Here is a 72,089-nt window from a genome sequence, read left to right on the forward strand (position 1 = left end):
CCGTGGTCAGTGCGGTGTCACTCAGGTCGAAGTGTAAGATGGGGCCACTTGTCCATTAGGAAGTGGAATGACACCACTAATTCATTTTCTGTGGACTACAAACCAGCTGCCAGACAGTAATAATTTTCAGTCACTGCTGACCTGGGGTAGATTTAACAAGTGACCTAGAAATGAAAAGCTGGGTAGGCAACTGCAAATCCCTTGAGTTATTTGAAAAGGCATGCCTCTGAAAGATTTAGAAATGTATAATTTAGTAAGGGACAGACAGTAGGTTTTAATTAATATGCTTGCATTTTCCTAGGTTGGATTTTCTTTTACAATTTACTTGACACTGTCATTTGTATCAGTAAAGAATGGATGTGAAATATTATTTCCTAAGAATAGTTATGTTTTGTATCAATTTTACATGAAATTAAATTAACTCATGAACAGGAATGTAATACAGAACCAAATTCTTGGAGGGCAGATTTGCATTTCTGAAAATGAGTGAGAATGCTACAAGTAAATGCAGTGCATTTGAAATCAGTAAAATGCTTCTTTGGTTGTCCCTGTCAGGAGAGATGCCCAGGAGTGAGTAATGAGACTGTTCAGGGCAAGGGCCTGGCCAAAAAGGCTGACACTGGGCTCTGAACAAACATGAATAACAGAGGGCTAAATTATAAAATAATGAATGGCCTAGAGAAAACAGAGGAGGAGCTTATTGTCTTCTAATTTTACAAGACTAAAATAAGGGGACTCAGTGAACTCAATATAGCAGTGACCTCCTGCTCCTTTGGCTGAGGGAGTCACACAGCTGGTGTGGCTGAGGACAGTGGCAGGGAGAGGTCACTGCCCTGTGTCGTGTGTGTGACCTTCAGATGCCTGAACCTTAAAATGTACAGAGATTCCAGAAAGGAGAGGATGCTTATTTGAATATTGTATATATGCAGAGCTGCTACAGTCAGTAATATCTGCTCCCGTAGCCATAAGTTTCGGGCAGAAAAGGGATAGATGACTATTCACTGTTTTCACCTGGTAGGATTAGTCCCTGACATTTCGGTTCCCTAAGTTGCTTCACTGTGGAATTTGGAGCCCATACAGTGGTGGGATTATATTGCTAGGATCAGGACTGACATTAGAGGGACAAGCCATTAGATCTTCTTACCAGTAATGTGAAAATGCATTTTGAGAGATTCGTGGGAAATATAATGGCTGGCATGGGGGGGAAAAGCGAAACATTTGTCAGCTGGGGGGATGGGGTGGTTGTGCTTTTCCTGCTGGCCACTGACAAATGAAGGTAATATGTGCTAGGGCCTAATGTGGTGTAGAAATTCCCATATTTCTATTGCCATAAACCACAACATTTTATTTTACCTAGAGAGAAACTCCACTGCAATCCTTGCTACACAGAACTTGTCAGTTGAGACTCCAGGGGTTTGATAATGGCTCTACTTTTCATGTGCTGGATGACTCCGGGCAAACCATTTCCCCAGCACTGCAGCAGCTCGATGCTCCTTGAAAAGGGGAGAGCACAGTGTGTGTGCATGACTCCAGGAAAACCTTAAATACTAGAGGATCTCATACCTATGGGCTGGGCTAGGAGATATGCATGATAAGTTAGTGTTCCTTCGGTCAGGTTGGTGGTTTTCAGAGAAACAAACCCAAAACCAACCAAAAACACAACACCCAGCTTTGGGTTTGATCTGTTGATAAAGGTGACCTCAAATCACCTTACCTTGACTGTGACAATACAGTGCCTAAGGAGAGGAGGAGCCACTAGTGTGGCCTTCCTGACCCTCTGTCACAGTTGCAGAGTCCCCTTCTGTCCCCTCAGTTTGGTACAAGGCATCACTCCCCAAAGGCTGACTGTGCACACCTCTCACCTCTACTAAATCAGGATGATCTGTTGTCTCATTCCCCATCTGCCATGGTACTATCTTCTCATTTGCTGAAACTGCAATGTGTACAAAATATTTTTCTTTTACTTCCAGACAGCAAGAAACTTTTAGCCATATTTTGGGCTGTTTGTTGGAAATATTGAGCTTTGCAGTTTTGCCCATCGATGCTGAGGTTGCTGACCTCTATTGAAAGAGTTTGTGGGAGGGATGCTGAACCATTTTTGTCTTCTGCACACCTCGATTTTGCTCTTGACGTTGACAGTTTCATAGTTTCAGTAGGATAGAGCTGTCATCAAAGGAAGTTGAGATCACACAGCATGAAATGGTCCCTCCTTTAAATGACACTGAAGGAGAGTTTTGGACATGGGGAACAAATAATTTAACCAAACTGAATGCCCTGAGGAGAGGAATGGAGAGGACTGAACATGCAGAGGATGATGGACTTTCAGTGGTTTGCACTGGTTGGAAGATTTAATGAAATATGCTTCTGAACATTGATTATACATGTAGACATAAAAAAATTGGACTCCTCAGATCATTAGCCTATGAATTTCTATAGTAAAGTTCCAATGAATTCATGAAGAATTGTTCTTTTACTGATCAAGGCAGAAAAGGTTTTACTAACCATGAGTTCATTGATAGAACATACATACCTTTTACTTAAGCTTTGATTATGGTTTTAGTATAGAATGTCTGCAATCCAAATAGAAATACCTGTGTCTGAGGTTAGAAGAAATATTTGCTGGAATAAGTCCTCAAGCTAGGAAGGAATAAATTCATAACTTGGGCAGAACCCCCCTTTTGTTTGCTGTATACATCCAAGCTGAAGGAGTTTGGAGTTAATAGTGCCCATCTGTTGTTGCTTGCAAAGGGAGTTACTCATCAGTTGGTTAGGGAAAAATTCTGAGGTTTCTCATTAAACAGAAATATGGACATTCCCTCAAAAATAGAAATGAATTAAAAATAATGAGGACCAACAAACAGAGCAGGGCTGACATGCAAACAATGAATTCAGAATATAGTTCAATGAACTGGACCATGGGTGAGTCTCTCTTCTCTTAAACTCTGAAAATTAAGAAACATCAAAACAACAACTTCTGATAATCCTCTCAAATAAGGCTTAAATTCCTGCAGTGATCCCTTTGCTGAAGTAGCTGCTTTGTGTAACAAAGAGCCTTATACAAAGGCTCCCTGAGGCAGGAAGATAGGCAGGATGCAGGCTTGGAAGTTTGCTGGCCCAGTCAAGACTTTTTATAGCCTTGGGCTACATGACACCAGTTCATTTGGGGAACTGTTTAACTGACTTTTGGTTATACAATGTTCCTCTCTCTGAGTTTGACTGAAAGCTCTTGGTCACACCAGTTGGCATCACTGTAGTGCTTCTGAAACAACAATGAAGCTGAAATCAGTGAATCAGTGTTGCAGGTACAAACGTGGTGAACAGAAAGTGAAATCGAGTTTTTGAGCAGTTTTTCTTTTCCTCTTGCTGCGGTTGCCGTGATTTCTTTGTAAAGCAGTAATAACCACTACCAGACTACTCAACTGCAGCTCCACAATAAAACCCCCCTGTTCCTCCCCCTGCTCCTCACCCTCAGCCCTCCATCCTGAAAAATCCCCTCCAACCTACCATTTCATTCTGAAAGCAGAAGGAGCTGCACGTTAGACCAACATGTTTTCTGGACAGCCAGTAATTACTGAATACATTTCTATTGTCAACTGAACTTCTGTGTAGAACTGAGACCCATCAGTGTTTCCTTTCATTTGTGATGTCCCTGTGTTGGTGTCTCTGAGAGGTCCATAAGAACACGCTGGAGTGTGATGTTTACAAGCATCTTGTGTCACTTTTTTGGGAAGCCCACACCACATGTGACCAGTGACTGTTTTAGGAACACTCTGCAACTAGAACACAGTAAATCACCACTCAGAAGGGAGGGCTCAGATCTTACATTTCTAACTTAAGAGGTTGTAACTCACATTAAAAATGAGAGAGTAAAGTTAAAATGCAAAAAAAAGATGAGCAACTTCTTGCAAGAACATAGACGATACATTGAATTTTATAAACATACAAACTAATAATTGTCATCTTTAGCAAAACTTTAACCTATTGCCTTCCTAAAAGGAGATGTGTTGCATTCTGAGAGTAGAGATTTGAAAGGGAAAGAAAGCTGCTGTGAGCAGGTTCTACTTCCCTTCACTTAAGAATTGCAGACCCACAGGCCTGGCTCATCTCTAAAAATAAAGCCTTAATGTGGTGTCAGAGGAGAGGAGAAAATGCCATCACCCTGCCACAGGTGGCACCCCAGTTTCTGTGGTTCCTGGTGGGTGTCTTCTGTTCATTGACACAGTCAAAAGGCAGTTGGTCCCATCAATTGATCCGAAACTTCCTGCGCTCTGGTGCTTTTCTGGTTCTTACCTCAAGGCTCTTCTGTGTTTGCTTTCAACTTTAGATGAAAACTGATTTGGACTTATCCCTTAAGCTGAGTATTTCTAGGTATAATTTATATTTAAGATTTTTTTTTCCTCTTGAACAATAGTAGAAACAAATATAATATAATCAATTCTCTGCCAGAGAAATCTTTGTTAAAATAATATTTTCTCTCTCCAAAAAGCTGTTCTTTTTTTACCTCTGTTTTTCAGAGGCATAAGAGGCCTGTGGTAAAAACCAATCTGTTTCCTTGGGGGAACACATCCAGCTCAGTCTTCTCACTGTACAATGTCTGTGAGATACATCCCCAGAAATCTTGGCATCATGTGTGAGTGGATGCAGGGTGAACAGGAGCACAGCAGCTCAAGTGGTTTTTATGGAGTGGTGCTCTCCTCTAAGCCACTGCACTGATCAGGAGGAAGTAACTCCAGCCTAGAGAGCTTGAGTTACATGACAATGCACACTCAGAAACAGATCTGGTGACATGTTTGCACAGCAAAGTATGCAACTAAAGCAAGCTCCACAGGCAAATCCTTCTTTTTTTCTCTCAAATAATGATGCATTAATAGAGAATCAAATGTATTTTTTTTGTATCAAGAAAATTTCAAGTAGATATCTGTAGCCCTGTTTCAGCTACAGGCAGCAAACGGGGTGTTGTGCAATAATTATTGAAGCAGGTAAGAGATTTCAGATCTCACAGGCCTGACATGGCAGGACTCCAAATAAGAACCTACATTCCAGCAACATTTCCCATTGCAAGATTTCCAAGATTTTGATGAGAGCTCAGAGCAAAAGCCACTCTGTTCCTCCTGGGGTTTGCGTCAACCAGTTGTCTTATTATTCCTGATGCTCTGCCAATTACATTGTAGGCTTGGAGAAAGGGATGAAAAAGCAGCTTTTCTCCTTTAAAGAGATTTAAACTTCAAAATCTTGTTACTGTGACTTGGTTGCAGAAGGCAAGCTGAAGTGCCAGCTAGAGAGCACAGCAGAGGTACTGCTGGCAACATTTGTACAAGGTTCCACATAATGGCATTCCTGTAAGATGACCTTAAGGTTATGGATGTTCCCATAAATTATACATTTTTTTTTTTTATGGATAGGAGTGGAGTACAATAGATGGGATTAGAAACAAATCCAGCATGACAAGCAATCTTTATTTTCTAGATTTCTTCAATTTTCAGGCATTCTGTAATTTTTGAGTGCTTGGATTTACAGACTTAAAATTATTTTTAACATCTTTCTGTTGCAAATATATTTAATTTGCTTGTTTGCAACAGCCCTAAATATTAAGGCAATGCAAAGAGCTACAGTCTTGCATGCATTAACTGTGCTTAAAGAGTGTGTGCTGAGGAGACAGGCTCTGAAATCCCAGGAACTACAGCTAGAGTTTTTTAGAGGAATGTGCTTTTGTACTTGTATGTCTGGAATAACCAAAGAGGCTCCCAAGAAAAGCAGCAAAATTCCCTGGAAGCCAAACAGCCAGGACACTGTACACTAAACATGTTTATTTCTTGTCTTACAAGCGATGGGTACAACACAGGTTTTGAAATGTTTGTCAAACAAAACAACAAACCTGCAGCTTAACGATAAAGAAAAGGCACAGGTGCCCTTTAGATGTCTCCTAAAATAGTAGTTTTTCCTTGTTTTCTGTGCTACTGGAGTGAGAAATCTTGATCTATCCATAGGCCTTCGTTTGAGTTTTCTACAGGTTAAATTTCTCAGGATCTCACCAGTTATTTCCTCATAGACTCAGTATTTTATTGAAAGATATTTTTTGCAGTCATTAACTAACCTCCACTTAATCAAGCCTTCTATTTAAAGAGTCCTTAGGGAAAAAAAATCCACTGATTTCCTCCATTTTTAAAATCAGTTTTTTAAGCCCCTTTTGATAACTTTACTAAGGCAAAATTGCCACAGAACATGCTCAATAGAAAGGGATTAATTCTGGATTCAACTACATTTTCTTAACTAAAGCTTTCAGAATTTCATTATTATTATTATTATTATCATTATTGCTACTAACCTTGATTGCCTTATAAGTTCACAATCTGTACCAAAACGTGATATTTCAAAAGCTCAAATCCATGCATATCATAGTCTGAACCAGCACCAACTAGAGAAGTTTTGAGTGATTTTGATCTATGTAAGAAAGTTGTTCTCAAATTTTCTGCATGTGGGCATTTGGAATTGTTGGTATTAGTAATACAGTGTCTGAGACATTCTTGAAATTTTAGCATTTTTCCCTGAGAAAACTATCCAATATAACAAATGAAGTTTCCCTCAGTTTATGTGAATTTTACAATTTTTGTTACTAATACTGTCCAGAATCAGAAATGAAACTGAAAGCTGGGTCGTGGGAGAAACAGTCATGTGGAGTCAGATCTCTTTTTCCCAGGACCTAAACTGAAACCACCCCAAAGTATGGAACTCTGAAGACAATTTCCCCAAGAAAAGTCCTGGGGGTAGCAGGAGGTGAGACAGATCCACAAACCAGTGACAGAGCTGCAAATACAGCAAAGATACCTTTGCATCTACTTGTTAATTTATGGCAATTTTTTTAAATAGGAGTTGCTTATTTAACACATATTATTTCTTTACATATATATGTATATCTACAGCTGCATTTTTTGGCAGGACCATGTTCTTTTATAGTACACATTTTCTATGTAACATAGAATTAAGGAATCAAATTAAGGAAGAGAGATTCTGACAACTGTACAAATGATAATTTTACGATCTGATATCCCAAATACTCACAAGGATCAACAAAAATCAGACAAATCCCAGTGGGTTGCCCCACCAGTAGTCACAAGGCTGATCTCAAAATCACTTATGTGAGATCATGGAAATATGAAAAGAATTTTAAGGATAGCAGAAGTTTTGATATGCTTTTTGAATCTTTGCACTGCTATACAAAATAGCAGAAGGGAGCAAAGAAACTGGTTTATTGCTGCAATAAATTAACCTAAAAGAAATATTTAGAAGCCATGGGTCTGAATCATAATGTTGGTATTAATGCTACAGGAAGGCAGCGGTCCTGGTGTGGTACTGCAAGTTTATAAAATTGAAATGTCATGCTCAGGCTGTATTTCATAGATGGGAGATAAATGGGACTACATGTCATGAAATATGAGGGACTAACAGAATCTGGTATGAGCACTTTGTGAAATTATAAAGGTTAAAAAATGTTATCACAGTAGAGAGGATACATCATAATTAAATCTAGGGAAAATGAGGTATTTGCAGAGTTTATTTCATTACATTGGCCTTTTTATCATACACTGCTTAAAATGTGTTGTTGAGGACTGGCAGAGGGCAGGCTGCAGGAAAAAATACCCAAGGGAAAGGTTTTGCTCCGAGACCTTATTCAGTGGAGAAAAGTGTGCTAATGGTACTGAACCCTTGTGTAGCATTTTATTTGTTTGTATCCAGATGCTCCAACAACAAACCCATATCTCTGTTTTACAGAGGGTGAGATGGGGGCACAGAGATTTATCTGCCAGGGCCATAGTGGAGATTATGAAGTCAGGAGCAGAGCTGACAGGAGACTCGAGATCTCTTTAACTCCATCTCAGGACAACACAACAGGTATGTATTTACATATTTTTAAGTGGCTACATTCACTATCATATCTGACACTCTCCAAAGACAAGTTCAGCTATCTCTTGATTGCACAGCAATGCTCCTCTCTGCTGTAAATTTTGATAGCAATAATTATATTGCTGCAATTAACCACAGGCAATTTTGCTGAAGTAACAAGCCAGGTTACAATTCCTTCGAGTTTGACAGGAACCTTTCGGGGACTGGTGTGGGGTCAAGCAAACCTCCTCCTCCTCTTTTTGTTATTATTATAGTTACTCCTTGTTTAGGTAGTGTCTGCAACGTTCTGGGCAATTTCCCAACATAAAAGAAGGCAATATTTCCTTCCCTAAGAGGTTACATGATTAAAAAAACAGACAAAAAGATAAAGAGTAGAAAAGGTCAGAATATAAACCATTACTGTTTTAGCATCTTGTCACTTTTAGTGGGTTTACTGAGTCACTGAGTGATCTCTGAGAACCCCTGTCTGGCCATAATCCACCTAAAAGAAGGCTCATGCCATTTTTAATAATTTAACTCTTTGTGTGCAGAAAACTGTTGCCCATTCTTAAGAAAATAATCTTTTTTTTTGCCCCAGCTGTTGTTTTGGGAGGGCACCATGCAAACCCTCATGTTTAAATAGGGTTTAGACATGGAGCTCCTACTGAGGGTGATCCACCCTGTATAGAACTTCTATGATCTGCACATACTGGGGGATTTTTTAGTGTGTGGGTGGGTGATAATGTATTAAAAACACAGAGCAGTGCACAGGGTAAAGCTGCACATACAAATAATTGGTAATAATCCAGTTCATAGTAAGACTGCAAAAGAATAACACATTAAGAAGTCAAATGCTACAGATATTAGTAATGGGACAGATTGTCCAAGAAGGCTTTTAAATCCTCAATTCAAATCAAATTTAGGTCTGTATCTACCAAATGTTACTGTTTCATTGTTTATCACAAGACCTATAATAAAGACATTTACCTGTCTTTGTTTGTCTGCCTACAGCATGAAAGTTAGGACTACAATAAAAATCTAGTTTTAGCAGACTTCACAGATGCCTTTAATTTACTTTTGACTGCCTGTGGACACTTGGAAACTCTTAATAAGTCTTTTTGGGAAATTCCACCTGCATATAGAACCTCATCAGATGGATTATCATTCCTACAAGCACTATATTTAGGTTAAAAAAAATGTGTGTATATAAACTTCAAGCATAGAACAAGGCCAGAACCAGTGATTAGACTTCTGAGCTTAATGGTTCTGTAAATTCAGAACTTAATTATTTTGATATTATTAATGAATATATTTTCATCTAGGATGATGTTAGTTACCCACATTACCTGTCTAATGTAAACATTAAACCACTTGATAATGGTATAAGTAAGTTAATTAGCAAAACCTGTTCTTCCTACATTATTTTGTTGCCTTCTCATCTTACAACACACATTAGAACACACATAAAAACAGAAGCAGCATGAAATAAACCTCAGAAAGGAACATTATTCTTATCATCACAATACTGCACAGATAAAATCTAACAAACACCAAAGACTGGAGCAGGGGAATGAGGATCTTCCTAATTGCTTTATAAGCAGAGTTAGCAAAAAATACCTGATAAAAAATGTACTAATTAGGAGCTCCAATGCTGGGTTAAAAATGCAAAAACATTTAAAACAATCGGGTAAGAAAAATACTAAAGAAAAATTAAAATGAGAATGACAACATTTTTATGATGAGTTTTTCTTTAGATTGTATTTCTCATGTGAACTAAATCTTTGTAGATTTGAAATATATTTCACAATATTAGTGTTTTGCTGAAATTTGTTTTATTTTAGCTGTTCCTTCTTGTACATGAAGATCTGCGTGGACTGGGGCAATTTTTGAAGTTGAATTAAAATATTGCAATTGCCGGTTACAGACTGCCAGGTTTTTGTTCTTTTTTTTTTTTTTTTCCCCTTCTATCTAATGCTGAGGTTTCACAAACAATTTATGTGAGGGTCAACTGTAGATTGTCAGAGAAAGATGTGTTTACAACTCTTTAGAAACTGGCTGCAAACTAAGTATTTTCAGTGTTAGTTTTCAGCAGGATCAGTGAGCTGATCTTGTTTATCCTTTGGCTGGATGATCTCTAGAGCCCACACAAGGGAAGTGGTGGGAACAGGCAGCTGGAGATAAAAGGAAGTTGGATTGCCCTGCTCAGGAGCAGTGCAGTCTTAGATCAGCTTAAATTGACTGTGAAATCTCACTTTTAGTAGAGAGGGAAATTTACTGATTTACAGAGCAAGGACAGTGGCACTGATGTCTGAATTCTGTCTTACGTGGGTTTAAATTCGCAGGAACTTTATTGGAGTGGGCTTACAATAATAGGGAAGTGCTAGGAATACTTTTAAAGTTAGGAAAATTGTTATACCCATCAAAAGAAACATGCCCATTTGTTCAGTGATATATAAAAAGGCTTTTTGATTCCTTTCACCTCTGCCTTTACAGGCTTCCCATTTAGGCCCAGGTTCTGACGGGGCTGTGGGATCTGCCCTGGCTGACTTCTCCCTTAACCTCTATACTTAAAACATCAAAAAAAACCCCATGGAAATGTGTGTAGCCACTTTCTCAATGCCAGGCTGTAGATCTATCAAAATAGATATTCTCTTAATGCTCTACTGATGCCTCTTGGCCTTGGAAATTTCTTGGAGAGAACACCACTGTATTTTTTATTTCAATAGGTGGGTCTCACCAGCTTACTGTCAGGGCAGAGGGGGCACCAACAGCCCTTGGTGGTTCTTGCCAGCCTCCATGGGACCTCCACCACCCCACCCATGGCACAGGACCCCATTTCAGCTGTTCAACTGTATCACAAATCAATATCCAAAACAGAAAAAAAATTGATATTCTGGTGGTTTTCCCTCGTTCTTTTAATTCTGCCATCTCATGGTCCTTCTGGGAAGATTTGTTTTATAGTCATTTTACATTAAGATAAATGCATATTTATCACATTCATTACACGAATTACAACTGGCCAATCAATAGTTATCTGATACAACTATTTCTAGCAGAAAAGAAATTAAACTGATCAGTGGGCAATCTCTGTGGTCAGTGAAGTTTAATACTTAATGAAATTATTGAAATGTTATTACTGTGGGATTGATTTTCTTATTAGAAGTTACAATTGAAAGCATAATTTGTGCTATTTTGATTGGGTTTCTCTTTAGACACAAATCTGTACTTTATCTTAGAAAAGATTTTGCACACACTGATATTTCACACAACTCTCTGCTTGGAGCAGTCTGAGATTTCTTTTTGTTGTTAAGTGGGGGAAGATTCTTTTTCTGTCACTCATCTTCGAAACAGAGGCAACACTTGAGTGAGAGCTTCCCTGTCACCTTCTCGTGTCTCCTTTTGTTTATCTGACACTGTTGTGAGACATTTGGAACCCTCCAGCTCAATATAAAACATTTGCTTGGCAGGTTGGGCCTCCTCTTCCTTTGATGGGGACAGCACATGTGAAGAAGGGTTGTTGGACACATCTGATCTCGTTCTCTGTGCCTGGGGAGCTCAGCTTTCTGATTTAATAACTTATAAAAACTCTTCTCCCTGCCCTTGAAAAAGAGCAGCTCCAAACTCTGTCTGCTCAAATCAGAGCAAAATGCCCTACTGCTGCTGTTGTATAAACATTGTTGTTAAATACTTAATACTTCACATTTATGCTCACTCTTTTTTTTCTGAGTGGTCTTTGCTGGGATTTGAAGCTCCTGAGGATTGTGCTTTGTGCTGTGCACATGCCCAGGAATAGTCTGTTCCATTTTAGGTACCACAGCTCAAGCAAGACCTGTTCTCTGTAGTTAGCAGATATTAACTTTTAATTTATACCCAACTTCATTATCTGGAAGGATATAGAGAGAAATAAAATAAGGAAGAGTGTTTGAGATCAAAACTGTCAAAAAATTCAGCAATGCATATATGCAGTTGGATATTTATTCATTCTTTGTAAGGGAGAAAGTTGCACAAAGCTGCTCAACTCATGAAAAATGCCATCAGAGTTTGCTTTCAATAGGATTTATATAGATGCACACCTACAACTTGAACTGTTGTTGCTCACTGCATGGAAAATTACCTGTTTCCATTGTTTTGAGTAGGCAAGTCTGTAGCTGGCCTCTTGCAAATTACCTTTTCCTACTCTAAAGATGTGCAATTTGCCTGGCACTGTTCTTCAGGCTACAGGTAGCAGAACTGCTGTGGTCCCAGTCCATGGAAAGCAGCATTTGGAGAGACTGGGGGACAGAGTAAATGCACTGAGAGCTTGTTTGCACATCTGCCAGTTATTGGTCAATAAGTAGCTCCATTTGGTCAAGTGATGGACAGGCATGTTTTCATAGTTTGAAGATGCTGGGTTCAAATCAAGCTGGCTTGTGGAAAAAACCCGTGATTTTCCTTAAGAATCTCAACATTCCCTGCTAGCACAGTGCTGCATGGGGAGGGCTCTGTGTCACAGGAGTGCCACTGCAACATTGCTGAGGGGAGAGTTTGTAAGAAAGGATACCGGGATGGGGGTGTGGAGGTGGAAAATCTGGGTGCAGGTAAAATACTCTTGCCACTGAGGGGCCCAAGGCCACAGGGAGAAGTGACTGCGAGTGGCCTGGGAGAGATGTCTGCAGCACACACTGAACCTGCTGTGAAGGGGGGTTTGTTCTGATAGTTTGTACATTAGGGAGAGCAGAATAATATTCACTGCTTTTTTGAGATATCACAAAAGCTGGCAGCCCCCAGAGGTCTAAGGTAAGTGTATGTAAATACATGTGCATGGGTAGGGATAAATAGCAAACCATACTGTCTGTGCTTGAGGGTGGATGGTGAATCACAGTGTATGATGGAACTATGTGGTATCTCAGTGTGGGCAAAAAGCCTGCCCTTAACTATACAATAACACTGAATTATGTCTAAGCCACACTGCTTCGAAATCGAACATTTCTGTTCATGTAGAACACTCTATGCACTGACCTGAGATAATTCAATAACAGACAGGTCTGGAGTCGTCCCTCTGTGCCCCCAGCAGTGCTGCACCAAGACACCCTGCAGTATAAAGCTGATACAACATTCACCTCTGAGTTCCATGTTCTGTGCTCTTCATGCATCCAGATCTTTAGAATTAGAAAATCATGATTAGAAAATGCTGCAAATACTAGAATAGAACTAGAATGCCTGATTTACCCAGCAAAAAGCTTTTCTTTTTCCCTAAAGTGATTGTTAGTAACTTATTGTGACAATTAAACACAGAGGATAATTATTATTTTCCCTTTCTAAGCACCTCTAATCCCTTTATGCCAAACCAGGTGAGATACAGAACATTCTCTATTAATTCTCCCTGATCTAATCTGGGACACAGATAAGGCACATTTGACTGGTTCTGTTAACCTTCCCTAGGAAGAGGAAAGATGAGTCTCAGGAGAAGAATGAGCAAATTGAAATTGTAAATTCAGGAAACAGTATTGCAACTTCAATTACTTGAGTGAGGAAACAAATTGAAGCTGTGTCACAATTTAGGTTGCAAAATGTAAAAACACGGAGTATAAGTAAAACTAAACCTGTCATTAAATCCATTTATCCACTGTGACAATGTTGTTCATTTTTTTCCCCTGTAGTAGATTGTAGTCTTTTTTAATCTTAAGGGGAATTGTGCACAAGAAGGGTTTAAAGCACTGTAAATATATCAGAAAAGTTTTACAGAAACCACAGAAACTCTACTAATTGCATTTATTGAAAAATACGAAGCTAGCATTTCATCGGGATAAACTAAATTTCACTGCATATTTACTGAGATATTTTCCAGCATATTCATTTGCCTTAATATGATCTTCAGTTTGTTTCACATTTTAAGCTCAGCCTGAGCCCTTGCAGCTTTAAAATGATTGTTAGTCCTTGAATATCCAACTTAAGAATGCAGTGTTTGGCTTTCAAGATTTGCACATCTGTATTTTCACTGCTGATCAATGTGTGCTCAGGTACCAGTTTATCCCACATGTCAAACTCTCCTACTCCTGCCTTGTGTTTCTCTCCATGCTATTGTATCACCAAACAATGCAGTTCAGTGTTGTCATAACAAAATTAATAGCAACTAGTGGCAGTAAAGTTCCCTTGGAAGAATGGGTCCATCATCCTAGATTAGCATACAAATTCTCAGAATGCAAAATGCTACATTATCTTCAAAGTGCAGACCCAAGCCTATGGGCCTCTTAGTTTTGCATTTACAAAATATTGATGGCAAATGGAACTTCACTCATTTCTATTGTAGTTTTTGTGTTTCCTTGAAGAGCTTTGACATCTGTTGGGAACAAAATTGTTACTAATGATGGTGGCATGGGATAATGACCTCTGTGGAACCAGTAACTATTAACAGAAATAAAGCTTTTGGAAAGCTTCTGAATTCATGTGGTTTGCAGTATTGATAGCTGGCAGGTGAATTAACAGCATTTTTCTAGGCTTTCAAGTGTTAAAGCCATTTTTATACAGAAATTGCCAAACCCAAGATGAAAAGAGGTATTCAAAAATAAGTAAGCTTTTTAAAATTCTTGCCTTTTATTTCTGTCTTTCCTGTTTCAGTCTTCCTTTTCCCACATGTTGCAATTTAAAAGAATTTGTCCAAATGTTTCAACAGAAATTAGTCCCACAAGACATATTGTGTGGATGTGTGGATGTGCAGAAGCTCCCTTGGCTCCAGGAGGCCAGCAGAGCACACGTAAGGTGAACATGGGCTTGATTGCCACTCCTTTAACATGGTTTCATAGTTTTTGAGATTCATTGTAATGAAAAAGGCAAGGGAATAAACAGGAGAAGTTGGAAAGCAAAAAAAAAAAAAGCAAACAAGATTAAAAAGGAACTTCAGAGAAAAAGTCCTCTGAGCAAGATCTGTGGAAAACACCAGTGTTGTTTGTGTGGTGAAGTGTCAGATCAGCTGTGAACTATTGCGGATGTTTGACAATGCAGAGTTCACCTTCTGTGTCTGCAGCTCCAGAGCCTGGAGTTCTGCACAGAAGAAGTATTTTATGGAGGATAAAATAGTAGAAATATTTTATACAGGGTGAAGTTTGTATCAACTCTTCTTTCTCTATAGACATAATGGGAATGATAGTTATTTTGAGGAGACAGAGGCTAAAATTACCTTTCAGGTTTTTGAGCACAAGGCTGTGGGACAGTTTGTAGCAAAGGGAGGTTGGTTATGGAACACAAGGATGTAGAGGAGTCCTAAAATGAAGCTGGAACACATAGATGGTGGTTAGACTTATTAAATTGTCAGGAATATAGGAATGAATTATAGTCCCAGATAAATTAAATGTGCATGAAATTGAATTTAAAACTTCCATTGTTTCCTGCAGAGTGGAATTAGGACGATTTGAGTGTATCTGGTGCAGAACCAAGGTGCTTCTGGGATTCTGTGCAGATCTAGATCAGGGCTCTGGCAACCACCAGCTGCTGGGATGGAAATATCTCCCTTTGCTTCAGTAGTCTTATTCCTGACTGGCAGAGCTGCCCCTGCGTCAGATGCCAGACACCTTCTGCACTGGCTTGTTCTGTCCCTAAGGGAAGCCTTTGCTCTGTGTGGGCACAGAGAGTTGTCTCTGCGGTGTTTGTGCACAGATGTGGTCCCCAGGAGGTGACAGCAACAGCCCCAGTGCAGTTGCTGGGGAAATCGTTGGGGACTCTGATGCAAACAGGAAGTGAGATGTTTGTGGATGTGGCTGTGACGGCTTTGTGTGAGCCCGTGGAAGGCTCTAGAGCTCAAAAGGGCCAAGAGGCAGGTCCCAGAGAGGTAGAAAGTGCTTTACAATGGAGTGTCAGAGGAGCAGAAGAAAGTGCAGGGACTCCAGCAGTACTCTGGGAGCTGAGAGGGAACTGAAATCAAGGCTTAGGAAACTAAAGAATAAAGATATCAAAACCCAGGGCTTTTGAATGGCCTAGTTAAGAGAACCTCGGGGAGTTAGACATCCTGTCAGAGTTAGTGTTCAGTTTGTAGTGGACATATAGTGTTTATGGAAATGTATGCAGATGGATTGGCTCCTTGAACACTGTTGGGAATTTATCAACAATTCTTTGCTCTGTTTCTCTATAAACATTTATATTACACGTTCTTTTATATTTTATTCCTCACAATGACATTTGGCTTTGCCAAACGTATCTCAGAGGAACTTTATTATTTTTGTATTGTTTGTGGTATGAGCATGAACTTTGACTTCCTGCCTTCCAATTTAGTTTGGTGTCTAGCTTTTTGCTGTCTGGGTCACTCATGTTACAGCTGGAGCTTCCTGTTTTCAAACCCATATCAGCCAACCATGTAAACCTGAGGGTCAGCTCGTTCAGAAATGATGCATGATTCCAGTCACTTGTTTGCTGAAATAAATTAGATTTACGTAATGAAAGCTGTCAGGTGCTGTATCAATCTTCCGCACTAGTCAAAGTACTTCCTTATTTACAATTCTTGTTTCTTGATGCGCAACTCAGCCACTCAAAAATACGTTATTTCACTTAAAGGACAACTGAAAACTTCTTTCAGACAAAATTCCTATCGAATTTTGTCAACCTGATGCAAAAAACTTATTCATAATGAAAGTTAAGGGTATTCTGCATGTAAAATCTTGGATGAAATAGTAATAATTTGAGTTTAATTGCACACTCTGTATCACAAGTAAGGATGTCCACCTGTGTATGGGTATTATCCCCTCCATCCGGAAGAGGAAGGGAGAGTGGAGGGACATCCCTGGGTCTACGTGATCCTGAAATCTGGGGCTTCCGAGAGACATTTTATTAGGAAATAGGAAATGCTGTGTCCTGACTGTAAAAAGAAATTCCAGAGTTTCTGTGAAGATGAGTCTGATGGGTCAGTGGGAGCTCCCCAGGTCTGTCCCTACGAGAGTGGAAAGGCCAGGTCAGATGGCATTTTAAAGAAAGGGTCCCCACAGGGGGACATCTGGAGATTTGTTCCCTTTGGACTGTTCTGGGAGTTCTGGAAGACAAGGCACTTTGCCTCTCTCTCAGCTGGGAGTGCTAGATTTTCTCAAAGTGGCTTTCTGATGCTATTGTTTCTAAAGTATCAGCAGCACTGCCAGCCACAAGTATGAGCTTCTCCTCCCTTGCCCATCAGTCAGCCTTCAAAGCATCATGAGATTTGCTGAAGTCATGAGAATTCTGAAGCTGCCATACGTGCCAAGTTCTCTTTATCTGACTTCTTGGTTTTGTGTGTTCAGGATCCACCCAAGTCACACTGGCAAGTGTTCCTCCAAAAAGGTCACATGCTGGCCCAGAGTTACATCAGCTGAGGCCTGAACCAAAACATGAAGATGTTACGTGCAAGAAGATCCTGAGAGACAGGGACACACTCATATGGAGTGCAATCAGAACTGGCTTGCTCTTCATCTTCTGATTCAGCATGAATTCAGAATAACTTATATTAAATCTGAAGAGTGTTTCTTCTGGAGCAAAAGAAAGTACATTTTCATTTGGTTTGTGTTGCTTGATTAATGAGGTCCCTGGAAGAGGTGATTACTAAATTAAAAAGAAAAAGCAATTGGAACATGTAGGTGTTGCTTTTATTTACAATTAAGGAATCTGCAGAGATCTAACAGTGTAAAATGGCCCTTAAGTGCATTGAAATTGCATTTAAGCTACAACAAGGTAATAAGAATAATTTCCAGTGATTTTCCTGCCCATTTAGGGTTTCTGATCACAGCTAAAGAGCTGTCTGTGCTTGGCCAGCAGGACAACTGTTTCACTTGAGCTAAATGTGGGTACCTTCTTCACATCTGACATACTCATTGCCAATAGGAAGTATCTTCTAGTCAGTGTGCTTGTCTCTCTTGTGTGTTTTAAAAATGAAGTTACAGATAGGTAATAATATGATGTGAGTTTCAGCTCAGACAAATTCAGATTGTCAAAGCAAATGTTGCATGGGAGTGTGAGTAGCACTAATGGAAATAACTGGGTCACAGAGGACCGTGAGGGGAATCAGAAAATTAACATTTTCTTTTACTTCACATTCATAATATATGATTGAGAGCTTTGTGCATATTTGAGCTGGCCATTGTCAGCCTCACATCTGAGTTTTATATTTTTACATTCGCAACTTTTAAATTCCAGCAGTTTTCCTGTGAGTTTATTTTGCTTGCGTGAACTTAAAAGAAATTATAAAGTTGAACTTTATCTTATAACTTTTAAAAGAGGGTATGTTGGAGGCAGATTCAGGCTGTGGCCCTGCCAGTATCCTCCAGGAGTGGCAGTGGTGTTGGTCTGTTCCAGACAGAGCCAGGTATTGTGCTCATCCCTGGAGACCCTTCCCACTGTACATTAGGCCAGATGCTTGGCGTGCTCCTTGGGAGAAAGTGTGCACACAGAGAATTAATCTGCCAGGCTTTTAATATGCAAATGTATACATATATCCACACACATAGGAACACAAAGAGAGGTGCAGGCACACATTGGTATGCACAGGGATCTTCCTTTGTCTTAGAGAAAATAAGGTCAGACAAGTGCCACATAAGCAGGGAGAAGACAGCACATTCTCCTTCTCCAGGGAATTCATTCTGTAGGCCTGTGTCAGCAATGCAGAGTATTCCTGCTCTAGGACAGATGAAAAAGTGTCACCATGATGATCCAGTCCTGAAGTTCCTAAGCAGTGAAGCTGTCAACCACAATCTTCACCCTAAAGTTGTATAAAATAATTTGTAGATCTCGCAGGCAAACTGGGGAGCACCATATGATTAAAAGAAATGATCTTGAACTTTATTCATCATTCTAGTGGATGTCGAGGCAGGACACATGTAGTTAGTACCTCCATGACAGTCTGTGTTTCAGAGACCATGTGTTGCTGTAAGTTGAATTGTTGGCATTTCCTGAGGTCAGCACCTCCACGCTCACGTGCTGCATTGTTGTGATCGAGGTGGCAGGTGACAAACAGCGGCCTCTGGGGTGTGAGCATCATAGGGCAGGATCACATGGGCTGTATCTATATTTAGGGCACTGGAGGCTTTCTCTTCAGCTGTGGGTTTTCTGTCTCTGTTCTTCAGAGGTGCAGTTGAGTCTCTGCACCACCGGTGTGCAGGAAGCAGTTTTGCGACTGGTGGAAACCAAGGTTGAGTTTCACACCAAGCACTGTGCAGAGAGCAAGACTTGGGATGGGGATGGAAGGGGCCTCCTCAAGAGGAATGTGGATCTTCTTTGAGGTGATCTCCCACCAGTTTGCTTTCTGCATGTGGGATTTTGTTAATAACAGGAACATCACATTGGTGATAGGACTGAGGAATTCAAGGCCAACTGCAGTCCAGCTTATAGGAATGTGCCAAAGTGTTCCTAGGACTTTGCCTTTGGATGGCTTTTTAAGGAGAATTTACTAAATTCTTGTCAAAGGTGAGGGTCTGACAGAGCCAAGGTGATAAGAGCTGGACTGGTTGAAATGTCTATTTTTAGTGAATAGGATTGGTGAGACTTAGAGTCTGTCATGGAAAACAGAATCCCAGAATCAATTAGGTTAGAAAAGACCTCTGAGATCATCAAGTCCAATCTGTAACACGTGACTGTTGTATCCCAATAACAGAAATTGTTCTGGGTGGGAAGTCTGTAACCCCTCCATGATCACCTGCCACTACTGCCATGTAAGAAAGCACCGGTGTAGCATTCACATGCTTACCTAGGCTGACACCACTGCTGAAGAAATCAAGAGTCCCTCATCTATTCTGTTGTAACATATATGTCTTTAAAGGTATTCACCAGCATTTGCACTAGCAATAGTGTTTAATTTCAATTAACCCTGTAATTGATTGATTACAAAAGGCATACCTTAGTTCTCTAGGCTGCTGCAGAACTTGTGTTGGTGTTAAAGTAGCACTGGATTCCCTTACCTTCCTTTTATTTTGGTGTTACAGTGGTCTCCCATGAAAGTCAAGTTTCAGCTCTTACTTAGTTAAAGCTCAAATTTATTATATCAGACAAGATGTTAAAAAAATCAAGACCTTCAAGCTGCAGTGATAATTCCTAATGCTCTGACCTTACTCCAGTCGAAATTATGTGTGCTCCCAGCTTTCCCTTCAGGAATCCTCAGTGGCCTGTAAGAGCTCTCTAGCTCTGACATGAAGTTTCATTTGTGTCTGTGGTGAATATTTGAAACACTGAGTCTTGCTTGTAATTCATCTAGATTAGGCTTGTCCTATGCTGTGATTTTACCTGATAGTGATGCAACTTCTCTGTGAAACAAAGGAATAAAAGTATGAGCTCCAGTGGCTGCAGGAAATGTTCTGTGGTTAAATGGTTTGGCTTTGTTTGTTTCTGTCTTCAGAGATTACATGTGATAACAAAGATTTTTAAAAACCTTTTCCTTATTTCTTGGATAACCACAAGAAAGAAAATGTACAAATATTTGAAGGGGGTAAGAAATGAGAAGAACAGTCCTAGGTAGCACACAGTTCTGGATCTTGATTTAACCCCACTCTAAATCCAGCATTTACTACAGAAAGCCTGCTGCTGGCTGAATTTCTCCTTCACACGCTCTCTACAAACTTCCTCATTTTCAGCTCATGTGGGCAGGGAAAACAGCTGGGACTTGTGTGGTTTGCTGAGCAGACGAGTCCCGTGTGCTGGAGCCAGAGACTATCCCACATTTAATCTGGGCTCAAGATCCTGACTCATTATGTGACCCCGAGCAAATCATTTGACCTCCTTGATCTTCTGCCAGCTCAGATGGAAAATTAGGTAAAAAGCAAAGCCTGCAGTGGAAACTTAGTTCTGTAACTGAACTGAATAGATGAAATGAGTAAACCTACAGGTGTTTCCCTGCGTTTGCACAACTGATACCAACCGGAGCCACTGCGGGATTGAAACAAAAGACAGAAAATAGCAAATGTTTGGCATTTTCCCTGGCTGAGCAGTCTCTTTCATAATATGTGGCATCTCGCTGGAAACAAGCCATTACAAATATGTTAAAATAAAGCAGTTCAACGTGCTGTTATTGCCAAGGTGCCATCCCCAGGGAATGTGAATTTGATAACCAAAATAACTATTTCTGCTCCTGTATTTCTCCTTGGCTTTGGCACAGCATTCAATAGCACTCACTTCCACTTGTCCTGCCTGGAACAGAAGGGGCCCAGAAGTTCAAAATCACTAGGAAAGATTCTACTCAGTGGGTGGAAAGGGTTCTCACTGTCAGAATCACAGGGTCTTCTTCCTACTCCTACCACTCTCTCACAGGGGGCCTCTGTTTTTATCTTACCTATCTATGAAATGTTTGCACTGAGATGTTCTCTATATTGAAATTAGCAGTACTCGGAAATTCTAGGATCAAATACCCAAATAAAAAAGAGAAAGGGGTTTTTTTGTTTCTTTTGAAAAAACAAAATCAGTTACTTGTGAAAGTGTGATGAAAGCAATGGCTGTGATAAGGCTGAGATGGGGTTTTAGTGCTTCAGGAGGGAAGGCCAGAGAAAGGCATGGGACAATCAGCAAGAGAAGGGAATAAAGGACATGGGATAGCCTGAGCAGGAACTGAAAACAGATAAAAAGAAAAGTTTTACATTATATTCCTTCTCCACCCACATTCCCAAAGCCTCTTTAAAAAGTGACATCGTGGAAAAAATTGTTCCTGTTGTGGTTGCATCACAGGGCACTTGATCAAGCTGGTTATGATGTCACCAAAGCTGCAAAATAATTTAAAATCTTATTTCTTACATTGCTTTTATAATTTTTCTTTACACATGACTGTTACATTAGAAACTGTGAGCACCAACTGTAAGTTTGTTTGACCTTCCACTAAGAATTCAAGAGTGACCGAGTTAGTCCTAGATGTAGTTTTATTGCATTGTTTTATTTTTATTACCATGCCATGGAAAACATGTTCATATTACTGAAATCCATCTGAGAGAGATCTTATTACCTGAAAAAAAATGGGTTTTTTGATCTTTATACATCAAAGGTAATCCTTTTCCACTCTACAACTGGTTTAGGGCCAGCCACGTGAGTGCCACTTTTATACTTGTTTTCTGAGAATGTCAGAAAATCCCCTTTTCCCTCAATGCCTTTTAGTTTACATGCTTTTTATTTTTCTATTTAAAAATGTATAACTATATATTAATTATATTTCTTTTCCTCTGGTGCAAAGCAAACTCCAGCCTTTGATGCCTTAAAGCATTAACTAGGAGGAAGCAAATTTTAATTACATTGTTATTAAGTCTGGGACATTTTCCCTATTTAAGAATTATTTTCTCCTGTGTTTTTTCCAGTTTGTATGTGAGCCTGGAATTATTTTGAGTTTTCTGGCTTGAACATCTATTGCCTCTGGTGGACTTGATACAAACTACCTGCAGTACAGTGAGACAAAATCTGAACCTTGAACTAATCCTGGCCTACAGAGACTCCTGCCTTTGAAATAGAAGTAAAACTTTCATCTGAGCTTCTGAGGAGGGGGTCTGAAAATGGGATTGAGCCCTGAATTTCACGGCCTGATCCTGCCTTGCTGATTGGAATTGTCCTATAGTTACACTGCAGTTACTTTGATGAGGGCAGTAAAGGAAACTGTTTCTGATTCAGACTGATTCACCATGCCCAGACTTCTTTCTCATGGCTGATTAAACAAAACACCATTTATTGTGTGTGCTGGTTACCATGGGAATGAGAAACACTGAACATCAATGAACCTGATTAGAAATTGGGATGCTTTATATGTAGAAACTTATCTTTTGTGTGGAGACTTTCTTACAAGTTTGGATCCCTGAGTTAGCTTTGAGAAAGCAGTCTCTGAATTGGCTCCCACAAACATGCAGGGACATAGGTGCACACCAGTAATTTGTATGTGCAAATTAGCATTTTCAGGAGCAAACAAAGGCAAATCATTTGTTTAAGATGTGGATCTGGGAAGCCTGAGTCCTTTCCCAGATTCAGACACAAACATCTTGTCTGGCCTTGGACCTTGCCTCATAAAGAATTTTTTTTTAAAGGCCTGTGCTTTTGGGTCCTTGTGTTTTCAGGCACAAAAGGTACCTTAAGCCTGTTTTATTTCAGATATTCTGCATATCCATGATTTTAGTTGTTGTCATTGAGAAACTTTGCTTGTTTCCCACTCTAAATATGTATTAAAGCAAGGTAATACAACAGAAACACTTTGTTTTCAAGTAGTAGCCCACTGTGCAGAACATATTTTCACTTCCCTTTTCTGGACTATTGATGAGATTTTCCTAAAATAAGAAGGATGTTGTTGTTTTCTTCTGCCAGTCAGTTCCAGTTGCTGGGTTTGTTTGGTGCCGCTTTCTCAAACAAGTAACACACGAACTAATCAGACCATTTTCATGTATGAATGAAGATCATACATAATGGATGTCATTTGACAGAAAGACTGTGGCAGGATGGATCTGACTTCAAGAGTTAATCTGGTTTGGCCTGAATCAATAGTGTGGAGAAGCAGCTTTGATCTTGGGCTGTGTAGCAGAATTCAGTGGATTTTGCTGTTCCTGTAAGTGCACCTGCTTAGGCCTTGGAAGAGGATGCTGAACACAGCAGAAGTTATCTCTGCACTTAATCTCTTACCTGTGAAAGGACAGCTCCCTGTCTGTACTCCATGTCTGGAGTGAGATTCCATTATTTTTCCCTCTGTTTACATGAATTCTTCAGGGACAGGCATCAGCTCCTAATGCCTCAGCCCTTATAATCTGCTGGTGGACAAGTTTGGAGCTCTTAAATATGAAAGCAGCGTGGGCAGAGTGTGGTGGAGAGAAGCTTAACAGTGCCAAAGTCTGAGACCCTCGTGTGGTGGGGTCAGTATGAGGGAGCTGAGATTGTCTTTTTCCCCACAAAGAGAACCAAAATGAGCCAGCATGAAGAATGAATTTATGAATTCCCTACAGAATACAATTTGTCCTGGCCATGGGAAGGTCACTGGTAGGGCAGTGTAGGTAGGATTAAACACACAGACTTGGCTTGATGATTTACTTTTGGTTTGAAACTAATATCACTTTTCTGTTCTAGTGCTAAATTGCAGCCCATGACAGATGGGAAGAATCCACAGCCATTTGAACTGCTTATAATATTTCAACATTCACCACTGAAACCCTGTGGTTCATTGCATGTTATTTTAGAGAGAAGTGATTAAAACAAAAAAAATAACATAAATCAAAATTTCTCGCTTTATTTCTTCTCTTTCTCTCCCCTCTTCTCTCTCCCCTTCTTTTCTTCTTTGGAAGGGCTCCAAGAGATACATTAGGAAATCTAATGCCAAATGCCAACAAAGTCTGAACTAGTATCAGGATAAGATTTTAAAACATGTTTTTGTTAAAACATAAAAAGGGCATACAAACTAATTTTATTTCCCAGGATTACAGATGAAATGCTGAATACCCAGTCATCTCAATCACACATGAAGCCTTTTGAGAGAATTCCATTTGACTTTAATAATTGTGTGACAGCTTTTTCCCTAAAGCTTTGTTTAAAATAAAGCTTGGGACTTTGACATCAAGACATGTTCATTCCAATCAATTTATAATAGAAGTGTTTAGTACTTCTTGACTGCAGATGCCCATGAACTTTAAAAAGTGCTGGAAGATTGTTCAACACACACTGAGACTAGAGGAACAGATTTTATTTGATTTGAGACAATTACCCAAAACATGTGAGATGAACTGATAGTAGAATTCAGGACTCTCGACTCTGTTCAGCACCATAACTTTGGAACACATTGCTTCATTATTCCTGCCCTCCATGGGAATATTAACTTCAACAAAAATTCTTGCAAGAGTAAACTTGTATTTTCCAACATTCCTTTGCTATTGATACAAATGAATAAAAGCATTAGCAGGTTATAGACTGTCCTTCATCACTGTCTCTGCAGTTAATCTCTCCCAGGAGATGATGAAAGGTGGAAGGACTGACAGATAACAGCCTGGCACTTGTCTGACTGTCCAGGAAGTAGTATCCCACATAGGAAAAATTCCTATATTCCTCTAACACACACAAACTACAGTGTGGTGAACAAGATACTGCATGCAGTGCTAAAATGCACTGAAGTGTCCAGGGAGGTCAGCTCAAGTCTCAGTCACGGAGTGGGCACTTTTATGGCCTTCTTGGATATGAAGCTTCATTATATCCCACAAAATGGAAAGATAAGGTAGGAAAAAAGTTATGCAGGAAAATTGCTTGATGTTGGTGAACCAGAAGCAATGATCATACAAGAATGACAGAAAAATGGTATCTTCAGGACCTACCTAAAGTGTCTGCCTCTTATAAAACTACATAGAAGTGTGGCTAAGGTTATAAGAGTCAATATTTGTATTGTAAGTATGGATGGAAACCTGAGACACTTCCTTAGGAACAAGGGATGAGTGAATAGTCATGTCACAGTGGGAATCCTGAAATCCACTGAATACAGAGATTTAATGGTGCCACTAATGTGACTAATTTCTGCTAATGCCACTAATAGTTTCTTTGTGGGCCAACTATTCCCTCAGTGCCTTTCTCCTCTACACTGCACTGACCACCGAACTTAGGCTCCCAAATTCCTTTGCTGGGGTTGGTGGCAATAGACCCAGCTGACTGCACTGACAGGTTTGGGATATTGCTGCCAGATACAGGGGAGAGATTTATCCTGTGAAACAAATTCTGCTCATTTCGTATGAAAACCTTCCTCTGCCAAAGGGTTATATAAACTCCAAAGCTAATCAGTAGGGCAAAAACAAGTGGTCTTTAGCAGACAGCAATTAAGGAATTAGAGGTTTTCTCTGAAAGGGAAAGTCCTTTGCAGTAAAATAGGTGCCATGGAAGTGACAAAGTGATTGTGGGGCTTCTTTGGTGTGGAAGGGAAGTGCCAGTCACACTGGCTCCGGGACCCAGCAGGTGGGTTCCCCACCTGAATGGTCCATGGAACATGTGGCTGCACCTCCTACAAAAGGAACATAAACAGTTTTGGATGATGTCACAGGCAGAGCCTGAGCCATGAGATAAAATCTTTAAAGAAAGAGACAAGACTTGAATTCACTTTCAATTCAAAGAAGGAAGATGTTTTGGGCTAGGATGAAAAAAAGGAAAACTGGGAATTGTCAAAGGGAACTGTAAATAAAAGTAGATTAGGATAATTTAAAGATTCAGTGTCCACTGGCTGGTCATTTGTCTCTTGAAAGAAACCACTTCCCAAGTTGCTGTGGACTAACTGATCAGTACAATGAGAATTCATTAACAGAAACACAAACCTTTCCTATTATTATTGATACCCCATTTTTTTTATCCTATTCTTCCAATGTCCTTTGCTCTGGGGATAGTTATAGGATCTAAGTCCATCCGTGACAGGAGGGAGGGAACTTTATAAGAATGGGATAGAAAGCAGGTGTGGGATGCACTGAGAACCTACATCCCTCCTGATATAAATAATCTCATTTATTTAGTCTTTTTCTGGTCACTTCAATTCTGTTCACTTTCGTTCATGTTAATTTAGTTTTCCTGTTTTCATTTTCTGTATTCTAGCTAAGACAAAGAATGATATCAGCCTGAATATCTGGGCTGCTTGCCTCTGGATGTTGGGATTAGAGATGAACAAGAACTCTTCTATGCCATGAATTATAATGGATATACAGGGCTATATAATATATTGAATATATTGAATATATTATATTGGGCTTTATGCTCTGGTTTTGCCTGCCTCATTTGATTCCCTAGATATCTGCTGCTCTATTTCCCACTTTGCATTCTTTTCTGATTAGTTTTTTTTGTCCCCTTTTTTGCCACTCTTGTTACAGAGGTGATTTCTGTACATGGACACATATTCAGCAGGAATTAGTTTCACCCCCCAGTTTAGATCTCAGTTGCCCAGTTGCAGTGACTTTCAGTCACTGGTGACCTGGATCCCATTGGTCCCTTTGCCCTGAGCTCAATCCCTTCTCTGTAGCGGGCTCAGATTAGCTGCTGAAACCACAAATCCTTCCATTGTGAAACAGGGTCTGACCTTCCATTTGCTGAAGTCAGTGATTTCCAGGGAATCAGGATTGGGTCCAAAGTCTCGAAAGAAGCTTAAGCTATTTAAATTTTCATGTGTAGCAACAGAAATGGCATTCTTGGCTCTCTAAAGTACAGCCTTCACAAGGCCAACGCTGCTGTTTATTCTCTCCTGCCACACTATCTGGGTTGTGAATTCATCATGTTGGAGACCCTAAAATACAGAGTCAAACAAAGCCACTTGAAACGATCCAGAGTCCTCATTACCATCTTCTTCAGCTCTGGGCAGCTAGTCTTGCATACATCACCCCAGCAATATTTACTCAGAGCCATGAAAACTGCTGGAATTGTGCTTTGCCCCTGCTAGACAAAGTATACTTTTTAATAGGCATGGGTCGAAAGCAAATTGACATCTTAGAGGGAGACAGCCTGCTCCTCAAAATCTATTAGAGATTCTGTCATCTGGAATATCCCTATCAAGTTGACCTTATTTAGAGATTCCATGAAAAATACAGCATCATAACATTGATGTATAGGCCCTCCAGCATCCAATTTCTTTAAAGGATGTCTCCATATGAAATAAGGATGCTGGTCGTGAATCCACGCATGCTGAGGCAATACTAATGAGACTAAGCACTGGGGAATATATTGCACATAAAGGCTTTTTTTAAACAGAGTCATACACTTTGGAGATAAAGCAATTTGGCATCTTACCATGGCTGCAAACGAGGTGGTGTTGTGGGAGGGGGAGGCAGGTAATAAAAGTGACAGTGCTGGAGTGTTATTGACAGCTCTTCTCGTAATTACAAACTGTACCTGCATCTATCCACATTATCCAAGCTCTGGTCTTCTTTAGGAGTAAAACACAACCATAGGGTGGTAACATTTCATTCAGTCTGTTGGAATAACACTTTATCATCAGCAATTAAGATATCTCTTTTATTATTTTTATGATTTTGTTGATATAATCATGCTCATGACCATAATTTAAGTGCTCCAAGGAGCAAGTAGGTAAGATAGACACAAGGACAGGTGTTTTACAGTCCAAATTTAGAGGGAAGAGATCAGGATTCCTTAAAGATTCAGAGTGAATATTTAGGAAAACTCAAGGGAGGTGAAAACAGAATGAGTGATGATGTGTTCCTTTGTCTAGAACTGCAAACATCAGTTGCTCTGGGGAAGAATAGACTGACTTGTAACAAACAGGCTTGTGATTCCCGGGCCTCTTGCTGATAAGAGATGGTAAACTGAGAGCCTGGAGTCCAAAAGATCGACCAAACAGCAGCTTAGGCAAGTTGGAATGACATTGGGGAAGGGAGGGTCCAGTCAAGGCTCGTGACTTCTCCAGTTGTTTTTAGCATCTCCATCCTTCTTTCTTATTTAAACAAACTTAGCAAAAGAACCTGGAAAGGCAGAAAGTGTTTATTCTGTTAATCCTTCCTGCAATTCCAGTGAATTCTTTACTTGTAGGGAACCCTTTAATACTATCGGTGATTTTTGGGTCACAGTACAGTGGCAATCATTGCAAAATGGTAGTATTTATGAATGTGAGTGTGTGGTCATCTCTGTCATGCTTGTATGTCATTAACAAAATGACAGCAAAATACTACAGGGGTTATCTAATTATCTCTCAGGATATCTCTATTTTCTCTTTTAAGTTGAAAGGTAAGTGCTTTTTTATTTAAATTGGTATTGGTCTGTAAAAGCTGTGCTACATCTTGCAATGGAAGCAGTTTATCCATGTGACACAATTCATCATAATTCAGCCTTCAGAGTGTACAAGAGATCCCATATACAAATACATTCCAAAGTACTTTCTAATAAAATAAAGTATAATAAAAATAAAAGTAAAAATAAAAATAAAATAAAATTTGGTTTCTGTGATACCATGTTGTATTTTGCCTGGAGGCTAAAGTTATCAGGAATAGAGATCTTTAGGCTGAAAGGAGTGTGTTCATTTGGCTTTCATACCTTGGCCAGCAGTGCATTTTTTGTCTGGTATATCGAAATTTATAGCAAGTGTTGCACACACTTTCAGCCTGCATTTTTTGTATGATCAATAGATCAGAATTGAATGATATCAGTAGCTTAGAGTCAGCAATCCAATTTAATAGACAATTTATGAAATTATGCACAACCTCACAGGTCTTTAAAACAACATTAAAACTCCATTTCATCTTTGGGAAGTGGTCCATGTAGCTCTGTCGATAGGAGGGACACACCGAGGTCACACAGCAGCACATTCTGCTCCTGGGGGGTCATGGAATGAACAAATAACAACATTAATATCAGGGGGTGAGTAACTTTACAACAGCGTGTGCTGGGGCAGGATGTGACTTTTATGGGAAGAGTCTCTTCCCACTGGAGCTGAACAGCGAGGAGCCGCGTGTAGACAAGTGACCTGAGTGGGGTTTAGATTGTCACTCATGGGTAGGGCCTACGTGTTTGCTCACAAAAATGTCTAACTGCATACCTATAGCTCAACACACACATATTGATTATATATTCTCATGTATGGGGTTAGTTCAGGAGTATTCGTTCTTCTAATAAATGATCAAAATTATGTTCTATATGACACTGCTTACTGAAAATTCAACCTTTGGCTTTCTTTTGTCTCTCAAATTATATATGCCAGTGCAAACCCTCATACACCAGGTGCTCTATGCGGCACAAATATGCTGTTTTGAAGAAAAGAAACAAATCTTGGGATAAATTTCCATCTTCTGTAAGCACTGTGCTGACATGTAATGGTTGGTATATTTTAAGTAGGTAATATTAGCTCCTTTTTCAGTCATGAAAGTTTGCTTCTGCCCTTAATAACTTATGTTACTTCTGTATACATCAGTAGAGTCAGCTCCATAGGTGGTCATGTGTGTACCTGAGTTAAAATGAGTTTTATTTCCTAAGATAAGTTACCTTTGGGTATGACTGCCAGCCATTCTCAACTTGTGAGACTGTAGAAGAAAGTGAAGGATCCCTTAAAACAGGAGACATATGCCATGTTACAGAATTTCACCCTGAATTCCTGGTTGTTTTACACAGATTTTTTCTGTGAGTTTCTACATTTGAAGGGCTTGAATATTTCCAGGTCTTTGTTTTCACCTGGAGGAGTTTAACAATTAGTGGATGGAACCTTCAAGGCTGTTAACTGACTAGTGTCCTTTCTTTGAAAATAAATTAGTTAAACTTATGGCTTATGGTAATTACAGTACATCATATGAAATTATATTTATGGGACCTCATCTGTCTTAATCACTTGTAACAGACGGCGCTTTGTTGGGAGGATTGAACAGGACTTCAGAACAGTTGGTGTCACCTTCAGTTGTTTAAAGGGGAAAACCAAGGAACTTCCACATGTTTCTTTCTCCAAGATTGCAAACTAAATCATTAGTTACTATTAGAGCATATTTACAGGTTATTGTTTTATATCAGGGAACAACAAGGGTCTGCTACCCCTTCAGGGAAGGTGAGCCTGTGCTGAGGGTGATCCCTGTGGTGGCAGTGCCCTGGCACATCCTTTGGGGTCTGACCATGGTGTCAGAGCCAGGAGCTGCTCACAGGGTCCATCAACTACCCCAGACAAGACAAACGATGATCCAGGTCCAGGGTCCTTCCAGGGAGCCCAGCCATGGATAAAAGGAGACAGGGCTACAGAGTGGGTCCAAATTCCAGCCAGGGCATGAGGCCAAAGGCAGGACTTGGAGACAATGGGTAACACACCTCTAAGCATGTCTGCAGCCAACCACGTGGGTGCAGGAGGCATCCAGGGGGCAATCTTGGAGGCAAACATTCCAACAAAACAGCTCAGGCAAGGGCTGAAAGCCTGGAATGAAGTGGAGCCCCTGGGCCCAGGGACAAGGGAGTGGGGCCCAGGTGAAGGACAGGGCCCTTAAGAACCATTAGCGCTCACAGATCTCTGGCATTTCAGAACGGAGTCCTTTCACTGAGACCTTTGTCTGCCAGGGGACAATACACAGCACATGGAGTTAAGGAATCGTGCAACTCAGCTTCTCCACGTGTTTTCCTAGCAAGTTCTCTGCCTTCGCAAAAGCAAAATAATCATTTAACTAAGATTTTAAATGCTTTTCATAATTTTAAATTGTTTCAAGGAATCACAATTTTGAGACAAGGAATTGAGAGAATAACTGGGGAGCCTATAAGAGTGTTTTACAATATTGTGCCTTCAATATGTGATCACTAGAAAAGCTTTGAAAATAGATGACAGAATCTGAAGCTGCTCTACAGTAATTTTTGACTGTTGTATTTTAACTTGTAAGTTATTGGGCCATTGGATGCCTGAACTCAGTGTTTGTCTAAAAGGCAGTGGGGAGGAAGAAGTAGGAAAAAAGAAATTATTTCTGAGAGGTGCCTTATCTCGATCCCACACTTGAGAGCTATCGAGGGACAATGGTTGAGCCATTGGTTTTGAGAACTTTGTCTTAATCTCCTGCTGAGTTTACAGTACTGGTTTTATCTAGGAAGGGCAAACCCTGAGAGTACAGAAGAATAACCCCCTTGTGACTGGTGTTTAAATGGGATTCTTCCTCAAAAGAGAGGTCAGTGTGCTCTTGGGGGAGACAGGCTGAGGTGTGCAATGTTTGAAAAAGCAAGGTCTGCCCATCCCGGTGGGTAATGGAGTGAGCCTTTGACAAAGATAAACAAGAAAAGTCTCCAGCTTTTCACAATCTCATTTTTTTAATGACTGATTTGATTCTACAGTTAAATAATGAATGTTTTTTACTTTTGGGAGCTGTTTTGTCAATACATATGTCTGTCAGTGTGTCTAAAGTGGGTCTAAACAGGTTGTTAATAACTGACCTGATTGCTGTAAAACTGAATGTATCTGACTGAATGATACTCTCGATTCAAAATATTAGTTCTATATTTATTCTAGTTTAGTAAACCAGGGCTGGGTATGAACAGCGAGCTTTAGCACTAATGGGGAAATTACAACTGTCTTGTGTCTCACAGATCGACTTCCAACTATACCCTTCCTTATAACCTTATTTCTGTTCTTGGTTGTTGTTCTCTAAATTTAATGATATAATGCATCCTCCAATACATACTTTATGTTTTCACAAGTGAGAAGAAACTCACTGCAGTTTTTTATACTAAACACTTTGTTACCACTCATGGGACATCCTTAATCCCGATTTATGAACAACAATGCGACAAGTTTTGCGACGCTGCAAAAATAAATGAAACAAATGCAACTGTTTGCTTGGTAATTATTTACCATAATTTCCATAGTATTCTATGGTTCTACATTGCAATTACAGTGATTAGCAGTGATTATGAGTGCCAGGACCACTCACATTATATCGGTGGCCTGCAAATAAGCTCCTATCAAATGCAATGAGCTGAACTGCACAGGAAATGCAGGAGATACCTGTGCCACAGGTGGATAATGCAGTCGCTGTGCAGCCTGGCCACGTGCTGAATTCTGTCCATAAATGCACAAAGACAATGGTGCTACCTCCCTCACCAGAAGTGCTGTGTGGGCCCGTAGCTGAATGGCCCATATAACGTATGTCATAGGTAGAGCAGTTCAGAGCAGGAACAGACTGGAGCTCTGCATCATGCTGTTTATGTTCCCAGGGAATTCGGCTTTGTAACTCATTAGGACAAGTAATCCTCATTTCTGAAGTTGTTCACTGAGAAACAAATAACCAGCGAGTTTATTTTTCACAAAGGAGTGGGGTATGGGAGTCAGGGGCCTCTTGTCCGGGCTTCACATGCCTGGTAGAGAATCCTCCTCTGCCTGGCTCTAGAACATGGGTAGCACTGATATCCTGCTCTCCTATCAAGGAGAGATGGATGAGGGTGGCAGAAGGTTTTACAGCTTTGTGTTTGTGCAGCCAGTGCACAGTAGAGGGTAAAAATGGAATTTCTCACTCAGTGTCCTGCAGGTTGTTGGATTCAGTGTTCATCCATTTATTACTGATTTCAGCAGTTCTTCCTGTGGAAATGTGGCAGGTTATGGTGATGAAACCTTGGCAAACTTTACCCAAAATTTCCCCTGAATTAAAACTCAGGAGAAGGTTCCTCCTAGAAGGCAGGACAAAGATGGTTGTGTGCCAGCCAAGGGAATCACAGCGTGAGAGGTTACACTCGGAATTCTACTCTTATTGAGAGTTAAACTCTCACTGGAGTAGGACCAGGACCCTTTTTAACAAATCTGTTGCTTTGTACCATAGAGAGGCCAATGAAATATTTCTCCTGGCTAAAAACTGACTGGATATTTGGAATGAAGAGAATGGTAGCTTAGAAGGAGACATTCCATGGCTTTCAAACTATACATCAATGAGTTACTTGCGGTTTCTTCTTGTTGTTTGCTTAACTGGTATTTTCAAATGTCTCTCTTTGTCAATTTTTGGCATTGAAATATGAGTAGGAGCATGACAATAGAAAGTGAAAAGGCACATTCCCAAGTTTTTGGGTACATTATTCCATGAGTCTCTTTTGTCGTTGCGCATGACCAATTGACCTTTGAAACTGTGTCAGAAATAACTCCACATCTTGATGGATGACACTGACCTTAATAACAATAACAAAAAGAGAGTAAAAAATGCGGTCCCTTTTCTCTGTAATCACCATGGACTGCTGGCTGTCAGGCTCAGACTTTCCTTATTGTTCTTCTCATTTACAAGCCAGACAGCATTACAATGGTTTTTACTTATTGGCTACTGCAAGAGCTAATGTGGGGCTGGGGAGTGCGAGTGCAGCCAGAACTCCGTGGTATGAGCAGAGGGAAAGGAGCTCGGGAGCTGACTTTAAATATATGGCAGAGGCTTTGCAGGCAGGAGTGCTCCAGTCTGTCCTGCTACACTGAGGCTCACTGGTGTTTTTTCAACTTATTTCTCCTCTAAAGAAAGGGCTTTCAAACACTGGAGTGACAAACACAGCGTTCACACCCAGCAGCGTTCACAGATGAAGATATTCTTGCCTCCTGATAACACACAATATGTGTGCTATCGTTTTGTGTGTATTCCATTAAGAAACAGACGTGGATTAGATTCTTGTGGACAGATTATGGAATGTTTCCTTTGTATTCATGGCTGAAATGGACTAATAGGATTTACCTGATTCAGAGATCAGATCAGGCCTTGTTTAAAGGAAGAGACAAACCAAGGATGGGAACAGAAACTTTTTGTGTCAATACAAGTAAGGAAAAATAAATAAATAGAATGACCGTAACTTCTATCATACTTTTCGGCTGGTGTGGCATGATACACACTACTTATTATAATTATAAAAAATAGAATCTCCTCTGCAACCATTCGATTGAAAATGCCATCATTTAAAAATGGCAATAAAAAAGAGGTAGGAAATGATACAATGAGTGGAGGTTAATGGGAGAAGTGCTGTATTGGTCTGATACATCTTTTGTACATCCAAGTTTGGGAAGCAGAGAATATTCACAGCACACGAATTACTAAACTTATCTGAAGAAGTGAGCCTGGCATGGTGAACCTTTGCCCAAGTGCTTTAACAAAGGCCTTTGTGAATCTATTCTAATAGGGTACTTTTCCAGATTTCATGCCCATTAAAGCATCAATTACCTCTGACGCTTCTATCAGCCTCCTATTAAGTTTGCACTTACTAAATTTGCAGAAATTCTAAGCAAATTAATCCAGGCATTAATCAGACTGCAGAGGGAATAACTTAAAAAAGGAGGAAAAAATTACGAGTATAATTTATGATAATAGATTTTCAAATAAATTGCTTCCTTTAGTTAATAACTTGTTCTCTTGTGACTACGTACTCTATATGACACTGGAAGTGGTTGTTTTTCTGACTAGATCACTTAGTTAATGTTTACGCAGCCCTTTGAAGATGTAAAGCACCATGTAAGTGCAGGCTTGTTATTATTGCTTCATCAGTCAGTAATCTACCAGGCTCATAGTCCTCTTTGTAAAACGTATTTAACAACTGTCCAGTTGACTCTTCTTTCTTTTCCATATTTTTAGAGGTCCTTCAGTTGTGTTGGTGGGTTCTCAATTGGAAGGTTTCTTTCTTATAATACTGAATAGCCCCTTCATTGTACTGAAAAGACCCAGGAGGGAGAGGCAAAAGTTATTATTGCCTATTATGACTTCTTATTGCCTCAATTAACGGGTTTAAAAGCCCCCCAGACCCGGAATCAATAAAGTCAGAAATGGAATAAATTAGATCTATTTACCGTGTTTATTTTCCTCCCCCAAATATTATATGACCAAATACCTCTCTCTTAACACAGGGGTAGGGGCACATCTCTGTGAATTCCAAAACTATAAGGATTAATGAATTGAAGTAAACACTATTTTCAAAGGGGCTTGTTTTGGGGAAGCACAGCAGGGGACATTCTGCATTGTATGCTGAAGTCAAGTTAGATATGGAGACACACAATGGGTAAGTCGTTAAGCTCCAGTTGAATTTAGGGGCTTGAAATACTCAAAGCTGGTGGGATTTTGGCTGTTTACAAGGAAGCTCTCAGACATTAATCCAGTCATTCCTAACAAAGAGATGGAGTCGCTGAAATGCTTATTTTTCTCTCCTACTTTTTTTTTATTTAACCTTACAAATATTTCAGCCTATTGTTGAGCTTTTATATGGCACAGGACTCTGCACATCACATCTTTATTGTTCTTTCAGAACAAAATGAAAGCTCAGCAAAAAAATGGGAAAGTGAGAATAGGGACATGGCAGACATAGACATCTAAGAAATTGTGATTAATACCACTCACCGGTTTTATAACGCTTTTGTCTAGTGGCACTGGCCTGGAACAAACAATAACAAACCAACCATAATGTAACATCCCCTGAGAGCCATTTGGATCATGCAGGAGCTGGAGAGCCGACAGCATGAGCCAGTGAAAATTGCTCTAATTACTTGTTAAGATACACTCTCAAATCTGGCAGAGGAGGCTGCGCTGAGCACCACAAACGGTGCAGCAGTGCCACCACCTGAAAGAAAGGGAGACTCTGAGGGTGGGGGAGAAGGCAGAGAGGGCAATTAAAATAAATGAAATCACGGGAATGGTCTGATTTTGAAATCTAACTGAAATCCTACTGCACCCATTCCAAGTGAGGCCTTTGGCCTCGAGCCTGGAAATCAGTTTGTTTTCATCTCCAGCACTAAATGCAGAATGTACCGGGTGTGACACGTGTGTGAAACCGAGCAGGAGAGAAAGGAAACTAGGACAGGAAAGGCTTCTCTCCTTGCATGAGGAGCAGGAAGGTGCCATGGAGGATCTCTTGGTCCCTGAGCTCCTCTCGGAGACTGATGTTCCTTTCCAGTTTTCTTGTTGATCTTTGCACGGGAGGATTCCAGAGGTACTGGGAGGTGAAAGGAGAAGTAAGAAAGAACCGCAGCCTTTTCACTGTCCATATCTTTACATCAATCTCGTGTTTGATGGCTGGGTGACAAGATAAGACAGTACAAAGTGTGCTCACCAAGGAAATGTGTTTGCTAAGGATAGCACTGAGCAACCTTGGGCTCTTATCCGCTGAGAGAGGCACTGCTCTGGTGTGAGGGCCCGGGACACACCTGATAGTGCATCTCCACAGCCTGACACACACCAGGGTCACGTCATTAAAAAGAAAAGATTTGTGCTTCTTTCTAATGGCAGCCTCTCTCTCTGCTTGATGCCAGGGACTGTTATGACTTTATGTCAAATTAAATGTCCAAAGTTCGGATATTTCTATAAGAAACCCCAATACTTACTGAGGAATCTTGAGTGCTATGATTATGACAAGGCAGAACATCACAGAAATAGGTGAAAGCTGTCTATATATATTCATCAATACACAGCTTTAAATGATTTGTCTTCCTTGGTTGATTTTTTAACATTGTCATCCTTGACTGATTTGAAAGGCTCCTGAAGACAAATTAAGACTGAAATGTGCTGTTTAAATAATTAACATTTTTAACCAGGAGTCATTGTAAATATTTTCTACACGTGAAATGGCTTTGCACTCATAATTTCAGGCTCAGTTGCCACTTTTAGTCCTTTTCAACACTGGTGTGTGTGAGTTGGAACTGTGAACTCTTAGCAATCAAGACTCTGTTGGCTATATTCAATTTAATGTTTGTTATGTAGATTCAAGTTATTTGGTAATGTTTCATTTGTTCTACAGCATTCAGGCAAAGCTACCCAAGCACTAACACATTATCAAAAGCAACTTGCTGATGATCAGCCAGTCACAGTCAGTGCTGTCTTAGTTATGTCAGGCTTCCACTGTTGATTTTAAACATGGATTTCTAATAAACACTGTTCCTAAAAAGTAAAGAAAGAAAAAAGTTTCTCAGTTGGGAAATAAGTTGCTGAAGTGTTTCTATCCATTTGTTGGCAGCGTGAATGATGAAAAAGCCAAACAGGTGCACAAAGGAGAGCTAAACCCTTCTGTGAGCCTGTAAAAACAAACCCCCTCCCTCCTTTCTGCTGAGGTGAGTGTGAGAGGGAGCCTTCCTGTTTGTTTTTTCCCAAACAAGGAGGAAGCACTGAGCTTTATTTTCCTATATCTTGTTTAGCCACCTTGATTAGAGTCTATATTCAGGTTCCTTAGTGGACAGCGTGTTATATAGGTTGTTTGAGGTTAAGTAACAATGGGGAGCATGGCTAGCACAATTTCCCATGTCTCTAAATATAAACACAATAAGAATCCTGTTAAGACAATGAGGCAAGACAGAAACAGGCTTTGCTGCTCGAGTGTAGGTTCTTTTTCTTGTTTTGTGGCCATTATGTAAACTGACATTCTGTTTTTCCCATTTGAGAGCAGACCTCTGCCTTATCATCATCACAGCAGATGTGCCCAGAGACTGTTTACCAATAAGGAAAAGAGACATTGCCGTTGTCTGGGTTGTTATTTCCTACAACAGAGAATAGGGGAGTTGGGCTGGAGGAGGAGGACGGAAGGCAGGCGGGTGTTGAAGCGCTACAGGCGACAGTGTAAGCAGAGCCCCTGATGTGAGGTGGGAGCAGAGCTGTTGCATAGCTACCGACTTCATTCAGGACTGGAGGTGTGTGGGAGAAGTGAGAACTGCTGCCACCCGACTGTGCTTGCACCCAAACCCACAGGCACAAGGCTGCACCATCCTTTGATGAGATATGTGCCATCTGCCCCCCGCCCGCTGATGGTAACACCAGATCAAACCCCCTCCTGACACCTGTGTCAAATGGGCTTCCAACCATGCAAGCCACATCTGTGCCAGCTTCATTTCATTTTAGTGCAGGCCATTTACACCAAGATGAGCTGAATTATTACCAATGTAACCCTGATGCAAAAGCTCCCACATCAGTCAGGCCAACAAGTGTTTTTGACAGGTGGAAGAGAGGTTGATTCCACTAGAAAACTGAATTCTCTGCAAAAATAGAAAATATCTGCTTTGGAGCAAAATCAAATTAAAGTATAAACAGAGGCAGATATAACAATTTGTAGGCAGGAAGAATGTTTGTGCAGTAATAACATTTTAACTGTTAAATATTCATGAATATATCTAAATTTAATAAAGACAAGAAAGTGACAAAATTCAGCTCAGCTCTGGATCAGAGCTTTTCTCCTTGCTCAGATACAAGATTGCCTTCTCTCTAAAGTGGCTGTGACTGCTAAAAAGCAATTTCTGGGAGTCCTGAAGTATTCAGGCTTTGGTTTTTAGCTTGCTTTTTTGTCTGAAAAAAGCAAGCTAAATGTCTTTAGAAAGTGTAAGTGAACTCCAACAGTCACTAAACAAACCTTTCTAACCACACAGCTGTCGCTGCACTTGTGGCTCTGTAGTATCTGCAAAACACAAATCATAATTTTCCATAATTAAGTGTTAGGAGAAGGCTTTAGTGGATATTTGCTGAAGATCCTGGAGCATAAACAGTTAAAGAGTGTAAAGAGCTAAGAAGTGTTTTTGCCTTATACTGTTTGTTTCTCGTTGACTCAAAAGGTTCTTTAGATTTTTGCAGTGGGAATAATAAGCACAGAGTTCAGTTCTCACTTATCTGGCTCAGAGAAATATAAACCAGAGGTGAAAGTGAAATGCTGACCCCGATAACAAACAGAGTGTCAGGACTCGAAGCCATTCTGATTTCTCCAAGCTATAAATGTTAAAAACGCAGTAGTGCCTACATTGGAGTGAAAATGCCCGGAATTCTGTGTTCAGGGAGAACAGCTTCATTCTCTGCGCCGTAGCAGATGAAGACCCGCTCGGCTGCAGAGCAGAGCAGGTACAACTAAAAGCTGAATTTGTGTTCCTTGGGTTGTTTGTACACATTCAGCCTCCAAGACAAAGTGTCACCAGCTGTGAGGGAAGGTCTTGGCAGCTGTATTCCAGGTGCTCCTTTAACTTGTATTACTATAACTTCACCCTCTGCATTCATCCCTTTGTGGCAGTTTGGAGATGCCACAGATATGGAAAGCGAGGGCACAAGGTTACTTCTTCTGCACTGGAGTCGACACACACAATACATTTTCACCTCCTGGGATTTGGTGGAGTGGTTCATTAGTGCAGTGGAATTTATTCAAGGCTCTAAGCTTTTTCTGCCAGGTATTTGTCTCTCTAATTATGCTTTTTCTTGTTTTTATCAGAAGTACTTATTTCTAGAAAGCTATAGGGTTAACGAGCCTGGAAATTTAAAAGAAGCCTTTGTGTAATTGTTATGGCACATTTTATATGCAATGCAACATCATACTCCTGTAGCGAAGAAAATCTATATTTCTCCATCATACTTTAAAGACTAATTCCCTGGAGTAATCTCCATTCTTTACTAGCTTATTCTAAATAAAATTGATTTTTTTCCTGGGAGATTAAAACCTTCCTTGAAGATTGTGATTGGTTTTGTTGCGTGGGACTTTATTAATAGACTCCCTGCAGCTTAATTCTGTTTATACAACTTGAAAACAATAAAAAGAGTTGACAGTTTTGTCAGTTGCGTTTGCTCAAAAAAACGCCGAACCATTACAAAAAGGAAACCCAGAGCCCTCCTCCCCCTGATGTAGCAACGACAGCGCTGTAAACAAACTTCAGCGGAGTGTTTGGGAGGATCTGAGTCATTGCTCGGGGCAGAGCGGGCTGTCGGGTTTATCAGCGAGATGCTAAATGTGCAGACAGGGAGCGCTGGCGCTCGGGCCGGGCTCTGTGGAGCAGGAGGGGGGTGTCTGTCGCGATCAGCACCGACCGACTGCGGGGCTGCCGAGACAGAGCCCGGCGGGCGCTTTTCCCTGAGCACGGCAGGTCCCAGGCGGCGGAACAGGCGCGGGATCGGACCCAGAGGATGCGCTGTACGGGCTTGTGGGCAGCGGCTTCCTGCGCAGAGAGAGCGGAACTGCTGCCGTCGGTTTGGGGTGGGGTGGGAACCACTGTGCGGAGCTTTAATGCTCGCGTTTTGCGCTGATAGGACTTGCCAGCAGGGACATCCCTGGGAAAGGCAGGGGAAGCTTGGCCCTGCCGGCTAACAAATGCAGTGTTTAAGTAGTCGATAGCAGTGCAAATTTACAATTCCCAGGCAATTGTATTCCAAGTAAGACAGAGGAGCCGAGACCGGGGTGTTAATGCCGAAGCGTTTAATTCCAAACGAGGTTATCTTCACGGAACTTAGGACTCACTTTGCAGGTGATCAGAGGAACTTCCCAAGGTTGGATAGTCAGACGCCTTTTTAATCTGCCTTACTTTGGGAATTGAATGAGCCGTGGCTCTTCCCCCTGGCATGGCACCAGTCTTTGTTGCTATAAAAGCCGGACGAAAGCAAACTTCTTGTTCAAGACAATTTGACAAAAATTATTTAAGCTTGCCTAAATTTCCCTCAGCTTAATTTTGATGTGGGTCAGGCTACCACAGCCGAGTTCTGCTTCCCCCTACCCCCCTGAATTCTGTCACCAAAACCACTGATCTTAGAATTCCAACATTATGCTATTTATCATCTTGCATTCGCTTAAGATGTCCAGTTTTACTCTAGACATATTCTCTACTTTTGCTTTTTGGCGATTTAGTTCAAAACTTGGAATTTATACTTAAATCTCTTTCAGCAAACTGTTACCTTAGGATGGATAAGAATCATGCAAACTTTTTTCTACGTGAAACCCAAGCAAAACATCTTTCACAGGTTCTTCAAAAGAACTTTCACTGAGTCCTTCAGCTGGCAAAAATGCTCAGCAGTAAGCATATGTGTATTCCCTCTGATTTGAGTTCAGAGTGGTTTAAAGTTCATCAAATAATGCCCTGAAACTAATGGTGGTCTTTAAGTTGTCAGCAACAGTAATTCCAGAGGTATCAAAGCATGATGTGGATTTAAACGGCCCAAATGATGCCAAATAATGACCTTGTGACAAAAGCACCTTGGAGGGTTCAACCCAAAATTTACATCGAGTGCTGGAAGTTTTGCACCTAAACTCTGTGGTGGTCCTGCCCATCGCCCTCAAGCATTTCTGAAGTGAGATTTTGCTCATTTGAATAAAAATGTAGGGATACAACTTACAAGGTGCCATCCATTCACTTGAAAAAGGGTTAAATGTCACTGTGGCATGTTTTTATATATTTTCCTTTTAAAAAATATAAAAATTTAGGAAAGCAATCCTCGAGTCATCTAGGCAAAAGAGCATTTAGAACATGTAGGAACACGTTACAAATGGGTGTATTGGCAGTGGGTAACTTAACATTAAGCCTTTGCCACAGAAATGAAAAAAATTAACAAAATCACAACCTGCTCTTGGCTGAGCAGCAGGCCAGGTAAAGGAATCCCAAGCAAAGTTCCAGGGTGCGAAGTATGGAACTAGAGGAGGAAAAGGAGCCAAATAGCAGTGTCTCAGAAGAACCTGAGTGCTGGGAATAAATGGAAGAAGTGAGCTCTCCTATCTTCCCTGAGCCAAAACTTAAGAAGTTCTGAACTTTAGCTATCTTTTTTGCTTTCTGCTTGATATGGGACTTCTCTTCAAAGCTGTTATCTGAAACTTTCTGTCTAGAGAAAAAAAAACCAAAACAGCTTAAAAGGAATACTGACTACAACTGAAAGCAGTATAAATCTATTAAATGCTGAGTAAAAAATTTTTCCTTTTATCTATAAACAGATTATTGATGCTGATACAACCACATCATAGAGTGGGGGGAAGTGGGGCTGCAGAAGAATCTCATCCTCTGCATCTCAGAGAGGAAAAAAACCCCCACTATTTTTACCCCCAGGAATTATATTTAATTTTGCATGGGCTTTTAAAGCATATTTATATAAGACAGGATTTCTGTTGAGTAAATCATAATCCAAGAAATATGCTGTTATAAATTCTTTGTGATATACGTTCTTAAGATTTCATTTTTCACCCTCTGAAAATTCATTGAACTAATAATGAATGGGGACTCCAGGCCCATAAACAGAAATAGTCAGAAAAACTTAGCTTCCAATCCGTGTTTTGGGGATCTTGTTCAGTTCCATGGAGTGATTTGATCCAGCTGGTATGTCCAGTGTCATGGATCTCCTCCCAGTGACTGGGAGCCCATTACAGGCAGCATGGCTAATTTGTGTGAGAAAGAGGAGAAAGCTGAGGCTGCATGCAGCCTTATGCTTTAGATAAAAACAAGAAGAGATGGTCAGTTAGAGGCTTGTTCTCATGATAACTTTAGTCTCATCTAGTCTGACTGATGTAATTTAGGATGTACACACTATGTCAGAATAAAAGATAGAATAAAAACATACTTGCTGTTCCAGTTTCTAGTCACCGCCTACACTTGGGATCTTTTGATGAAATACTGAATTGTTTTTCAAGTGATACTCCTGCTGCTATGATGCTCCCACTCCTATTTGGCTGTTAAACAAAACTGAACCCACCTGCTGGTCTTCTAAGAAAGATAATATTCTTTATAATTAGAAATATTGGGGGTGAATCCAATAGTGGTGGATGTTTTCCTGTAGAGGCAGAGGTATCTTGGAAGAACAAGGTCACATTAAAACCAAACCAAATCAACCAAGCAACCAAAAAAAGAACAAAATCCACAAAAACTTATATATGGTATTTTCTATGAGAACAAACTGATTCTCCTTGTGTATTGGATTAAATGAAGTGTAACATCTATGGAGTTAGAGAAAGACTAAAGTAAAATGGGTAGCAACAGGAGAAAATCAATCCAGATATTTTAAAGCAAGAATAATATTTTAAAAAGTATTAAGATCCTTAGGGATATTATGCAACTTATTTGTGATGTGTTTTTCTGAAATATAGTCAATGCTGTTTGAACCTGGCCTTTTTCCTTAGAAAAATTAGTTTCAACAGTAAGGAACAGAGGTGGAAAGCAGTGTTAACATTAGTCAACTGTGAATCTCATTAATTTAAATAATGCTGTTCTCAAAACTCATCCAACAGCAACAGCTCAGTTCAACAATTTCCTTTTCAGTTCAAGTTCATTGCTGCCAGCCTTTTACCCAGTTTCCTCATCACCCCATGGTGCCCACAGAGCTGTGCTGCTCCTCCCGTGCAGCACTGTCTGAAGGCTGGTACTGCACCCACACCCACTTCAGAGACTCTGAAGGTAAATTGGACTGAATGTGGTACAGAAGGTTAATTATCACTGCTACCAAACCTCTTGTGAGCCTGAAGGGGTGGGATACTGGAGGCCTTTGGGACATCCTAAACTGCTCCGATTTCTGCCAGCATCAGTCCGCAGGAGAAAGTCACCAGTATATATATAAAAAATAAATAATTTAAAAAATTTTATACATGCCTTCCTCCCTAAGATTATTTCCAAGGAACTTTTCCAGCTGCTGAGAAAAAGCTGAGAAAGTGCTTTGAATGGAAGTCTATATTTGATATATATATGCTTTTTAAGTTTTTGTGAAAGGTCATTTTTTTTATCTTATGAAATATGCTCTGTGGATATACATCTATGAGACAACCAAATTAAAACAAATACTTGCTATATCCTATTCTTAGTAAAAGGTGGGTAAAAAATAATTCAAGTCACTGGTGAATGAATTCCATCTTTACTGACCTTTGTAAAGCAATAGAATAATAATCACTGGTCTCGCTCCTCCGTTATTCCATTGTTTTTAGTCTCCCGGTGCCGCTCAGACAGGAGATATCCTGCTTACAGATGCACAGTCATTTCCAAACAACTGCTCAGGCAAACGGTTGATGGAGTGCTGCCATCTCTTGGTTATGCAAATTATATGTTGTAAGACATTGGGCACTTTTCTGAGATGGAAATGCCCTCCCTGAACAACTTTAGTGTGTGAAGGGTGATACTCAGCTCTGATACTCAGTGTATTTACAGACATTCTCTGTTGAGCATGTCCAGCAAGGTTATTAGCAATTTTTGAGAGACATTGAGTTTGTCCTTCCTATTAAAGATGGGGAGGTTGGCTGCTGTTGGGAAAGTTTAAAGGGGCAAAAGCATTAAATGCTGTTCAGACATCTTTGTACAATCTTGTGCCAATGCTTATATGTATTTCTGTAACTAATAGGTAGTAATAGGTAGTTGCCCTTAGAGGGAATCATCTATGACCCTACAGTAAAACACAATGTAAGAAAGAACAGGCAGGTGATGGCAGCAAACCCCTTGGAAGTGTGAGCACAGGAGGATACCAGAGGCACTGGGGTCATCAGATGGAACCAACTCAACACCCACTTGAAATGTTAGAAGACCTTTTCTATAATGCTGGAAATAACGTGGATTTGATCAGGATCTCAGGCACATTTGTCCCTGTGGAGCTGGGGGTACTCCAAGTCCTGGAGTCAACCCACTCATGGTATTCCAACAGGCAGTTTCTCACCTTCTGGCACCTGCTGCCTCCTCCAAGTCTGACTCAACCTCCTAAAGCCATGACACTTCCTCACAATACATTTGTCCTGGTGGTTTCCTTGGGAGAGCAGGATGAGGGATAAATGTAGGACACTGTGCTGATTAAATGACACACACTGATCTTTAACAGCCCGAATCCGAAGGAGGAAAGCTCTGCATCCCCTTTGTTTGCCAGTTCCTTGTACATCTTATTATGCATTCTGCTCCTGGTTATTATCTTCTATAATGCAACTTTAAATTGGTTATTTATCCACCCATAAACATGCAGAAAATTACACTTATTGGCAGCGCTGTTTATTCAGTTGCTGATAGGCATCTTTAAAAACTCTGGTTAGGTATTTCCTTGTCTGTACATGTCACAGATATGTTGGGTAGATTTTCCTTAGTCCTTTGATAGTTTACAGATATTCTACTTGGTGGATGATTTTCTGCCTGCTAATCACTCACTGTGCCATTTCAATTATGTTCAGATATAATCATTAGAGCTCATGCCTTTTAGGGCTTCATAGGCTCTCAGTGGTAGCCTAAAAAATGTTCCTGTGTCTGCTCCACCTACTACACCTTTTTTGGTGTCACATCCAAGGCTTTCAGTGTTGACCCCTTTTGGAATAGTCCCAGTTTTGAAAAGGTGCGAAATGTCAATTTGATTAAAGCAGCTTTGAGCAAATAGGCTGTGTTTACATGAATACTTGTTGCTTCTAAGTTAGAGACCAGACTCTCATTCTGTTGTAAAACAAATGGTTGAGAATATCCCTCCAACGCTCTGTTCAGGGAATGTGGTGTCTCTAATTAGCAGAGTAAGGAAATGGCACAGTCTGCATGGATCTGAGTAGGAAAGAAAGGAAAATACCTTCTTAATTAAGCTTTAGTTTACTTCTCCTAGTTCATCTTTCTTTACTCATTTATAGAAGGTGACAGCAACAGTGGGAGATGAAATAATTAAATGAGATTTTTTTTAATCCTTGTTCTCTGTGTGAAAAGCGGCTGCAGTCTACAAAACACTCCGATGGTTTGCATACTCTACTGCTCTTTCAATATTCTCAAGTCTCCCATGTTCCTTCTTCAGTAGAAGCACTACATAAATAGTCTTGCTAATTGGTTGATTCAATTTCTGGGAACATCATCCTTAGCAAATTCCTTGTTAGGTGAGTGAGAAAGAAAGAAAGACTGCAAAACTCTTCCAATTTTTTTGCTTTCTCTGGGTAAGGATCAAATATTCATGGAGAAAATGAAACACTTTCATGAGACTTGAAATTCTAAGTAAGTGGTTTTGAAACTACTGCCTAAGGACACGTTTTGTAAAGCTTGGAAAAAAATAGTCTGTCTGTTCTTACCAGCTGTAATCTGTATGTGAGAGGTGTAGCAGGTCTACAGTGAAAATCCTTTTCCCTCCCTTTCCACTTCAGCAACAGCACAGCAGTTTAAAGAATGGGGAGAAGCAGAAAGGGCTTCCAAACTCATACTTGTTGTTAGAAAGGCTGGGACACCACTTCTGCATTGTGGTTCTTCCATATATTTAGATGGCCAGTATGGACACCATCACACCATTTAAACAGTGGTGTTAGAAAACCAGGTGTAGATAAGGTGTTACCTCCATCCCTTACTGTGACAGCCAGTCTGAAACTGCTGTTGAACTTTGGAACTCCTGCATTCCAGGTTTCCTTTCAAAATGAGAATCTCCTCCTACATTGCCAGCAGCTATGGACAATGTCACTCTTCACTATATATCAGAATCTTGGATGGTTTTTTTTAGAACACTCTTTAGGTCAGAGAAGCATTTTGGAGGTAGAATAGCCATGTCTGCATTATGTGAGAATTCTGAGACACCAGCTACAATATGAGAGCAGAAATGAGATTCTCTTCTGCAAGTAAAAATAGATGAGTTGGTGTGGCTGAACTAGAAAGTTTGCTGGAAATCAGGGAAAATTGTCTGAACTGTAATTGATGCATTTATGGATAACATAGTTATTTCTTCTCATACTTTCCACCTCCATATGAGGGTATCTCCTGGGCTTCTCTGACCCACACAGGGACACACTGTGCAGTCTGGGAGATGCTTTACTTTAAAAATATACTAATAAGGTTAATCAGGGCTGGTAATAAGTTATTTTGTTTTCACTTCCTCAAAAAAGAAAAAAAAAAAGGCTTTGCTTCTGATTCTTGTTTTTGCTGGTTGTGAGTTGTCTCTGTGAGTCCCAGCAGAGCAGAGAGTGTCACACACGGGTAGTTACCTGCTGTGATGGTTCAGAGGGCAAAAATAACTCGTGGGACGTGACAGCAGCAATGGGCACATTCAGAGCATCGTTGGTGCCGAAGAGCATCCTTCCTGAAGTTTTGGAGGGTTACAGTGAGAGTGAATGAGCCAGCTCACCTCCCAGAAGGCACCATCAGCAGCAAAGATGGCAGTTTGCTGGGAAATGGCCCTTTCATTTTTCGTGTTGGTGCCAGTGAAGGGCCCTGTCAGCTCCCATTCCCACACCCAGCTCTAAGTGCGACTGGCTTTGATCGATTGCACGGCGAGGAGGCTGCTTGTAATTCTTTGTTTGTCCCAGTTTATACACTGCACCAGCTCTTGGTCACCTTATTATTCTGATCCTTGGGTGAATATTTAATAGATAGTCACACAATTTTAGAAATTATTGTATTTCCAGTCTCCTCCGTTAAACCTAATCAATATTTATACTTTATTCAAATAATATTTATACTTTATTCAAATTTTTCTTATTATTTGACCTTGTGTAAGATAAAAATCCTTTCTCTGCTATAAAACTGGGATATTTTCAATCACCTCTTTTTTTTTCACTGATCTAGATGCTGGCAGCAAGTTTTATTGTAAGCTTTTGTTTTATTTCCCACTCCTCTTAGATGCTCCTACACAAACGTATTTCAAACAATTGGCTATGAACTATCTACATTATTCTGATCCATATGTCAGTGAAATTATATCAACAATATTTACTGCACAGAAAAACTTTAAGAGCATCCAGCAGAACATCAGCTTGCCTGGTAATAATTCTGAAACAGAAACAGGTTACATTTTTTATAGCTTAAGAAAATAAGGTTAATATTGATTTGAAAAATTCATACACGGCCTTTTTTTTTAGCATAGTCAATAAAAGAAAAGAAATGTCTGTATGGGTCAGTTTTAAGATGTGTAAATAATATGAATAATACAGGTTAATCAGATTTTTCTGGCATGTAGAAGTGTTTAGACCTCGAATTGTTTGGTTACGTATTTTTGTGTTGCAGAGAGGTTGTTGTGTTACAAGTTCTAAGTATTTCATGACACAATCAACTTATAAAGCTGTCCTAGAGAAACAAACTCCAACACAAAATTCAAGTACTGCAGAGACAGATACATTTCTGCCACAGGTGTGCAACTCCTTCAGGTTCAGAAAGTGAATTGACAATCACAGTTTTTACATTTAAGAAAAGAATAGTTTTATTTGCAAAGTAGTGTCTGTATTTATACTGTCACTGTTCTTCACAAGCTTGTTCTTATGAGCCATCAGGAAACTGAGGAGAAAAAGTGCTCCTGTTCCAGTCTTATTCTAAAATTGACCATGAAATGGCTTAAATGGTTAATTTTCTTGTGTTCAGGTGAGTGAAGATTTGATAACATTATGTGTCTGTCCTCTTGATTCTCTGGTTATGGCTCACATAGCCTAAAACATGAGGTGACAGCACTGGACATTTGGAAAGGAAGGCTGTTACCTCCTACCCTGTTCAACAAGAGTTACAGAGAACAAGTAACTAATCAGGAACCAAATCCTGAAGTCCTCTTTCCACCTTCCTGTGGAATATATGTACAATTTGCACAAGACAGAAGAAAGCAAAAACCTGAGCTAAATAGCAAAATAGAAGACCAAGCCGAAAAATATTTAGCAATAACACAATTAAAAAAAAAAATCTACATACACACATCGGTGTTCCTGGACTAGTGAAAACATCCTTAATGGCAAAACCAATTTCCAGGCACAGAACAGAACTTTGGAGAAGAATATGTTTAGAGTGAGACTTAAAGCAGACAAGCTATTTCTGACAGTGATTGGATTTGTGGATCAGTCTTTTGGCAAACTGGGAAACCTGCCTTGGCATGATACTCTGTGTTTTTTCCTTATGTAACTCACACCATGGGGAAAACAAAATGCACACATCACGAAGTTCTACCACGGGGGCTGCAAATTTTTTAAAAATCTCCAACACTGTGCATGGATGGTAGTTCAGGCAGAATGAATACACAACTCCTAATGCAACTTGACACCCACTTGAAATGTTGAAGCTCCTTTTCCGTGATGCAAAAATTAATGAGAACTTAATGAGAATCCCCTGAGAATATGGGGCACAACTGTAAAGCTACAAATGAGAGATATTCACTAACATGTAATTGAGAAGAAAATCTGCTGGATACTTTGCAGAGATCCATTTTTTTTTCTGTTTTATTTGTGAGCAGTGAACCAGGTAAATCTGGGCTCCTGAAGGCAGAAGTGTTCTGAAGAGCAATGCAAATGAGGAGCTTGCAGAACACAGTTATCAAGAAATTTTAAGTGTTTCACATTTAAGTATAACTTAACTAAAAACCAATTCCCCTTGTTTAGTCACTCAGAGATAAGGACAGAATGACTTGTAGACCTTTCAGTGAAGAGTCACTGTCACCCTGTCAGGAGGAATTTCTGTATCTGCAGACACTAGTAGTATTAATTTGACTATTTCAAGTGATTAGGAAGTTAAATCATGGCTTATTATAAAAAACCAAGAAGGTTGAACCATTATTAAGAAAAACCATTAATCTGGCTGCAGGTAGTTTGTTGCCTGTGGTCTTTGAGGGTCCAGGTTGGGGACTCTGTCACACCAGAGGATGTGTGTTCTCTGTGTGGTAGAACTTAAGGATTTCAGTTCTGCAAAGCTAACAGTGTAATTCACCTTTCTTGGGGTCAATAGGCTGTACAGGGGGCTTGGACTATAATTACTGCACAAAGTGGGAACTTCATATAAAGATATAATGCCTATTGATAAAGTGATTCATAGCACTGTGAGTAGATGGCAAACCTAATTAGACCTTTTCATAATGATCACTTTCTGTATTTGCTGTTGCTTTATGGTTCATATCTGGGAGACAGAAATGGTCATTTGACCACCATGTGATCCAGAGCCTCCTAAGCCATGCTCTGCTCTGCTCTGTGACCCCTTGCTGGGGTGTGTCAGTGTTGGAGACCAGGAGCACCAAATTAACACTCTGATCCCCCAGAAACACTGTACTTCTTGTTCAGGATGGGAGAGCAGGGAGACAAAATGAGTATATATGGTTTAAAAAGGAAAATACAGGATCACAGTGCTTCTTTGGAAAGAGTGGGAAGAGGCAGTCAGAAAAAACTGGTCTCAGGATTCTGACCTGGGAAAACCAACGTTGTACCCAGGCTCTGGCATGTGCTTCCAGGATGGAAATATGTCTCTATACAGGTCACACCATATACCCTGTGCACAATAAGCCTCATGTTTATGAAAAGAAACAAATATGCTGTTTTATGATTATTTTATTTTATATAAACTGCTTCATTAACTTCATCCATCTTAACCGGAAAGTTAAATTAGAGGGTAAATTAACGTAAAATAAAATCCAAACAGCCCCCACTCTTACTATGATTTTTTTAAAAGGATTTTCTTTTACACATTTTTAATCTGCCGTAATATATTATGATGTATTAGTCTTCTAATGGATCACTGGTGCATAATCTTGTACTACTGCTGATTTACATCACTGCAAGCCACAGCAGTGTTTGTGTTACAATGTAAGGCAAAAGTCATTCAGATCTCTTTCAGCTGGTGGAATTAAGAAAATTCATGCATATCCCTACTGTTCAGACCTTGAGAACTATTAATTGCCTTAAGATTAAGCTTAGGAACAGAGCAGAACACTTAATCTTCTAACAGGTCTAAATCTTATTTACCATTCAGCTACAAGCTCTGTATTAAAAAAAAATCTTCGGCAAGTGAAGGTTTTAATTGCAGAGTTTTAACCCCTAACCAGATTCTTGGTTAGATTAAATCTGATCTAATAAGCTAATTGTTAAACAGCTGATGATTTTTGTCAAATCCCTTTGCTTAGTTGCTTATGGTAGAGCTTGTGCCATTTGCATCCAGGTTTGTGGTGCTGTGTGCCAGTGACCTGTACATGAGTCTCTGTGTGAGAGCCATATTCCTGTTCAAATTTGGTTTGTGAGGTGCTGTTTAAGCCAAGGTGGAAATATCAGTGATGTTTTGGGCTCGTAGGAGTTGAAGCAATGTCCAGTGCATTCTTATGAAACATTTCTGCACCAAGATCTATGGAATACATGTAGCATTAGGCCACATGTTCCTGCAGAAATAATTCAAAATGATGATGTAACGCTTTGGAGCTCCTCTAGCCACATCCCCTTAAAGATGCTCAGGGGTTCCTCCATGTAACTCTGTTGGAGAACAGCCCTAGGAATCCCAGTGTGAAGGAAAATAAGAGCTTTACCAAACACAGAAAGCAAGACATGTTGGCCTCCTGCCAATTCTTGTGGCTTTCCCTGCTGGCTTTGGCTACACCTGTGCCCTGCCAGCAGCCAGGGCTGTGACACTGCTGCTTTCCTCACCACCCCCAGTGTTTGAACACACTCATGCAGGAATTCAGATCATTGCTGCAAGGGAGTGATCCTTGGTTCCAGGTGACTCAACTGCCATGCCTGTGATCTGAGCAGGTTGAGCACAGACAGGAACAAATCTGCTCCATCCCACTGGTCCCAACCACTTTCCCAGGTGTGGCCTTTCTGCACTGAAGCTGATTTAGCTTTTTGAGTATGCAGTGAGAAATTACTGACAGTTCCCTATGTTTCTGAGGGACATTCAAAACCAAACAGGAGCAGGTGAGACCACTCCAGTAAACTCTGAGAGCTGCACTTCCATTTCTTCCCTAAATACTGATAACAGCATCCGACTTGAGGGTGGTAGTAACCACATTCTCTGAAAGCAAACATGCAGAATTTCTCATTCATCTTGCTGTAATAGCTAAAGGAAGCAATTTTTTCATAGTGTGTAGAAACCAAATGCAATTATTGCTTCCTTCCTAATACTGACCTGGCAGCCTAGAATTGGTCCCTGAAGAATCACAGGCAGGTTGAAGGCGTTGGCTGAAGACACCATTCCCACAGACACAGCTTGCAGGGACCTGGAGCACCGGGAGGATGCTGTCCCCACAGACATGGATCGCAAGGACATGGAGCACCGAGGGGATGCTGTCCCCACAGACATGGGTCACAGGGACATGGAACACCGGGAGGATGTTGTCCCCACAGACATGGGTCACAGGGACACGGAACACCGGGAGGATGTTGTCCCCACAGACATGGGTCACAGGGACACGGAACACCGGGAGGATGTTGTCCCCACAGACATGGGTCACAGGGACACGGAACACCGGGAGGATGTCACCCCCACGGACTCTGCTCACAGGGATATGGAGCACCAGTCACTGTCTGGAATGACACACGCACTGGGGGCATCTCGCTGCCGTTTAGATTTTTATTTCAAATCTGCTGTGAACTGAGGATCAGAGATGACAAGGGAACGTGTTATCCTCTCTCTGGTTCCCGCTCCAGAGCGGGAAGCGTGCTACAGCCCGAGCGCGGGGAGGGAGCTCAGGCACAAGGCTTTGGGAGCCTGTCCCGCTCCCAGGCAACATTCCTGATGGCTTTGGGGCTCCCTTAGCTGCCTGTGCTCCGGCACAGCCCCGCGCGGAGGGTTTGCGTGTTGGAGGAGCGGGAGGAGCGGGGCCGGGGAAGGGCTCGGGCACAGCCTGGCGCGGCGCGCCGGCCGCCGCCGGAGGGCAGCCTGGGGTATCCAAACCCCCACACTCCCGCGTTGGGAGACGGGCCGACCTACGGAGACGGAGGGCTCCACGGAAAATGCTTCCATGGAAATACTTGTTCAAACCTTCAAATCTGCCCGTGGTTTTGCAGACTAACCCGCGGAACAGGAGCATTTACGGCCAGCTGCTCGTGGGGATCACTTCAGCGAAAATGCACATCTTTAAACCCACCCTTTCCCTCAGAGCATCAGGGAATTGTGGCAGGGCTCTGATAGGGCACTCAGGTGAGGACTGAACGCTGCCACTCAAAGGCTGGGACAGACAATGAGGTGTAATGACAAAGCAGAAAGGAAAAGGGTGACAGAAAAACTCACTCCTCCGCAGTGATTGGCATTATACATTTGGGTTTAATGGCAGATGTATTAACCCTACATTACATGAAAATGTCAAAGCAAAAACCCCCCGAAAGCATCTAAAAGCACGAATATTTATTTGCTGACACTCTATTGCCTTTCAACTGTTATCCTGTGTCTGTGTAACTGTAATTTATAGATGTAAGAAAGAATTTTACAAAATAAGCAGAGGAGGGCAAATAAAACCTTTCAGAGGAGCAAAAATCTATTCTAAGAAAAAATTACTACCTTGTAATGGGGAAACCACTTATTTATATTTTGTTGTTTGAAGTGTTTCTTGCTCTCGCCACTGCCAGAGAAGAAAGGCAGTCTTCTGAAGGATGTTGTCCCAGGCTTTGCAGGCAGCAAGTGATGCCACCTACATCTGTGGACTGCAGGATTCCTCTGGTCCAGAGGATGCTGGTGCAGGTCAGAGATGGCACAGGTCCCACTTCTGCAGCTTGTGCTGTATCGTAGAACAGAGAGAGGAGGCAAATCATTTTGTAGTGCATGGAAACAGCAGCTGATCAAATAATCCACCTGGGAATTGCTTTAGGAGAAAACTAATCATGTGACAACTTCAGTGAGAACAGCAAAGGGAAGTTGGTGTCATTACAATTCAGGAGGGTGCCGAAGGATGCCCTTCTATGAAAATGCTTTATAATACCCCTTAGGTGTGTTTTGTCTGATCTTTGCTGTATCAAGTAACACTTCGTAGAGAATTCAGCTTTAAAAAGTAGCTACCAAATACTCATGCTTTCATGGGGTCTGTAATTGGAAGACTAAAATAAAACCCTATAAAGTATTCAAATATACAATATTCAACAGGGGTAGAACAGCCTATCCCTTAATATCTTTTGTGAAAATTTAGATCTGGGTTAGGAGCAGAGCAGTAAGATTTGAGAATGAACAAAAAGGCTGTGGGTTAACATGGATGAAGTGTAATTCTAACATGGTGTTCATACAAGACTTTGGTCAAAAATGCTACAAGTCTTGGGAGCCTAGGGCCTTCCAAGGACATACTTCTATTTATACTGGAAAATATCCTTCCTATTTGGGATCCAACCTAGAACTTAAATTTCAGGTATCAATCTGGATGCAAAATCCGTTAACATTTGTTGTTGGGGTTTCCTAAGTGCCTATGTTATTTATTAGTAGTCATTTGGATTATAACACCTCATACATTTCCCATGACACCTAAAAAGCTACATTTCCCAGTAGTTTAAATTATTTTCTGTTCCAAGAACAGGTAAAAGATTTTTTCTTGCTGTCTGTTTTTAGTTTCTATAGATAGCTGTGTTAGAGTATGTAAAGGAAGTTTGTTGCAAGTTCTTCTGTGACTTGCAGGTGCTCTATGGAGTTTAAATAATAAGACTTACCCATAGAATGTTCAGTAAACAAGATGAATTAAAAAAAATCAGTATCAGAATAACTCAGTGTCACCACCAGTACGGGGTGGTGATAAGATGAACAGCAATTTCCCGTGTGCACAGCTACAGGGCCTTGGCAAAGGGATGATGCTTCTGATATTCTACAAGACAACCCAAAAGCCAGATGGAAAGGCAGGAGGAGGTCTGTAAACTCCTGGATGACAAACTGTCTTGTCACAACCACCCTCACAGTGTTTTCTAAGACTGAAAGACTGGACATGGCTGCACAGCATCCGAAGCTACGCAGGCTCAAGCTGGGATTCTCCTAAGGGATCACTTGTACCATTCAGCCACAGGACTTCTCGGCTGCAGCAATGCTTGGAGCTGAACTCATGGGAGGAAAAGTCCAGGCAGCACCTGTAAATATTCACTTTAATCCTAGAACCTGGATGTGACACAGAATTGCATTAATTATCTTGGATAAAGGCATAGCTATACAAGTGGCAGCACTAGCAGGTCTGTGATTAACAGAACAGGAGGTTCTCTCTGACAGGCTGCAGGGTAAAGATTTCTTCCAGGCATCTGTTCCCTCTCTGTCGGTGGTTTTGGCTAATTCAGGTTGCTTTTGGCTATCCAGTTTGAAGATTTTTTCCAGTTTCTATTTTCTGTAGAAGGGATAGAGATTTCCCAGACATTTGATGGCTGAATTTAGATGGAAGATACAGACAGCTCCAGCTTAGATGTGTGAAGGAGTCCTCCTGAGAAGCCTTTGGAAAAAACATGCTCTGGACAGGGAGTTCCTCTGGATACAATACATGAAAATGGAACACCACAAAGCCATCAAATAGTCTGGGGCTGGGATGAACAAAGAAATCAAGCAGCCTCTGCTTTTACTTGCAAGTGGTGCTGGGGTTGGCAAAATACACTCATTGCTTAGGAAGAGAGATTTATTGCTATGTTTAAATTCAGAAAACACATCTACTTGTGAATCCCTTTTCCTCCCCATGGAACTACCAAAAACCAGCCAAGGACCAGCTGAAGTAAAGTTTAATTTGACAAAAGTAGGGGAAATAGCTATTATTTATTCATTAGCTTAAACAGAGAATAACAGCACAGCACTAAAAGTGTGAATGACAGGACTGATTCCCTTACAGAGCCACAAAATCTTGATGTAGGCAGAAAGACTGGTTTGATGTGACACTGATGCAGACAGATAATTCCAAACAGTTGGTGTGTATTATCTTAAATGCCATTAAAGTAATCAGTTGTGAAAGTACTACAGACTTAAATTTTCAAATATCCCCAGATGACATGAATATAATGCTATGGATCTGAAGTGAAATCTTCCCTTAATGGATTTAAATCCATTGCACAATATTTGAAGTCTTGAAAAAAAAATTTTTCAGGATTTTGACAGATCTAATGTGAGTTCTTTTAGGCTTAGAGGTAAGTATTAATAATACAGCTGAATGAATGTCTTCATTTTATTTTTCAGTGATTTATATATAGAAGATAAATTTCACAGTAATGTTGTGTCTTCAGCCTATATCTTTGATTTCCTAAATAAGAAACATAAGCATAATTCCAAAGACCTTTTCTCTTTCTTTTGAGATGTCATATATGTATTTATTTGGCTGTAAATATGTGACCTTAATGTCTAAAGAGGGACCTTAATGTCTAAAGATAGAGTTTTACTGAAAAAAGTTCCTTTTTAAAAAATGGGAGTTATTTTAGAATATGAGTTGTTTCAAATGCGAGTATCAGTTGAACTGATTTAATAATGGAGTGATTTTGGATATCTTGGGTCTGCACAGCATTACAATCTACATCATTCTCCAAACACTTTGTTATGCAGTGAGACTGATCCTTACTGCAAGTCCTCCATATAGATTAATTTTTAGACCTGCACATAATATCTTTCATTAAAAATATTGGGTTTGATGTTAAAACAATGCTCTTTTCCTCATCCTCACAGCCTTAAGCAGGCAAGCCTTCATTGACAAGCTCTGTTAAATCCAGGGTCTTCCTATTTTTTAGAGCTGTACAACTGAAGAGATATGTTCTTGTGTGCACTCTTTTGAGATTCACTAATTACTTCAGTCTGGAAATACTGGTAATAATATGTGGCAAACATCCCTGCATATTGCACAGTGGTTTTACAATGGAGGGAGAAGTACAAATGAAGCAGAAAACAAACACACTGAGAATTACCTCCTGGGATTTCTTGAAAGAAAAGGCACTGATAGCCAACAGAGGGTGTTTCAGCCTGTTAATGAGCAGATGTAGCTGGCAATCTTTCATAACTGGCTCTTAAAATAAATCATTATATAAGTAAAGCTTAATTTCTGATGTGCCTTTGGTGAGTTGGTTGTGAAATATGCACAAAGGAAAGCAGTCCACCCTGCACTATTCATTAAGCTCCTTTAATGGTTATTTATGTGGGTGTCAGAAATGTGTGGTGCTGGTGAGGAGAGAACACATCAACAGCTGTAAAGGCAAAACTGTATTTTGGAAGTTGTGTTATTCGTTCCTGCTCATTACCTTCAGGTATATACATTGTCTGGGTGCCCATTTTTGAGGACTTGATACAAGCAATTGCAAGTGACATTTTTTGGCAATGCCTTGATATTATTTTCTTCACATGAATTTAAAGAAGGCTCTTGATTTTTTCACATGTACTTGCCAGAATGAGGAATTTCCTCACATTATGAGTCAAGGATTTTGTTTAATTATTGAAGTTCAAATTGTGTTGTATTTTGTTTAATCTCTTTTTATATCTGGGGAGCTCAGAAGATCCAGGCATTGTAAAAACATTTGTCTAAGTCTTTATCTTTTTATTTGATCCACAATGCTTCATATGAAAGGAGCTCAAGGACTTTCAAGAAGAACAAAAAACCACAATGAACCATTTCAACAGTCAAGTTAAAAAAGATCTGATTTTGATGTTGCAATTCTTTGAAAATCAAAATACTTATATGTAGGAATTTACTAGTTTGTATTCCTCTTTAAGTAGTCAGCCATGTTGATATAATTAAAAAAATATTACATATTTGAGAATGTACTTCCTCTGATTTGGTTTCCTACTTCACATTTTACAAGGACTGCTGGTTGTTTTAAGTGGGGAGCCACAGTTCTTCAAACACTTAAGGAATTATGTGGAAAACTGTTTTTCTCAACTACCCCTGTGCCTGGTGACAGACATGTTCAGCTAAGTTCTCAGTGATTTTTAATCCATGAAACTTGAAGCAGAGGATAAAGATCTTCATTTTATATTTTTTTTTTTGCCTGAAGAGAGGCTGCTTGTAAAATTGCATTGCAGAGGGCTATCAGTATCAGTTTACTAGAGCTTTAGTTCATTTGTGACCAAAATGAATTAATAAATGTAGGATATGTGGATGGCCATTAGAAAAAATACTCCATGACACCCAAAGGGGAGTAGTGAGATGAATTGCCTAATGCTCCTACTTGTGCAGGATGGAAGACAGTTTTAGGGAAATTGTGAAGGTCTCAGGAGATATTAATCAGAAAAATATCAACAGTGCTTAACAAACATCAGAAAAAGCATCATATTCTCAAGACCACGCAGTGTTTTACACACACTAGCAATACTTAACTTTTGTGATTGCATTCTTAAATTCCAGTCAAGCTTCAAAAGATGGGATAGGTCAGAAATATTAAATACTCTGAAAACAAATATAGCATCTTACTAGTTTGGGCTTCTGGTTTCTAAGGGAAGGAAGAAACCCCAGAGACCTGCGGCTTAGAAAAGCTGTTTCTAAAAGCACCTGAAACTTTTAACAGGTAACAGACACATTGTCACACAGAGAAACCCAGACTCGGCAGAGCCCTGGTACAAGTCAGCACCTGAACTGTGCCAGTGCATGGAATGTCCTGAGCAGCACCAGTGAAGAGCCTTTGGGTTGTGTGCACATGGACAGGAGAGAGAGGGACAAACTGGGGAGGTTTTATTTCACATCCTCTCTAGGCAACTAGGATAAAATAAAGGCATATTTGTATCTCCAAGCGAGGGGAATGGGATTTTGATAATTCAGAATCACAGATGATTCAGAGTTTTGGGCCTGCATTTATCCACAGTGTTAAGGTCTAAAATTCATGTGGTTTTGTAGTGATTAAAGGGGTGAACCAATGCAAGCTTATATAGGTAAATCACTGCACTCCACCACTGCAGCTGCAATCACAGGATCTTACACATACATATTGCTGCCCAGCAGTGAAGAAGTGTCCAAATATGAATAAATCTGCTTCTATGCAACTCTTATACTGTGCTCTTTTCCAGACTGAGGTATATTGGTAGATGAAATGCACAGGCATGTTCATGAGAGACTGAGAGAAAATTTCCTGATATTTTTGCGTCTGAAATGGATGAATTCTCCATCACTCTGCTTTTCTCCACAGAACATTCTGACATAAAGGCTGGATGGTTTGTGCACAGCAGCACAAATGCCATTATCATGTTGATTGAGGTAAAGGGCAGAGGTGTTGGTCATGGTGATGCAGAAGAGAAGAAGAATTTCTTACAGCAAAACCAAAGCTTAAATCAAATTAAATGAAAAAGCCTTATACTGTCCAGGGAGAGAGGAACTCTCACAAAATCTGAGAACTGATCCTAAAGATCAGCATAGGGGAAAAAATGTGATGGGAGAGAGAATAAATCAGCACAAAAGAGAAAACTGCCCTGGAAAAAAAAATCCAAGTAGAGCAGAAGAAAAACATGAAAAGCAAGTCGACTCCTTTGTTTCACACTCAGCAAACCCTCGGTGGGGATTGCAGCATCAGTGTCAGCTTGAAGTTAAAAAAACCCACAACCTTAAGTCACTCAGGTCAGAAACAACCTGAGCACAGCTTCAGTCTCTTTTGCCAACACATGTCATTGGTTTTTTCTGCTACAGACTCTTCTTTTCTGGCCTTTCAGGACCTTTTATGGTCCATACCAAAGAGCCTCTTTTGACATTTTCCTTTCTCACACCCCTCTTTTCCTCCCTTTTCTGATAATTTCCTCCCTGGCTCTGATAATTCCTGTTGCATCTACTCTTATCTACTGCTCTGTTCCAGATCTCCTGTTAAGCTTCTACTTATGTATGCTCCTTGTCTCTACATTTCCCTTTCCCTTTCCTTTATTTTTTCAGGGTCCTGTGTTCCCTTAGCACGTCTTTTTCACAAAATGCACGAGTAGCGGTCTGGCCTCCTCTTCACCCAGTCCTTGTGCCAGATTCATGCAACTTTCCTTCAGTCCATTGTTTTTTGGGAGACTCTTGACAAAGCACTTTACCTCCCTTCACTTCAAATTTCCCAACTGTAAAATGGTGACAATATTGTTGACTTCCTTTGTGGAATGTTTTGAAATCTCCTGGTGAAGCTCTGCATAACAGGTGAATATTATTGCTATTTAAATCAATAGGCACTAACAATAAGGTGAGCTGTGGGTATCTCTTTAATGTAAGATCCTGTTTGATCTTCCTCTGTCCAGCTGAGAAAAAGTGTGTGCCTGCTGTGTCTCAAGTGCAGACTGCAGCCTGAGCTCTGGCTCAAATTTATTTATAATACACACTGTGTACATGATTTCAAGGTTATATCATTGGCTTGAAAACCCAGGATCTCATCTTGAGGAAGGATTGTGAGCTGCATTTGTGGCTCCCTTCCTGCCTTGGGCATAGGGACACATGGGAGAGTAAGGGCAGGTGCACAAACATGAACCTTGTTAAGTGCCTGACACACTTCCTACCTGTGCTGACTAAAACATATGGTCATTGCTTTTCTTGAAATTTTCCCTCAAGAATCATTTATTTTTCTGTTGAGAATAAGCATGAGCAATTCTCCCCAGAAGGTGAAGTTCAAAGCTGCTATTTCTGAAAACAAAGGTTTAGAAAGAAAATGCCAAGTCAGTTTTGGCTGTATCTGATGAGCATTTCCAGATCTCTTTTTAACTTACTCTTTTGTGAAACAAACAATGCATGTAAGAATAGAGCTGGCATACACTTAGCCTTCATTTAAAATAAAGATTGTATTGAAATTATTTCAGACAACTATTTGGTTTTACATGAATTATGAGTTGTAAGCTTTACTTAGTGGAGACAAACATTTACCTTGTGAAACAATTTTTGCCAATTTCCCAGTTTTATGTGTAGGAGAATAATATGATATTTCATCAGACATTGAAGTACAAGATATTCTTAAAAGTATATGAAATATTGTGTGAAAACCTGTGTTCTCATAAACAATGACCAAGTTTTTCTGAACCCATTGATGCTAAGTGTTATACACTGGTATTGTGTAGGAATAGGGTGTGCTTAGACAATCTCTCCAGGTCATTTCCAGACCCAGATTCTAGTGTTTACAGTATGATCATAAACAATTTGTCAATCAGTCACATGTCAATTGATGTGATGGTGTGTGGTTTTATCTTTATTTTTGTTTGTTTGGGTTGATTTTCCTAAATGCATTTAATACTGATGTTCTTACAAGAAACCAAAGTTCAGAGCTTTTAGGGGTCTTTGGTAGAACTGATCCCAATGTCTTCCCTTATGTGAATCCACTTATTCCCACATTTTGTAACAAGCTTGTTGCCAAGAGTGGTTTAGAGTTTAAGCTTATGCTGAATGTTGTGCTTAGTGGAACCTCGCACTATCCTGAGATGGTCCCATTTCCTTAGGCCTTGTTTAATTTCTTCTTCAGTGCTATTCTCTTTTTTCTTCCACAATAAGCTGGTGTATAAAACTTAAAAGGTCTACAGACACTAAGGAAAAGGAAGGTAATTCATCCTGGCTGTGGAGTGAACAATAGATTTCGTCCCTGTCACTGCTGAGCAGAGTTCCTTGTCTGCTCCTGACATGGTAACAGGCAGCTGCACTGCCAGCCTCCAGTGCCCCACGAGGGAAGCTCACTGCCAGCTCTGGCTGTGGACAGAACCAGAGAACAGAATCTAAAGCTGTGTCTCTACTAGGAAGCCAAGGATCTTAAACTGAATTGTTTTATGCTTCATGTTTGTTGTTTCTATTTCCAGGCCAGCCTTTATACAGAAATAAGAACGTTTCCAGGCATTCTTAATCCAGAGAGTGTTCAAGAAGAGGAAAGCCTGGATAGCTGCTGGCTTGCTCTGCAAAGAGTTTATCCCCTTCCAGGCCTGATCTGTGTGGCTCACACCAGAGTGAGCTCAGGCCTCTTGATAAGGCAGAGAGGATGTTTAGGTTTGCTTCTGTTGAAGAGTTGCTGAGTCTGACAGTGAAGTCATTGACAGGCTGTGTCAATGGTGGGCAAATGTGTCTGGTGAGAGGGCTCAGACCTGCCCTTACCTGGCAAGGCAGGTTCTGGTGCAGTGACTCTGCTCACTTGTGACAGTCACCACGCTGTAGAACCCTGTCTCTAACCTGCCATTCTCTGAGGCAGCCTCTCCTACCATTTGTCTCGAGGAAGAATCAAACAGTGTTCTCTCTTTCTCTTCTGGTGTGAGGACAGGTAAATCTGCCTTAATCCCCAACCTTGCACTTCTGCTCTCTCCAAGGGCAGTGACTGTACAGTTTCTTTAAAGCATAGTGTTCACTTCAATGAAACCTCTTGGCAACAAGCAGTGACATCCACAGGTTGCTTTAGGGGTTTCCTGTAGTTATAGCATTCCCTGAACCTGAGGAAGGTATAGTTTCTTTGGGAACTCTCCCGGAATCTCTCCTCTGTCCACAAGCCGACCTCCATCCTCTCTGCCTATGAGATGTCCCTCTTAATTTGCAGGTCTTTGACCTCATATTCCTGCCTTCACAAATCAAGTTATGGAAGTGATTGTGACTCATTTGCCTGTCATGTTCCAAGTACACCCTGGACATCTGCTCTGTTGCATTCATCTTTACTCTTCCTCCTACCACAACATAGTCACACAGGGGATTGTCTCAGCTACCAGAGGTGGTTATTTAACACTAAATACTGTGTAATTAACATTTTATTCAGTAAAAATAATTAAAGCATCATTTAGTTCTGCAGACAAGCAGTTTACTTTATTGACAGTGGAGAGGCATGTACCAAGATGATGGAATTTCCTAACTTTTTATACTGAATTGTTTCTTGGGAAAAGGAGAAAACTTACTCTGAAGTGGAGATAAGAAAAATCATTGTCTGAATTGATACCATCTTAAGTCTAAGGATGGTAACTGCATAGGCAGAGGTCTCCAGATTCATTTCTTCTACATCCAGTAGAGTTAATTTAGGAATGGCATTCTTTTGGATCAGTGAGGTGTTGATGTTAGAAAACCGCTGGGAAAGAAAAGAATTATTTTTATTAGTAGCAGGACTGAGCAGAGAAGTACATGAACAGAAGGAATAGAAATGTCTGTTTGCACTTGATAAGCAGTAAATCACTTTATTTGAAACATTTTCCATGCAATAAGTTACTATTGTCTTTGTAAGGTACCTATTGTGTGTGTGGGCTCCAGTCTTACTGTGCTATACATTGTCCAAATATAAAATAGAGTAAAAGCCATTCTCAAATAGTTGGAAATCTAAGCGAAAGGCAAACATAAAGATAAAGCAAATAGATAAAGGGAAGAGCAGAAAATGTAGGGAGCACAAATGGTTTGAGTGAGTGAGTCTGAGCCTTGCCACTGGTAAAGTCAAGAAATGTAGAGATCCTGCTGGTGTGGGGTTTTATGAATCATTTCGATAAAGCTGTTATCAAGAAGTGAATCAAAATAGTTCCTGTTAAGGAAAACATTATCTTTGCAGTCTATTAGAATTCTTCCATTACTTTAAGACAGGAAATCTTGTAGGTACAATAGTAAATACAGTTTATGTGGATAAAGTCACCCTCTAAAAAAATTATCTCAGTATAAGAAGGAAGTTCTCTTGTGGATTAGGGACCTCTAAGAAGGGGAGAAATAAGAACTTGAGAGAAAGATTAATAGTTGAGCAATGTAAGGACCCATACTGGAACTTGTGAAAACTGGAATGGGAATAAATAGGATTTTTTTTCCCCTGTTGTTGGCAAGGTGAAATTACAGAGGGCTGGTTAGCTATGGGAGATACAAAGAATGCAGGGGGATCAAACAGTGATCGAGCATTCAGGAATAAATGACAGGTGAGCTTCAGGGTGGACAGCTGATGATAACTGGTGCTGAAGGGACAATTGGAACTAATCATACTGCCTGATAGATTCTAAATTAGCTGTAACAACTCCGAGAAAAATACTTGATCATTGCAGGGAACAGCGTAGGGAAGGCTGGGGTTCAGTGCAGTCTAGAAAGAAATTGAGATGTTAGATTGTATTAAGACAAAACAAGTATCATTACAGGAATTTGTAGTACAGCTTTTCCTGTATTAAAGTGTTCAGTCTCAGCATTCTATCTCAAAAGGCACATGGAATAATAGAAAAGGTCCTAAAGAGAGCAACTAAACTGATGAAGAAATGTAAAAACAATTCCTGGAGAAGTAAACATGAGAGGAAATTAATATGGGAAAACATAATAGATGAATGATGGTAATGTGAATCCTGCTTTTTCTGCATAAGATGACATGAAAAGGATGCTTCAGTTAAGTGTGGGTAAAAGGCAGCAGACTCAAAGAGTAGAGCAAACTGGACACTCTACTGAACTAACAGTGTTTTCCTTCTTCACACTTTGCTGAGACAAAGATCCTGAGATAAAATGTTCAGAGCTGACTGCTGCTCCTACTGCTGCGTGGCCAAACTGGGCTTTCCAGGGCTCTTGACACCTCGAGGTGCAGCTGGTCACCAAAGAGCCACTCCAGGAATGCTTTCTGATCCTGTATTTCAGGACCAGACTTAAAACTGTACCTTGTCCATCTTCTGACTGACTGAGCCTGAGTGTCCTTGTGAATGCAGTGCTCTCTGTGCAGACCAAACAGCTCGTGGTGCTGTCCAGCTTTCTGGCATCCTACAACCAGGAATTCAAACCACTGCTCATTTCTGCCTCTCTGCCTTCAGGTCCTTATGTGTTGTATCACAGATCCTGTCATGAGCTCTTGAGCAGGTTAATTACCTTTCATCGTGCAGAGCTTCATTATCACTGCCATCTGTTTAGAGAATGCTTTATCTGGACAAGCTCTGGTCTGAGTTCCCTCTGTAATGTACCTTTGATGTTTTGTGTAAACTTTAAAGATAGGCAGATAGATGGCAATAAAATGATCAGAATATCTAGAATCTCACCTTCTCTCTCTCAAACGTGTCATTGCTCCAATTGCAGAACTGTACTAATTGCAATAATTTCCCTTTTTAGATCTGGATACCTTTGTTTAGCCTACAAATAGCAGCTGATTTTTGGTAACTTAAGGGAGACTTATTGTTTTCTGAAATTCACCTCGAATAACTCTGCAAATTTTACAATTTAATATAAATTTAAAAATAATCATAGTAATATTTTTCTTATTTTTCTTACATTTTCAGGGGAAGAATGAGCATGCTTTTACTGGAGGGTTGAAAAACAACACTGAGAAGACAAGGGGAGCAGATAGGATTGGAAGGTACTCTGAGAGATCCCCCAGCCCACTCAAGTAATTCCTGACTAATGTTTGTCTAATTTGTCCTTAAATATTCCCGTCTGCAATTTAAACATATTACCAGAGTGGGCAGTAAGAGTAACTTTTTGCAAAACTTCTGTGTTATTTGAAGACTGTTGTTATGACTCCTTGAGTCTTGGCTGAGTTAAACAAACCCAATTCTCTCCATCTTTCCTCTCAGATGTTTCCAAACCTTTGGCCATGCTTGCTGCTCTCGGCCTGTCCAGCTGACTTGCTTCTTTCCCCATGTTTGGTTAATTAAACTCCCTACAGTGCTCCAGCCTCAGGGAGGTTACTTCATATGTGCTGTGTGTGACATCTTCATCTCCCACTATTAATTGTGTAATTAGGAGTCCCCCGTGCTGTGTGAGCACAACTGATGATTTCTACATAAGCGCAGTATATTGCACTTGTTTGCCCTGAATTGTATCTTATTTGTATCTTCAGTTTGTTTAGATAAGTTTTGAATTTTAATCCTGTCCTCCACAGTCCCTGTGCATCCTTCCAGCTTGATATTATCTGCAAATGTAAGTGCTGTGTGTTTTATTCCCTCGCTGGAGTCACTCACCAAGGCGCTGAGCAGCCCCGAGCTCAGCCGCGGCTCCCGCGGGGGCTCTGCCCCACACACCGGCTCCTCCTGGCACTGCACCAGCACTTCTGCAGACATTTCTGTAGCACTTGTACAAGAACTTCATCGAGATTGTGCCAGCTTAGCTCATTTTTGACAATATCACAAGAGATTGTGTAGAAAGCTTTTCTGAAGTTAATCTAAAACTAATCCTGAGCTCAGAAGCCTATTAACCTGTCCTAGGAACAAGTCAGGGTGACTTTTTGGGAGACTGCTGTTTTATAGGTGGGGGTTTATTTTTTTTTGCTTGTTTTCATAGTTGCAGGGAGTCAGCCCAACTTCACACAGCCTGGGATTTTCTCACAATGCCCTTTAGAAGTTGGCACTATTTGCCTTTTTCTGTTGTTAGACACTTACCTGCCACTTTGATTTCGAAGGTAAATTACTAATGGACCTAGGTTTGAACGAAAACAGCACAAAACTTGTCTGTTACTGGATTTGTTTCCCCAGACTAACTCTTTCTACTTATTACTAACATACTTAGGAAGTATTTTCATGTTGCTCTTTCCCTGTACATTTATATTTGTAGTTTAGCTCCTGTATCTTGCCTCTATGTTCCTGCAACCACATCAAGATATTAAATAGGATGTAACTGGCTTTTATTTCAGAGCCAAGCCATTTTTCATCTTTAATAATATGACCTAATGGTCACTGCTGGCCTGTGATTTCCAAGGAGGCTGTTCACAGTTCCCTGCATTGTGTGCCTTTGCATATTTTCCAGTCTATACACACTGGATACTGTCTCCATTAAAAAGACACTGTGTAAGCTCTTCTCCTGGTGTGTCACTCCCATATATTCCTTCCTGTTCATGCACAAAGAAATAAGCTCAGCTGTAAGAGAGCTGATTTCCTTTGGTTATGATATTTTTGTTTCAGGTTGCCTATTTCCCTCTCTTTCTGATGCAGCAAATAGTTGGTGATAACTAGAAACAGAAGAGATAGCATGTGTACTCACTGTAAAGAAAGCATATTTTGTTGCACAGTGGTGATTAGACATGAGCTGTCAGCATGTTCCAGTGTTCTGCAGTTAACTGTCCATTAAAAATAATAATAGGAATAATAACTCCTATTATACAGAACAGATCATTTCACAGGCCCTACCCAATGCAGTGTGGAAATGCAGCCCCGACCTGGGGCAGGTAGGAGCTGAGGAGCACAGAGTGTGCCAGCCAAGGCTGGGAAAATGTCTGCAAAAACTCCCAGAGGAATGAAAAAGAAATGGGAAATTTCCTCACAGCCAAAGATGGAACAAATATTTCTATTAATTGACTGTGTTGAGGGTGTGGGGGGACGTTCTTTCTTGTCTGAGGGTTATGTGGGTAAAGGTTTAGTGGCTGCATTCTGGCCCGCAGAGGTAATTTCACATATGGCAGTCCCTGACAGCCAAAGAAGGTATCTGCTCTCTATAACACAAGTGTAAACTGCTTTTAATATTCCTCTATATTGACATATAACTGGCCTGTCTGCAGCACAGAAATAGTGTGACTTAATAATCAACTCTTAATAGTGTTGCTTCAGTAATGTGGACCCTTTCAAAAGGCCTGATTATGCCAAATTGTGAGTCTGTTTGAGATGGATCTGCTTGTTTGTTCGTGCTCACTTTCTGTTGTACTTTGGTGGCAATAATACTCGTAAGCAATAATAGCTGATTTCTCTCTGTGATCATTTGCATAAGAAGTTAGATGAGAAAAAGGGTATTGCCCAGTGATCTGTGCATCATCATCATCATCTGTGCATCTCATCATCGTTAGGGGTGAGCTTACAGTCTGAGTTGTAACACCAAGAAAAGGAATGAGAAAACACAGCTGAGCTGTGATGAGCAGTTCTGAAAGATGGGGGCTGATTGGGAAACCCCTGCCCACGAGAATGATTGAACTCATTCTCCCTGGGAGCAGGAGCTGCTCCTGGTAGTGGTATGGATGTCTGTGTGCTACAACTTGGACCAGGGCCATCCTTTCTCTTCTGAAAGGTCGCCAAAGAGCCATTAAATAGCAGCAGCTTTCAGCTTCGTGTCAGAAGTAGTTTGCCAGTCACAAGGCAGCTCTTCACAAAGTTTTAAATTTGTCCTGTTACATCAAGAGCAATGTAATAAGCTCTAGTAGTCACCCAGGACACGAACTGTGCTCTTGGATAACACTTAATGTATGCTTTGTCATCCCTGAAACTCCACAGTCCTGTATGGTGCTATTATACTTAAGGAAGAATATGTACCTGGTGAATCACTCCTACTAAATCTGATTTACTTGTAGCAAAGCCTAAAACAAACAGCCCAACACATTCACAGGAGCAAGATGTACAGCTTTTCCTCTGCTATTCCACACACAGGATAATGACAATGGAAATAACAGCAAAGGGTGCCAAGACACCTTGAGGAAAATGACTTGTTGTAATCGTGCCTGACCTCTATCTGTCGCCCGTCCTTTATGTGTGTTCTGAACAACAGTGGAACCAATGCACGTTATTAAAACCCAAAACCAATTCTGTCGCTCCTGAATGATGGACAGGGCATGTATTTTTCAGATCTATTCTCTTGCCTCCTACCACCTTTCTCTTACTACCAAAAGAAGGGCAAAAGGAAACATTTATTTGTTTAAAAATGTCTGCCTTGCATTTCTCTTCTGATAACAAAAAAACCCCAACGTTCCTATACTATTATTTATTGCTGTGCATTGTCTGCTAAGGCTATGTTTTCTATCATGGGATTCAAATTGCTTCTTGTGCCATCAGCATTTTCCTTTTTCACATTTCTTTCAAGGCAAAATAGAAAATCTATTTCTCTGCAGTAGCAACACTGATCTGGGAAAACTTTATTTAGGGTGAAAGGGAAAATAATGGAGTCAGAATAAGCATCTATACTAAAAATCTATTTACAACATCAAACCCCAATGTAATCACAAGACAGCATTGTATCTGTTTTAAATTAAGCTCAAGAAGATATAGAAGCATAGTGTGTAATGACCACCAACCTGCCTATTTGCATTGCAGATTAAAAAATCTGAAGATGTAGTAATGAGGAGCTGAAATGAAAAGACAGTGTGTTTATGGCAGACAGTATATTTATTTTGCAGAAAGGCCATGTGAAGGCAGTGCCACTCTTGTGGTGATAAAACTTGGAGTGCATTTAAAACTAAACAAATGCATTTCCATTCAGGGCTATTGCACAGGAGACCACATAAATAAAAACACAAACACTGCTTTCTTAATTCACATATAGTTACATTTAATGACACTACGACTTCCAACACGAGGAAACGCAGCAGGGTCTGGCCCATAAAAATGACTCTTGTTTGCAGCCTGCCTGTTTTCTAAAGGTTGGTGCTGGGTTTTCCTTTCCTATCTTCTGCAGCAGCAGCTTGGATTTAAGGACATGCTGACCTCTACCCTCCAGCTCCTCGGTCCCCTTCCATAGGACTTTGTCAGCTGTACTGGCACAAGAGTTGGTGGGGCCATTTGGCAAACCAAATGTGGGGAAAAAATGACATCCAGTACCCTGAGCTCCTTCCACAATGGCAATGCAGAAGAGGAGATCCAGGGAGTTTAGTGAGTGCTCCTCATCCAGAGATAATAAAAACAGTCATTAGGCCATGACAGACACCGAAACAGGGTCTGGTTTCAAATGCTAGACCCTTCCTCTTGTGCAGTAAATCTTTTAGTGATATAGTGGTCAAAAAAAGAAAGGACTATTAAAGCTGATTATCTAGTTTAAAAGCAACATTAAAATGTACATATTCCAGCATCTTCTGAATTTTGAATGAGCCTGTTTGCATAAATGTAGCATTTACAAAATTTAGCTATGACAGGAACTGGCAGGTTTACGTCAGACAGCTTAAACTTTCAAGTTTTCCCTTTTTTATGGGTAATAAGAAATGATAAGAAATTCTGTCTACAATGCAAGAGGAAAGGAGGAACAGAAATTGCAGTGCAATTAGCTTCTTTTTCCTCTCTTCTCTGAATACCCTGCTAATGGATAGCACTCAAACTGCTGGAGTCACAGGCAGTGGTACAGGGCTCTGTTCTGAAATCATGTAACAATGTGCTTAACTTATAGACATGAACACTATAAAAGCTGAAAATGCTGAGGCCACTTACACTTAATCTCTAGGATGTGCTCAGTATTTTGCTGATCAGGGCTGGAGTACTGAGCCCGTACAGCAGTGAGGGCCAGCTGATCTGCTTAGGAGAGGCTTTAATGGAAATTTCATTTTTCCTTTCATTTAAAATTCTGCCAACAGTATGTCCTTGCTGGCCCCTGCAGGAAGAACTGTATCTAGATAATGCCTCATTGTTGCTGCAGCAAATGGGCTGTAAAGTAAATGTTCTAATTAGTCTTTGAGTCATTAGGTTGGGTGTAGCTTGTCCAGTGGAATTGTAGCTGCTGTGTAGAGATCCTTTTATTCTACTGGGCACAATGCTGGAAAGAAACCAAAGTCCTTCTGCCTTTCCTAGTTGTTTTTTTTTTGGTTTAAGACTGTTGTGACTCAATAGTCACTCTTACGCTGCTGATATCAAGGGGAGAATCCCTACTTTTGTTTTATTTCCATACTTGCCAGTTTTGACGGGAGAAGAGAGGTTGGTATTCCAGAAAGCACATTTAGCTTCAATCTTTGCCTTGAAGATTTCAGGTGCAGTATATGCATTCTGCTTCAGATGATCATTTATACAGATGAAAAATACTATTTTTGCCCTCTAGTATCTTTTTAAAATGTCAGATGTGGACATGTCTGGGTGGTCTAAGAGGCTTTTATGTGGGCCTGGAATGAACTAGTGCTGGTACTAACAGCTGTACACACTGTGTCACCTCTAGAGTCTCTACATCTGTTTCTCAGAGGTCCTGCCTAGCTCTGAGTACCCCAGAGAGCTCTGAGATGGCATAAGAGCAAACGGTGTTGAGGTGGCTTCCAAATACAGAAGAAAGAAGAAATAAATGTTTAAAAAGTGAACCCTTGTGTGAGAGAGAATTGCAAATGGAGCTGATGTCCAAGATCCTCAATGTGTGAAATATCTGAGGCCATTAGGAAGACAAATGCACTGTAGTAAATCAAGGAAGAAAGAAGATAGGGAAGCTTGAGCTGAAATTCAGTATGTTGGTAATTCCAGGTTGGTTTGGGTGGTTTGCAATTTGTCTTCCAGCATGAAAACGCTTTGAGGCTCAAGTCTATTCTGGCAGCTCTTTCAATTAAAGATCTTATTGAAAGGAAAGTGAAAAAATACTCCCATCTATCATGTTGGCTTTAGACTTGGTTAATTCCCTCCAGAAGATTCTATAGGCACATGGAAGTCCTGAGGAAATGGCCTGGCAAAGGACCTTTAGTGTCAGCTCCAAGTGTGCTGTGCAGTTGAGGAACTCGGACTCGCATCTCACTAAGAGACTGCCAGGAGATTAAATAACAGGAAAGCAAAGCAGAACTGCCCTGCAGGAGAACTGGCTTTTGGAACAATAGCACTGTGGGAGTTCCTGTGCTGCTGTTTCACCTGATCTTATCTATTAACATGTTTGCCTTAGGTTTTATCTGCGCCTTAACCACACTCCAGCAAAGCTGGTGGAGCAGTGATAGTGCAGACTGACATCCAGAGTGGTCTGATCTGATCTGCTGTGCCTGGGAAGCAGAGTCAGCTCAGGTGCAATGCTAATGCAGAACAACATCCGGGGTGATCTGATTTACTGGCACAGACCTGGCATCAAGGTTGGCTTAATGGCAAAAATGGCCCATCTGCAACTGGTGCTGTCGGTGGAGCTGCACTCGGTCTCGGGGATGGCTCGTGGCTGCTGCTTCCTCTGTGCACAAGATGGGTGTGTGATGAGTCTATTACCATTTATCATGTAAATATCCATTTAAGGACCTTATAAAACTGCCTGAATTGTTGCATCTGTGGACTAACTGCTCCTTGATAGCACTGGTGGCGTAGTTAGAGGGCTGTCTAAAGTGCATGTCATTAACGTGATGGACTACAGCAGCTCCAAAGGTTTATCATACCAGTGCAGGTGTTGAACTGGGGGGGGGGGGTAATTCTAGTGGCTGGAACAGAAGAATAGGAGCTTGGAAATGTCATGGAGTCTCTCACTGGTGTATTTTGAGTCTCTCTTAACCTCGCTTCTCACCCTTCTCACAGAAGTATTTGAAGAGAGAAATAAATGCCAGCAAAGGCTTTTAGAATCTTGGATTTTAGGTGCTGCTGAAAAGGGAAGTATTTTACAAGCATTCAAAATCAAATATCTCCATTTAGGAAATAACTGTTATTAATTCTTTCAGTCAGACTACTGAAATTCTTTCAGTCAAAGCTTTCATTCTTGTGTAAACTAGTAGTCTACAGCCTATTTAAGTTAAAAAAACCCAACACACTAAACAAACCAACAAACCGAGTCTTTATTAGAAGTTTATTACGAGAGCACCTAAACCTTGCCAGCAAAATTGCCCTTTTTGAAGAAAAATGGCAGGTAAGTACTCTAATTGAAGAGATACTGGCTAACTCCATTAAAAAAAATAATAGTAGATTAAGTTTGGAGTGAAAGCTTCAGCCCTTTCCAAATGCAACTCCTTCCCATGGAGTTCCTGAACTCGCAGCATGTTAGAAAAACACACTTTGGAAGGGACCTTTGAGGTCCAGGGTCCTCCCACACACAGGACTAACATCAGATCACAGCATTTTCTCCTGTCAGGTTCTGAAAATCTTCAAGGACTCAAATATCTTCAAATATAAAAAAAGTAAACATATTTTGGAATCATATGTTTAAAAGTTTAGGCTTTAGAAGTCAGCGAGCAACTGTTGGTTGAAGGAAACAAGA

The sequence above is a fragment of the Pseudopipra pipra genome, chromosome 7 (assembly GCF_036250125.1).
Source record: "Pseudopipra pipra isolate bDixPip1 chromosome 7, bDixPip1.hap1, whole genome shotgun sequence".
Taxonomy (NCBI): domain Eukaryota; kingdom Metazoa; phylum Chordata; class Aves; order Passeriformes; family Pipridae; genus Pseudopipra; species Pseudopipra pipra.